We start from the raw sequence: 72,089 nt of genomic DNA on the forward strand, positions 1-72,089 counted from the left end.
GAGACTCTAGCTAATCTGGTAGTATGCAGTCTCCACCTTGGTAAACCTTCGTCACGTTACCTCAGGTATTCTTTTCTTCTTCTCTATTTTTTACCCATTTCCATGTAATTTTTTTGTGAACATTATGAGAAAAGCTTGTTTAAGCTAAATAACCATTCCCAAAATACTGGTTTAAAGCATGATATTACAGAAAATGTGATAGATACTTCCAGTCAGTCTTTCAACATGTTTATAATTTTGTGAAGAGCTAGACTATGGTGTTAAGCATTTTTAAAGTTCTTAATATTGCCTTTGCTACCACTAGTAATGGCTATATTTCTGGCATTGGAAAAAAGTAATTCTTATTGTTGTTGTTCTCTAATCTCAATGTTGATTTGCATTGGTGATCTTCCATTTAGTGGTCTTCGCTTTAAACATGCATGTTATATTTGCTGCAATTTGGCATATCAGTACTTGATTGGCTATTGGTATGTAGTAAAATCAGCTTGGATTACAACAGGCTTCTGGCATTTCCTTGCTTCATAATGTATTTGTGATTAGGAGGTTGAATGGTTGTGCTTCCTTTTTGTCCAAAAAAGTGAATGAAGAAACCTAGCCATCTTACCCCACTTTGTAATCTTTTTTGACCTTCTCTTTTTTATATTTATTTTGATTATTAGATAGAGTTGCTGTTTATTAGGTATTTCTTGGAATCTCTTGGTCTTAATTGGTCTCTCTTGTTCTCTAGTCGTCAATGTTCTGAATATTGATCTTGTTGATAGTAGCAATAATGTACCAGTGTGTTGTAAGATTCTGTCGCCATTTCTTCTCTCTTTTACATATGTTGGCTGGTACATATTCTTATTAGGCTTCAGGAAAGTTTGAATTATTCCTGTTTTAGGAAACTGTTTTTGATATCTTCAAAATTAAAAAATGTTACTTAAATGGCTGCAACTTTACAATCAACTTATCCTTTCTCCATAGTTAGAAATGTGGGGCACAGAGGTGGGTGGCAAGCCAACCCAAAAAAAAAAATGTATGAAGAAGAATTGTATTTTCCGCAGTTTGCATTTTGTATCAGGAAACAACAGTTATCATGCTGAATATTTTTCATTTGAGTTCTGGGTGGCTATCTATGCTTAAGGGCTACCAATTTCTCCCATTTTGAGCTATAATGAGCCAGACATAATTGTAATATACCAATGGGAATTTCTGTCTTTGGGAGCTGTTTGTTATAGGAACAGTATATTTATCTCCAATTGACATAAACATAATGAAATTTAAGGTGAAATTTTGGTTGCTTTGAAGCTTTTAAAATCAGGTTAACGCTATTATTGAAAGCATAAATAGATTTTTGGCTAATTTGATTGTTGGAAATTTAGAGCTTTAAACTTGAGGTTGCTTTGAAGTCTTTCCATACTATGTAGTCACTCCGCATTTTATTATTAAAAGGGAAGGTAACCATTTGATGCATTGACCTACATGGTTTGCTTTACAACTAACTGGGGAGATCAAAGCTTCTCATTCAATTGTTTTTCTTTAATGTGTGGAAAATCTTTGCATAATGGATTAATATTGGTGAATGACTTTATATAATGCTTGTTTTGCAGTCAATTGAAACTTTCACATCCAGACCACATACTTGTTAAACGTGCAACATACGCCGAGGAGAACTTTGAAAGAGCGGTCCAATCGGTTGCTTGATGTACCGTTGGTTTTTGGCAAGTGTGAAGGTTGTTAATTCACTCTTGTCGCAGCTGTTTTTGTCTGGTTATGTAACCTACAACAAATACACAATTGTTAGCGAAAGTATCTGTTGAAATAGAGCTCAAATCGAGTTAGTAATGACATTTTCGAGGCCTTTTGGACAAGGAAACAACTGATATATCAATTATTTTTAGTGATTTGATTTCATTTGTTCTGGACTTTGAGTGGTGTTGCATATATTTTAGAGAGTGAAACAATCCATTTTGGATATAATTGAAATTCTGCATTCTCAATTTACCTTTTTTTCTGGTTTCATAAAAATATGTGGCATCTCCTGTCGGGAGCGTTAGCTAAAACAGTTGACACTGTGATGTAAGTCTAATTTGAGAGCTAAAAGAGTCGATGTATCTAAGCGTTGTTCTGTTTGTGGTGCATTTGAAGAAAATGAATTACATGCAATTTTATTTTACATGCAATTCATCAATATAGAAGAATTGCGCCATTTTGTGGCTGGAAAAACAGTAGCAACTACTTGCTATATGGTTCCTTCTTTGATTGTGCGAATAGTGTGCTTGGATAACAATTTAGGGAGGAAAGAAAATATGAAAGAATTTTTCATCTTGGTGTTTGGATATTTGAGAGGAAAATGAGGGAAAATGATTTTATGAATAGTAAAATTATGAGTTTAACCTTTATTTTTTTTCAATAAAAGTACAATAAATTGAGGTAAAATTGTAATTTTAATCATTTTCTTCTATTTTTCTTCCAAACTGTAGAGAAAATGATATGTGGGTCCCATAACTTATTTTTCTTCTTTATTTTTTTTTCTGCCATATTCTCTTCATTTTCCAAACAAGTGAATGAAAGAAAATTGGAACTATTTTTCTCCTTAATTTTCTTTTCTCTCTTATTTTCCACGGATCCAAATATAATGGAAAGAACTTTCACAAAGTTGAGGTTAAGTTTAATTATTTTTATAAGATTAACGAAGTCCAAATATAATACCAATCCAATTAGCTACTAATTCATAAAAATGTTGACCAATTATAACTTCTATCAACTACATTAAATGCTTTTTAAAGCGGGCAGAGTTTTGTTTTTTTAATATAAAAAGTTAAAAACCATTGTGGATATCCACGTCATCGTGAATTATGAAGTCAATTAAGTCCTAATTAATTAACAATGAACTCAAAATTGATTTGACAAAAATGGAACCAAATGACTATAATTGCGACAAAAAAAGTCTTCTAAAAAAGCTGAGTATATAAGAGAAACAAGCTAGCCATAGATTTGAATATCTAATTTTTTGTTCATAAATTAATTTCTAATAATCATTTTTGCGCTTAAATTTTTATTTTTTATTTTTCCAATTTGTTTCAATTTGCCTTTTTCTTGTTTGGGAGCAAATTTAGATTTGCCCATAGATTTTGAAACGGCAACAATATATATCTGGTACCCTTTGATGTGATGTGATGTGGTGAAAATGATGAGTTTTTGATTTTGCACTGAATTATTTGGTGGAGTAGGTGAATTGATTGTTACGTGGAGCATATAAAGAGGATGGGAAAAGCAGATAGAGCTATTATTATCTTTTGCTTTTTTTTTTTTTCTCTCTCTCTCTCTTTTTAGTATTTTGGTGTTTTTATCAAAATCTAACGGCCAAAAGGGTTTTTTTTTTTTGGTTTTTTCTTACGGAAAAAATAAAAATATTTTTAATTTTGATCCTACCACAAGTATTCTTTTACATTCTCATTTCAGAATATATGACAATCTTTCTTTATTGGAGTTGTTTCTTGAGATCCTGACTTTATAGAGATTATCTATCATTTTTATAAAAAAAAAAATTTAAAGAAAAAAAAGCGGTTAATTATTTTGATTATATTTGATAATAGTATTTAAAAAAACTTTTAGAAAGATAATATATAAAATAATTTATAACGGATAAAATAGTATTGATTAAAATGTTATTTCACTTAGCGTTTCACATTTTTTTATTGGAAATTTTTTAACAATCTTGCCCCTAATTTTAAAATGCTTTTGTTATGTCAACTGTCTCGTTTTCCAACTGTGTGTGTAAATTCTTGCCTGAATTCATTCTTTGGTTAGCTAGTTATTAAGAAGTAATTAGCCTCGCGTGAATCCATTCCTCGGCTAGCTAGATATGAAAGAGTAATTAACCTCTATTAATATCAGCTTAAAGATTTTCTTTTCAATAGTTGCTAATTTGCTATGATACTGCAAGTCTGCAATTATATTAAAAAATACATTATTTTACACAAAAATTTAAGCAACATAATTTAATAATGAATTAATAGATGGACATGTGAGGAAATTGTATTATCATTTTAGATATTGAACAAACTATAGGTTACTTGGAAAGAGAGAATTCAATTTCATTGTCACAGAAAGATCAAAATATATACAACATATACAGCTATCAAAATATTCTCCCAATAAAAGCTAAACTACCAAAATAGAACCAAATCAAACAAACAAGGAAAGGAAAATATATTTACATAGAAATTCTTAAATTAGCAATCCAAATCAACGGCAATCAGCCAATTGCCACCTAAATTAATGGCAATGACCATGCAAGTCAATGAACAAACTATAGGTTACTTGGAAAGAGAGAATTCAATTTCATTGTCACAGAAAGATCAAAATATATACAACATATACAGCTATCAAAATATTCTCCCAATAAAAGCTAAACTACCAAAATAGAACCAAATCAAACAAATAAGGAAAGGAAAATATATTTACATAGAAATTCCTAAATTAGCAACCCAAATCAACGGCAATCAACCAATTGCCACCTAAATTAATGGCAATGACCATGCAAGTCAAATGACAGCAGAAAGCTAGCTGTAACAGTAGAGCTGTAATACCCCCCCTCAAGATGGAGCATGAGGATCTTGAATGCCCATCTTGCAAAGAAGAAACTGAAATTGATCCTTTCCTAATGCTTTGTGAAGATATCAGCTGGCTGCATTGAACTACGAACATAACTGGTGCAAATATTACCAGAAATTATCTCATTACGAATAAAATGACAATCCACTTCAATATGCTTAGTGCGCTCATGATAAACAGGATTAGCAGCGATATGTAAAGCAGCTTGATTATCGCAATACAATTGCATAGGTTCAGTATGCGTCACACCAAAAGAATTCAATAAACCTTTCAACCATTTAAGTTCACAAGCAGTAGCAGTCATAGACCGGTATTCAGCTTCAGCAGATGAGCGTGAAACCGTCTGTTGTTTCTTAGTCTTCCATGAGATAGGCGAGTTACCCAACAGAATAAAATAACTCGTTAAAGAGCGTCTTGTCAAGGGACAACTCGCCCAATCCGAATCACAATAAGCAATCAATTTTAAATCACAATCAGCACGTAGCAAAATACCTTGGCCTGGATTTCCTTTTAAATATCGCACTACTCTTAAAGCAGCATCCCAATGAGCTTTCTTTGGCTGTTGCATAAACTGTGCAAGAATATGCACAGAGTAAGATAATTCAGGCCGGGTTATAGTCAAATAAATAAGTCGACCCACCAAACGTCTATATTGAGCAGGATTGTCGACATTATCGCTTTCAGTAACAGCCAGCTTGTGATTTTGTTCAAGTGGAGTATGAATTGGCTTGGAACCCAACAAGCCAACTTCAGAAATCACGTCCAAAGCATATTTTCGTTGACACAAAAAAATTCCATCCAAGTTTCTTGCCACTTCAATCCCTAAGAAAAATTTCAGCTTGCCCAAGTCCTTCATATGAAAACATTGACCTAAATAATTTTTGAACTCTTGCACAGCGGAATCTTTATTGGAAGAAATAATGAGATCATCAACATAAATGAGAACATTCAATTGAGTACCCTTATCTTGAAAAATGAATAAAGAGTAATCTGATAATGATTGTTTAAAACCATACTCCTTGAGAGATGTAGCCAATTTCTCAAACCAGCATCTAGGAGCTTGTCGCAAACCGTATAGAGACTTTCGAAGTCTACAAACCTTCCCTGGTGTTGAAGAAGCAAATCCAGGCGGCATCTTCATATAAACTACTTCTTCCAAATCACCATGTAAGAATGCATTTTGGACATCCATTTGATGAAGTTCCCAATTCTTAGCAGCTGCTATGGCAAGAAATGTGCGTACCGTCCCCATTTTTGCTGTAGGGGCGAAGGTTTCTTGATAATCAATACCTTCCAATTGATTGTTACCAAGTATTACCAACCGTACCTTGTACCGTTCAACACTTCCATCAGAGTTGTACTTGATTTTATACACCCATTTGCTGCCAATTGCTTTCTTCCCAGGAGGTAAAGTTTCAACTGTCCATGTACCATTTTCTTCTAAAGCTTGCATTTCTTTTCTCATGGCCTCTCTCCATCGTATATCTTTGATTGCATCAACATAATTGTTTGGTTCATGACCTGAAGTAATTGCTGCCAAGAAACACCGGTGTTGCACAGAAAATTTATCATATCTCATATAATGTGCTAAAGGATAAGGTGTACCTGAGGAATCAGATTGGTTGGATGAGCACGTTGAGGGGCTTATTTTGGTGGCATTAATCACATAATCTTTTAAATGAATGGAAGGACGTTTGACCCTATGTCCTCTTCCTAACTGCTCTTCTATGACATCACTGCTTTCCCCTTCATTTCTATTATTTTGAATGGATATCTCCTCTTCGTGATTGCTTGTAATATTTCTATCTATACTCTCAATATTTTCCTCAGCCATGCCACCATTTAAATCCTCAACTTCATCACTGGACTCCTCAACTCTATTATTTATACTTAAAATTTTCTCATGTGCATATGGAAATTCATTTTCAACAAAGACAACATCCCTAGATACAAAATATTCCTTTGTCTCCAAATCATATAATCTCCAGCCCTTCTTACCCACTGGATATCCAACAAAAACACATCGTCGACTTCGACTAGCAAATTTATCTCGAACCAGATTTTGATTATGTGCATAGCACAAACAACCAAAAATCCGAATGTGTTTGTAAGAAGGAATTTTGCCAAAAATAATCTCATATGGAGTTTTCCCTTGCAACAATAAAGATGGAGTCCTATTAATTAAATAACCAACTGTAAGAACACATTCTCCCCAAAATTCTATCGGCAAATTTGCTTCAAAACGCAAAGCTCTTGCAATATTGAGAATATAGCGATGCTTCCTTTCCACCCGTCCATTTTGTTGTGGTGTTCCTACACAAGAAGTTTGGTGCAAAATTCCATTTTCAAGAAAATAATCTTTCAAGCACATAAATTCACTTCCGTTATCACTCCGAACAATTTTCACATTTTTTTCAAATTGTCGTTCAACCATCACAAAAAAATTCTTTAGAGTACCAGCTACTGCATTTTTTCCGTTCAACAAAAATATCCACACAGCACGAGAGTAATCATCAATAATTGTTAAGAAATAAATTGCTCCACAAGAAGCTGGGACTTTATAAGGTCCCCACAAATCACAATGTATCAATTCAAAACAATCTTTAGCTTTACTGTCACTAGAAATGAATACCTCTCTTGTTTGTTTTGCTCTAAAACAAGCGTCACAAGTTTTATTATTTTTCCTAGCTATTCTACCAACTTCTGGAATTAATTCAACAACTTTAGAAGAGGGATGACCCATTCTTTTATGCCAAAGCTCAAAAGATCCCACAACAGCCACCTTATGAGCACGTAATGAAGCCACACCTTTGAGAAAATAAAGCCCCTCTCTTTGCTCACCCGCTCCAATCAGGTTCCTCGAGTTTAGGTCCTGTATAGCACAAATCTTATTAGTGAGTTGAATAACAAATTGTGAGTCATTAAGAAGTTGTGAAACAGAAATCAAATTGCATTTTAAGTTGGGCACATATAATACTCGTCGCAATATCAAATCTCCTCCAAGGAATACAGTTCCTTCTTTCGTTGCCATGGTCTCTTCTCCATCAGGTAATTCAACTGAACATGGCTCAATATCACGCCAATCATGCAAAAAATCCAGCGTTCCTGTCATATGATGAGAAGCGCCTGTGTCTATAATCCAAGGAAAAAGTTTTTGTTTACCTGTCATCCTTTCATCAGTACCATTTTGATGTGAACTCAACATGCCCAGCAATGTCGTCCATTGCTCATCATTCAATCCAATAAGACCTTTTCGATCTGAATCAGTAATGTTTGCACGCCCACTGTCATTTCCAATTCGTTGTGTGGCATTGGCACGAGCTCCTCCTCTTTTACCACGCCTTTGGTTTCCATTTCCACGTCCAGTCAAGTTTCCACGCGGCCTGTTACCCCACCATTCAGGATATCCTATCAGTTGAAAACAATTTGTAGCCTCATGTCTGTCTTAATTGCAATTAGAACAAATCACACTTTTATCCTTATCCCCCCCTGAATTTCGACCACTTGATCGAATTGCGAAACTCATGGGATTACCTCTTTCTTCCTTAGTTCGCGTAACAGTTCTTACCCGCTCTTGTTGAACAACTATAGCATAAGCACGATTTACATTGGGTAGAGGCTCGGTACTCAAAATATTAGAGCGTACCGTTCCGTACCCTTCTTCATCCAAGCCCATTAGAAATTGATGGACTCTTTCTTCTTCACGCTTTCGTTCCAATTCAATGGTCAGATTACATTTGCAACCTGTGCAAACACATGTTGGGATTTGATCATAATTGTTTATTTCATCCCACAACAATTTGAGTCTCCCAAAGTAAGAGACAATGGACTGACCATCTTGCTTACAATTTGCCAAATCTGATCTTAGTTGCTGCATTCGCGGACCATTTCCAATTGAGAATCTCTGTTTAATATCTTCCCACAAAACCTTCACACTTTCTATGTGAGAGATAGTCGAGCGAAGAGTTGGTTCAATGGTGTTAAGTACCCACGAAACCAACATAGAATTAACTGTCCACCAGTCTTCTAGATCCGTCGAATCATCCGCTGGTTGTTTGATAGTTCCATCAACAAAACCATATTTCTTTTTGGCTCACAATGCAGTCCGCATAGCCCGTGCCCATTCTTCATAATTCTCACCCTTCAACTGAACTTGGGTAATCAAGTTACCTGGGTTATCATTCGAATTCAGTGTGTAAGGATTGTAACTTTTCTTTTCTATTCCAGAACTCTCATCATTTTTCTTTTCGTCAACCATGGCTCTGATACCATGAACAAACTATAGGTTACTTGGAAAGAGAGAATTCAATTTCATTGTCACAGAAAGATCAAAATATATACAACATATACAGCTATCAAAATATTCTCCCAATAAAAGCTAAACTACCAAAATAGAACCAAATCAAACAAACAAGGAAAGGAAAATATTTTTACATAGAAATTCCTAAATTAGCAACCCAAATCAACGGCAATCAGCCAATTGCCACCTAAATTAATGGCAATGACCATGCAAGTCAAATGACAGCAGAAAGCTAGCTGTAACAGCAGAGCTGTAATAGATATGACAGTGATTTCAATTTATATAGATAGGCTACACACTATAAATTGACATTAACAAAAAAAAAAAACATATTATATAAATCACTCTTAATTTAATACATCCAAACACCAAATAATTTAATATATCCAAATACCAAATAATTATTGGCCATATACAAAGGTAAACATGAAAAAATAATTATTATTCTTTAAGACCACAAATGTAACAAGTATTTTAAAATAAATTATTTTTTCAAATGTAACAAATATTATTTAACCGATATAGTATTTATATATAAAAAAAATGTTGCCACGTCGATGAGAAGTACCTTCAACTTCTTATGGTTTTCCTGATTATCCTCCATGAGGGAATTAGAGTTAAACTTATACCGGATAAAATCCAAAACCAAATTCATATCCCTATCCCTATTCCTATTCCTATTCCTATCCCTATCCCTATCCCTATCCGCATCCCTTCTCCAATCCTCCTTAATATGTATTACATGAAGAAGTCAGCCACTTTGATGAAGAGGTAGTATACGAGGATCCAATTGTTAATGGGCATTCGAGTTATTATGAAAATTGTGGGTATTTCGGATATCTGATGATAGATTCACAATAGACGGAGTTGAGTCCTCAAAGGCAACCACCGGGTTGCTACCTCCACCAAAAGTATTTGCTTGGGACTTTCTGAATGTGTTCAACATGAATGATAACAATGTTGGTGCTGGATATTCGGTTTTTACTCAAAAGGAAGATATGGGTACTTGTCGATTTCAAGTAATTCCAATTTAAAAGAGGATTTGAAAGATGAAACAAAGCAAAAAGTAATTAAAAAAAAAGTTAACAAATAGGGCAACTAATTAAATACACAATTATGGATAGTTAAGTCAGACACATGTTGTGTCGTTTAACACTGCTCTCGAATTATGTTACCGATTTTAAGATATTATACAATAAAGTATTAATAAAATAAAATGTAGAATTTTTTTAATCAAATGTCTATTTATAGACCTTAAAATAAAAAATATATTGAAAGTATATGGTATTTCTTTTTTCTACTTTTCCCTAATTAAAAATTAGCTGAAATAAGTTTCCGTTAGGTATTTAGGTTTTCAGTGTGACTTCAGGTTTGTTGGGTTGGATTGTTCATGATGCTAACAGTGTAGCGCACTCTAAGCTCTATATCTTATGCATTTTCCTGCCTTTTTATACCAAAAAACAAAAATTAGTTGAAGTAGAAATACGTACAAACAAGAAAAAAAATTTTGTAATTTGTATTTTGGTTACTAATTTTTACAATTTTTTTCATTATATTTTTTCTAAAAATAGGAAAATACCCTCTATCTATTCATTTAATTTTTGTTAAAAACAGAGACAAAAAATTAAAAAAGAAAAACTTTAAATGACATTTGCCTTTTATTTATTTTTATAATATATATAACAGGAAAATTAATTATTTAATCCTTTGAGGTTTGATAAAATTATTTAAGTAGTTTTTATCGAATATCTATTCGTTCGCATCAGTTAATATAAGTGATCCTTCCGTCTAATTCAGAGGGTTTTCTCCGTTAAGTGATATGTGAAATGACGAGAGTACCCCTGGGCAATATGAATGTCAGGCCTTCTCTGCCTCTCCACCACCTTCGCCTGCATCGCCTCCTCCACCATCGCCGCCTCTGCCATCAACATCCCTATCCCCGCCATCTTCTCCACTCCACCTGTACCTCCATCTCCGCCTCCACCACCGCCGTACCTTCATTATCGTTTTCGTTTTCAGATTCAATGTCGTCGTTTTCCTCTGCAAAACTAACGCCATCCTTTTCTTTCTTATCGTCGTCCTCCTAGTCAGGCACAGCAAACTCTAAGTCAAAAAAAGGGACCGTCATTGTCATCTTCATCATCATTGATTTCGATTGTATTCTGAGCCACAGAAGTGACGATACCGGTGGCGCGTGAGTTAAGAGTGGAATCTCCACCTCCAACGATGATGCCTTCAGTAACATCAAGTTTATATCGAAAGGAGGTTTTTTTTTTTTTTTTTTTTTTTTTCAAATTGAACTTCTTTGTTCAGATTCTTTGTCAAGTTCTCTGAAATCCTTGACAAAGGCCTGTTGCCTGATGTATTTACTTACAATGCTCTAATTTCTGGCGGAGATAGGAAAAAATATTCTGAAATTCTCTTGGATCAGCTTTTCGAAGCTTGATGCGGGATGAAAAAAGAAGAGAAGGGTAAGTTTGTCAATTTGCTATATTTTCTCATATTCACGGGTACAAAAGGACTATTTATATTCAGGGATACACACGTCAGGATGACTCTGTAAATTCATTTTGAAAGTAGCTGTTACTTAAATAATTTCGTGAAACCTCGGGATTAAATAATTAATTTTCCTATATAATATCCCGTTCCGTTATTTACATCGAGCAACAACGGCTTATGCTTAGCCAGCTAAAACAAGTTCACAGTTTTCAGTCCCTCAACTCTTTACAGATTACGACGAAGAAGACGACAATGGTCATGAGTTCATGATCAATTAACAGTAACAGTAACAAAAAAATGGATTTAATTCAATTCAGTAGTACTTCACGCTTGTTCACTTTTCCAGTGCTGAATCTTCCTTTCAAGAAGAATGATTCCGATAATTTTCTCAAATTCCGGCGGACATTTTCTTGTAATAGTAAGAGTTCTCATCCATTGATTCAGGCTTCCAGAAGAGATTCTGGAGGTGGTGCAGAGGTAGAGACTATGGTGGTTGTCGACCAGCCTAAATTACGGCGACGTTATCAGGTATCTGAAGGCCATCCGGCGCCGTTTGGTGCAACTGCTAGCGATGACGGAGTTAATTTTTCTGTGTATTCAACCAATGCTGTTTCTGCTTCTCTCTGTTTGATTTCTCTTGATGATTTGCCTAAGGTTAGTTAGTTAATTAATTCTTCTTTTTGTTCTTTTGTTTCTAAATTAATTAATTATTGTTTTCATATGCTGGTGCAGAATAAGGTGACTGAGGAAATCCCACTTGATCCTCTCACCAATAAGACTGGGGATATTTGGCATGTATTTCTCAAAGGAGATTTTAAAGATATGTTATATGGGTACAGATTTGATGGAAAATTATCTCCAGAGGAAGGGCATTACTTTGAGTCTTCTGAGATTGTATTGGATCCTTATGCAAAAGTTAGTGCTTGTTAGTTGTTATGGTTTCTTTATTAATTCTTGATAGAGTTATATTTAGTTTCTTGACTATGTAATTTTTCTATGAATTTATTTCGGCAGAGTGTTTGGATGCTGATTTCTGATTATTTGTCTAGGCAGTTATAAGCAGAGGGGAGTTTGGTGTTTTAGGACCTGATGATAATTGCTGGCCTCAAATGGCTGGAATGATACCGGCTGCTCGAGATAAGGTACTCCGCTGGAATGAAAATTTCTCTGTTACTATTGACACTTTCATTACCTGAAAAGAACATTTAATCTATGGTCCTCTTTGATTGTTGGGCAAACTAATTTTGCAAGTGATTTCGTTATCAATAGTGAAAATTTATTTGGAGTTCTTGGAAAAGATGTTAAATTGTAGATGAGTATTTCTATAATTAAGAAAGTGTGGCCATTACAATTGAAAGAAGCAATGGTGAAGTTTTTTTATGTTGACTTTTGACTTTCAATATGGCTTGTCTGTTGTCCTATGTTACCTAAAGCATGGATCCTCTGGCATGTAGAATGAAAATGGGAAGGTAAAATGTCCTATTGTAAAATGTGGTGCAGTGGTCATGCTTTTATTAGGTTTTTGAATCATTAAATTGGAAGAAAATATAACTATCCTGATTGCATATGTATAGAAAGCTATGGGAAACATCATATAGTGGATTAAAATAAGAAAAACTACAAGGATATTCTAATGTCCTACAGTTATAATAACTTAGTTCCAGTTTTTAAAAAATGGTTTTTCACTAAATCAATAAAATAAAATAAATCTAAATCCAATAATGCACTGCATAATAATGAATGAATAATATATCTGAGATTTGTGTGACTAAGATTGTTTGATTCTCTTCCCATTCTTGTTTGCACTTTGGAATGCTAATTTGAGCATTCCAATTACCAATGATCAATAATTTGGATTGTATGATGTAGAATACAAATCACTAGGAGTGCAGTGTTTATGATATGTGCTGTACAAATCATCCACTTTTGAGTTCCTAAATTGTGCCTAATTTGGCTTCAAAGAAAATCATTATCTATTGATTTTTTTTTTAATTTTCTTTTGATTTTAATCTCTTTGATTATTTTAGTTGGGTGTTTTAAATTTATTTTAAATTTAATGACTGATGCTGCTTTTTCAGATCAACTTAGTTTATGTTGACGAAATCTATTTTAGATCTACTAAATTATAGTAGGCAACATATTAGGTTGAAATTGAAACCAAATCCTTGTTAGCTTCTTGAATTAATTGGGAGGACCCATTTTTTATGTTTTCATGAATCTGAATAGTTAGTTTGTTTTGATTGAACTGTTAAAATTTTTACTCTGCACAAGTTTTGGGGAAGATAGTCAATTTTTCATTTTAGCTTAAATTTTCTTATCAGACTAACTGTTGTTTTCCAATTTGTTCTCCAATATCTATCAAAATGGTTACTACTCAAACATGATTTTAGCCTTTTGATATTTGCAGTTTGACTGGGAAGGAGATTTACCATTGAAATATCCACAGAAAGATCTCATGATATATGAGATGCATGTTCGAGGTTTTACACAACATGAATCAAGCAGGACTGAATTCCCTGGGACATATCTCGGTGTTGTGGAAAAGCTTGATCATCTGAAGGTAGATTTTGGTGCATTTCCACAATTAGGCTTCATGGGAGAGTAATTTGTTGATATCTAGAATATATATAAAGTACGAATGGGGAGGGGGAACATTAGGATTAATAAAAAAGAATATGGTTAAATTTAATAATTACAAATTGCCGTCTATTTTGATTAGGTAAAAAATAAGATAAGATATTATTATTTTTTAAAAATCTGTAGTTTGATTGGTTATTTTGATTTCCTACCTTCTTATTGTATTAGAAATTTGAATTAGTATAAGCTTCTTAATTAAGAATCAGGAAATCATTTGTAAAGATTTAAATTAGTAAGTTAGTATATTCTTATTATATTAGAAATTTAATTAGTATAAAACTTCTCAATTAAGAAATAGAAATTTAATTAATAAATTTTTTAAAGAATATTAATCCATAGTGTCAAGCACTTTATTATATATTAGATCTTTGGTGCAAAAACTGAAGAAGGAAAAAAGACGATTAAAACTCTCTGGCTCCAAGTTATACGAATTTTTAATTATTATTTTTTCAATTTTGTTTTCATGTGCATATAAGGCTTAGATTAGGCTTTAATCTTTTCATTCTTTTTTCTTTTTTTAATAAAAAAAGTTGCATCAGAAAATTTCTTTCCTCAACAAATATGGTTGAAGTCTTATAAAAAATGTCGGTAGATCTCTCGTCTCTTAAGATACATAAAATTAGGGTAGTCTCTAATTGCAAACTCTAATTTTATTTCTCTTTAACAAGCAATCCATTGAATCCCAGAAATCCTATTAGATTCTTGAGATAATTTTTTGATTTCGAATTCCAGAAATATTGCTTATGTAATGATGATTCCTTGTGTAGTGGCTGAATCTTTTTTTTTTTTATTTTTTATTTTTTATGAAACCAATTATTGTGTAGGTGTATGACGATTGTATATATACTCAATGTAAATATGTATTTTTCAGCTGTTTTTTTCTTTCTTTCTCTCTTTTCTTTTTCTTTTGCATATTCCAATGATTTCTAATTAATATATAATGGAATATCTTTAGGATTGTTCATGAAATAATATTTCTCCATTGTAAAAAATTTATATGGAAAAAATTCAATTTTATTGAAAGTATTTAAAAAGTTCAAACATTTAACTAATTCGAAATACTAATATTTTTGTAATTTGTTATTATATAAACCTAATATTTGAACCAAAAAAGGGAAGCCGAATTTTTAAAGGTTTTTTTGAAACAGGGATACTTATTAATATAGACGGTTTATAATATTATACAATAAATCAAAAAAAATAAAAAAAAGTACTGCATATAAAAATTATCACAAAGTACGTACAACGACTGTAAACAATGTGTAATGCACATCGAAAAAAACCAGTTTAACTAAATATGAGTAGTATTATTTCTTTAAGTCCTAGAGAATTATTGCTATCAGTCTCCGTATGCACTACATGCATAAATATATTGGTGGAGTCTGGTTTGTGGTAGCTGAAACATTTACGTAGTTGAGTGCTAAATGGAGATTCATGCAGTGAGTCTGGCTTTCCAGGAGTGAGTCCTTAGAGAATTCCACTACTTTGTAGTGGCTGAGTGAGAGGATGGTCCTTTATTATTTTATTCCCCCATATTTCCAAATATTAGATTTCCATTTTAGGTATCTCTTTAGATATAAGGAAAATTATCTTGGGTACAAATAGGCAATATTTTCTATTCCCAAGTCGTGCTATTGTCTTCTTTGGATGTGTTAATTTCATTAGAATCTGCAACTAGTTATTTTTGAAATTTGCAATGCATTCTCTATCTGGACCTCATCATGTTCTATTATTTTCAGCTGGTGTGATTGATGTGCCTATTACCTTAGCTGATACAATCTGGAGCATTTTTCTTGTGGCATCTTCCATTTCATGTGTGATACATTTCAGGGTGCTAGAGATTGTTTTCTAAAATACTATCTATTTTACATACTGTTATTTTTGGTGGTGTTTGCAAGTAGCTTTCTAAAATCAACAGAGCCCAACTCTTGAAGTATTGCACCCTAATTATCACCTGGAAATTTCCCTCCAAATATTTTTTCGATATTCTCTTTGATGCTATGCTGGTTTTATTGGGGCATATGGTATATGTTTTTCATCCTGATTCTAACTGTTCCTTACTTGGAATTGCTGGTTTTCAGGAACTTGGCGTCAATTGTATAGAGTTAATGCCATGCCATGAGTTCAATGAGCTGGAGTACTACAGTTACAATTCTGTCTTGGGTGACTACAAGTATGGTCATGTTTATTTTTGCTAGTAACTTGTTTATAGTATATAAGATGTATTAGCTTGTGAACATTCAGGTAATTCCATGTTAAAGCTGTAGCCCCTAGATAAATCTGAATTTGAATTCATAGGCAGTCAAGAAGGTATTATGAGAATGGAGCACCATTAATACTATTTTATTGCTGATCACTTCCTGTTCTTCTTGTTGATATTTGACTATGAGCAATCGGATGCCAGCACATAATGCAAATGATTTCTTTATTCCCTAAACTCTAGATTATTATGCTTCGTCATATCATATGTTGCTTAAATCTCCAATCTGTTTCTACAATGCTCCTGAAAATCTTACCATATGGTCACTGTCTTTATACCTTAATCTAATTTACCTGAAAAATTATTATGTAGAGCTATTAACGATTCAGATAAGCTTCTTCTGTACACACATGTATTACCTGAGAACTCATTTGCTGGCTGAAGAATCTTTATGTTTTGATTGATGCCTCAAACCCATCCCGATGATACTGCTGTTCGGATTGTGGCTTATATTCAAAGAAGCTAATACACAGTGAAAATCTTGAGGCAGCAGGAGAGTCTTGTAATGGAGAATATTTTTGTACTTTCGAGTTTCTCGATATTCCTATTTTTAGAAGGAAAATCCAGTAATCTACAAATAGGAGCTTGTAGCTTTCTCGTTCATAGTGAAAAGTTCTTGGAGTCTCTACGTGAATGTGGCCACATGTAAAAATTTCTTGTGGTTTGTCTTTCTCTCCTTTTGTTTTCATTCTAATCTGTGTCTGTGCATCTTTGTTGTTTACTTTTAACAACTCTTTCATCTCAACATTATTTTGGATCTTTGCTTGGAGTTTCCTTTCTTCTCCTTTAGCTATTTATGGCTAAGTAGATGAGTAAGCGCATCTTCATTTGTAAGACTGGTGCATTTCAAAAGGATTAGTTTGCATGTATCTATTTCCTTATGTAGATGTGCACATAAGATATAATTAACATTTTCATAAATTTCAAAACTTAAGAAACGACATGAATTTTACAAACAAATTCATTTTCTGAGCTCAACTTCTTACTAAATCTCTTCTTCAGGATGAACTTTTGGGGATATTCAACTGTCAATTACTTTTCACCTATGACAAGATATTCTTCTGCTGGGACACGTAATTGTGGCCATGATGCAATTAATGAATTCAAGCTTCTTGTTAGAGAAGCTCATAAACGAGGAATTGAGGTGACAGCTGGTTGCACTATGTTGTGGATTTTCTCTTGCGAGGTTTTCTAAACATTCTTACCTTATTTTATTTGAACAGGTGATTATGGATGTTGTTTTCAATCACACAGCTGAAGGCAACGAAAAAGGCCCCATCTTATCTTTTAGAGGAGTTGATAACAGTGTCTATTACATGCTTGCTCCAAAGGTATAGTGCTTGAGATGATGCAAGTTGTTTCAGATGTTAAATAAAATGAATTAATTTAGAAAAATAATGTGATCCATTAGTCATAAATATGACTTGAAGATAGATGATTCCAAATGATGGAAGGGAAATGAAAATGTCTGCATATTTTTCATGAGGATCAAATGTCTTGCCTAAGATGTTATCCAGATTCAGTTAATCTCTTCAATATGGTTTCTCTATCCACTTTAGTCTTTTTCTCCATTCATGTTTTGATTGATGATTGACCATTGTTTCCCTTTCTGTCCTTAAAAATACTATTAACGTTCAATTTTTGTGTTCTCTTTGGAATTTCAATCTCAATGAGACTAGTATGATCATATAGATTTTATTTCTGCTTTCCAGTGTTCAATTTAAAACAAAATGGATTAATCCATATTTGATACATGTTTCAATAAATCAACAATACTTGTGGCAATATGGATATAACAACTTTGTCCTTCTAGTTGAACTTTGCATGATCTTTTATCTTGGGCAATAAATGCTGATGATCCTTGACTTATCTTTGAGTTTTTAAGCTATCCATATTATGAAGGGTTTAAAAGTTGGACTACAATTTAATGATTTATAATTTGCATTAATGTTATTATTGTAAGCTAACTCTTACTATATGTCATTACAGGGAGAGTTCTACAATTATTCAGGTTGTGGAAACACATTCAATTGTAATCATCCTATCGTGCGCCAATTTATATTAGACTGTTTAAGGTATGCATGAGCTGGCTATGCCAATTTATGGCTAACATTGAAAGGGAAAAAAAAAAAGGATGACACCATGTATCTGCCAAATACCATTTCTGTAATTTTACGTTTAATTCCTTTTCTAGATATCATTATTTTGGACAGTGAAAATTGATCTAATAATGCATCAGACTCGCAGTTAAAGTATCATACATGGCTTAGGAATGGTTTAGAATTCCAAAATGAATTGTTTATCTGTTGCGTATATGGTTCCTTACTTTCTTTTTTTCCTAAAATTTTATAGAAGGTAATAAGTTTTGTCTTTTTTTTTTAATTAACGCTTTCCTGTTGTAGATTTTGTTCATTTCTCTCATGTAGAATATTTATTTTCTTTTGCTAGGGTTATACCACGTCCTTGCCTTTTAGTGACCTCTTACTTGTGTAAAGGGGATAAGTGCTTTTGGTGTAATCCTTTCATCTGTATACCAGTAATGTTCTACAAACTATGTATATTGAGTTTATCTGTTTTTTAATATGTAGTCAGAGAATAGGACATCAAATGTGCAGAACATGCATGCTCTATCATTATTTTTTCTTTTGTTTATTTTCTTGCTTGCAGATTATGGATTAATTCATGATTTGTGCTATTCTTTGGTTGCAACTTTCCTTCTTTGCTATTGTGTGTGTTAGAAGGTTTTGGCATTGCTCTCTTGTGATGCAGATATTGGGTAATAGAAATGCATGTGGATGGCTTCCGCTTTGATCTTGCTTCTATCATGACCAGGGGTAGTAGGTTAGTTAAACAATCTGAATAACTCTATATACTTGTGTGATTTTATATTAAATATTTGTTTAGTTCAATTTTCTTACTGTTGCTTCTTTGTGTTCTTTCTCAACAAGTCTTTGGGATGCAGTTAATGTATTTGGGAATCCCGTAGAGGGCGACTTGCTGACGACTGGCACCCCTCTTAGCAGTCCTCCATTGATTGACATGATAAGTAATGATCCAATACTTCGTGAAGTAAAGGTATCTTCTGTAGATTCTGTTTGTCATTTTCTTCTGTGAGACTTTGGCCTAATAGTTATGAATTGTTAGATAATGAATTCTTTTAGCGTGCTACTATTAAAGCAGGTCATTGGAGATCTAGAATTTCAAAGTCAACATGGGTAAGGATATGGTAGACAATTTTGGTTGTCTCACCTTGTAGATTTTTTAGAAGGAAGTTGTCTTCTCCAGTTGATATTTCTTTGTTCCTTGAAATATGGTGAAGATGTCACCTGTTTTAGCCTGTTTTGTAACTGAGAAAATATCAAAGCTTAATTCACCCTTTACAAGGGTGGCGGACCTTGAATGCTCAAAATAATGGAGTATGAAATATGGATTCTGATAATAGATAATAGTTTTAATCTTTCCAATGGTTGAGAATCACAACTAGAAGTAAAGTCATCGTAACATCAGCTAACAACTGTCAGTCCCCTGAATCCTCCTTTTCGGTTTAGGTTATTGTCCTGCATTGGTGAGTTGATGTGCGTCAAGTCCCACATTTTCATGTCTTGTACCATTTGCAATCCCTATGGCAATTTAGAATCTTACTTTTAAATATAGGAAAATAGGGGCGGTCCTTCGGTCGTCAAGCATTTCATCGATAGCAGTAGCTCCCTCAACAATCTAGTCAATTTCGCTCCCTCCCAAGACACTTCAAATTCTTCAATAGGGACTCCATAATGGCCCAATGCTTTTAATATCTTTATTAGTTCATAACTTCTAAATCTTCCTTGGTGTCTAATGTTCTAATCCTTAAAAAGTATAATTAGCAGTATTTTCTTCCATTTGAATATTAAGATTTCTAAGATCTTCTGAGTTACCACTAAATAGCCTATGGAAATAACATCTCCTTTTTTTACTATCTTTAACTTTTACCAATTTCTTTGCATTCATTTTTTCTGCACCTGATTTGACCATTGCCTTTCCTTGTTCGTGACAGAGTGTGGATATGCCACTCACTCATGTTTCAAAGCTTTTCGTATATCTTATATATAGACTTTACTTTAGCCTCATCTACTGCCTTCCTTGAAAAATTTATTTGCAAATAATATTAGTTCAATTAATATCCATTTTTTTAAATTTTTTTCTGGATTAGATTTAATTGTCACTTTGAATTCTCATCTGGGACATTTCTTTAACAGGGCATTGTATATTATTATTTGACTTGTATTAGTTTGATAATTAATTGGTAGCTGGTCTCATTCATTTATATAAGGGTTTCAATTATTGCTAGTGCAATGAGGAAATGCTTGATTCAGAACTGAAATTGGAGTGTCCGATATATGATTTATAGATACAGCAACAATTATTCGACAATCACTTGGGAAATGACAGTAAATACATTTGAAAAACAGGCGATATGGACATTTCAGAGGGTTTTCTGATTCATCATAGTGTGAAATGATAGTGTTCTTTTATTTATTATTCATGAACAACAAGTTTTTAAGTGTTTTCCATTTGTTGCTAGGTTTTCTAATGTCCTTTTTATTGATTAACATTACACGCAAAAGGAAATATCAACTGCAGGGGACAACTTTCTTCAATTTTTAGTTTTCTTCCCATCTTGTATATAAGTAGCCAAATTATTTCATGAATGTGAATCAATAGTAAAATTCAATGACAATTGAAAAAAAAAAAAAAAAGACAAAAAGTCCAAAACACAATATTGCATTATCTTGTGGTTTTTTTTAAACAATTAATGATTAAAAAAAAAAAGTTAAGTAATGATTAAGAACATGAAAAAAATTGTGAATAAAAAATGTTCTCTAGGTTATTATGCAGTTAATATCTTGTAAAGTTTATCATTATCTCTTTTTTTTTTTTTTTTTTTTTTTTTTTTTTTTGATGTAATGATCTTGTTATGGTTTTAGTAAGTTCACGGTAGTAGCAGCTGATTTAGACTGATTCACTCTGATTCTGTTATATTTTATGCCGATACTCAGTTGCATTAACTTCATTTTGTATCCTTTTTAAATAGCTCATAGCTGAAGCATGGGATGCAGGAGGCTTGTATCAAGTTGGTTGTTTTCCTCATTGGCAAATATGGTCAGAATGGAATGGAAAGGTCAGTGTGGAAACTAAATCATTATTTATATATTCATTTCAATCAACCTCTGACGAATATAAATTCTGATTGCAACGCCAGATAAAATATCTGCAATGAATTCGCTTTCCATGCTACCCCTCATATTCCCGCCTTTTCTTGAAGTTTGCAATCTTGAATTTGGCAGCAACTAGCTGCATGGGTTTTACAACAAAACCAGGGTCATAACTATTGACCATTAATTGTCACCATTGTTATCAACATGCAGCCAGTGTTTTCATTATTATAGCTGATCTTAATTGTCTTCATAATTCTATTCTCATTGGTTATTATTTCATAAATCTTTTCACCCTTCATTATATTGTGAGTGTTTCTCAACAAAAAATGCCTCTGGTTTCATATCTTTCCCAATCTCAAGAACATCGTTTCTGATCAAGGATTTTACACAGAACTTGGGAATTTAATCTTGATAAATATCATGATTACTTGAATAGCATGACCAATTGAAGCATCTCATACTGTAGTCTTCTACCACAGGCATATATAGAAAAGTCAAAGGTTTGAAGCAAACTTAAGAATAAGTGGCTATATGTAATGCCTGGACCAAATGAAATTAAGACTTAATATTGTTTCTCATATTGGTCTCAAAATGTTCACTTCCATAGAATGTACAATATCAGTACCTGTTGAATTCTTAATCTCTGAGGCATTAGACCTTCCATTTTTATCTTTTCCAAGATAGCCTATGTTCTTAAAATGAAAAATTCATGCCCCAACATATTGATGAGTCAACTGGGAGCAACTTTAGTTCTGTTTGACCCTCTATCTGTTTGCTAATGTTAACAATCTCACCATTTGCATATTGCTCTCAAAACCTCAGAGCTTGTACTTTCCACTAAGCTGAAATTATGTATGGTGTGGTGCAATTCATTGTTGTATTATTCACATGGAATCCCCCTGTTGAAACTGTAAGTTGTACAAGTATATGAGTTGCCTGGTGCATTTTAATTCAAATTTTAAGTGCTGAGAAACAAATAAAGAGCTCAAAAATGAAAGTCAAGAAAAAAGAAAGTCAAAAAGTATATGGCTGAAAGAGATCAAAGAAAAGAATTATTGTCGCCACATCTTACAGTGTAATATATTTATGTTCTATTTGGGGGAAATTACAATCATAACATGAGAAGATTTTGCTAAAATATACATTGGCAATATTTCGTTAGGTATACAGGCTTGGGCTGATTTTTCCTCCTCTTTTTTTTTTGGTCAATCAGTATCGTGACATTGTGAGGCAGTTTATCAAGGGTACAGATGGTTTCTCTGGTGCTTTTGCTGAATGCCTATGTGGAAGCCCGAACTTATACCAGGTGTGCCTTTTTAGTGTTTGTCTTTCTAGTTCTTACATCTGTAATTCCTTCTATTTGATAGTATTGATGTTATTATCTGCAATTTTAAAGTGAATCATTTTACTAACATGTTATTTATATGTTTTATATTCTTCAAATAACAAATTAATGTTGGATCATTCACAATCCATGCTACCTAGAACATTTGCTTACAGTATCTGTATATCCTCATTCCTTGAAATAATAATATGGTGCTGGACATCCAAATGAAGAGAAATCTGCTAAATATGCTCTAATGCTTGTGGTGTATACAAGATACTATATACTGAATACCATGCTATCATCCATTTGTCATGATAGATTTGAAATTTTATGCTGCAACTGTGCAATACTGCAAGTGTGGTTTCTGAATGAATCAATGAATCAGGAAGGAGGAAGGAAACCATGGAACAGCATCAACTTCGTATGTGCACATGATGGTTTTACTTTGGCTGATTTAGTGACCTATAATAACAAAAATAACTTGGCCAATGGGGAAGACAACAATGATGGAGAGAATCATAACAATAGCTGGAACTGTGGACTGGTAAAGTTAGTTATGCTTATCTTTGGGATTGTCTTATTCATGTTGTCAACTTGAGTAGGAAGGTTTTTATGTAGTTTACCAAGAAATTATATGAGTTGTATGAGGTTTAGGGCCAGTTCACTTGAATTAAGTAGCAAAGATGCCAAGATTCTTTGAAATCTTATATTTTTGCTGGGTTATGAAGTCTTTTGATGGAAAATAATACATGCTTAAAAATCAGTATTTTTCTTATGCTTTGCTGTGTGTGACAAGGTGGGTTTTTGTTTTTTTGCTTCTAGGAGCTTATTTTTCTGGAGCTTTTAGCAGAGTTTCTTTGAGGGTTAGTTAACTTAATTAGAGGATGTTATTTTTAGGCCTTCCCCCTCTTAGATGTCCTTTGTAGCTGTAAGTTGGGTTTTTTATGGGAAGGAGGCTGTCTTATCCTCTGTGTTATACTCTCTTTGGTCTCTCAATACTTATTTTCAAGTAAAAAGAAAAAAGTTCTGAACTGTTTCCCTTTTTGGCTGAAATCTAAGATGTATATGTATCCTTTACTCTTGATTGGAATACCCAATTTTATGCTTAATGAAGTGAATAAAGAAGCAAATTTATTAGATTTTGCGGCATGTCAACTCATTCTTGAATCTACACCCCCTTCTTAGGGCAAATTTTTAATTTACGTAACTTAGACAATTCCATGAGATGGTTTATTTGGCATTCCTAGTTATGTTAATTTATTCTGTTTCATCCATCACCACATAGGAAGGAGAGTTTGCAAGCATTTCGGTGAAGAAATTGAGGAAACGGCAAATGCGAAATTTCTTTGTTTGTCTCATGGTTTCACAAGTAAGGTTCAATTTATACTTTCACATCTACATTAGGGAGATTTTATGTTCTTGTTAACCAATTGATTAATTTTTAAGCAGCAAATGCTAAGTTTTGCACTTTTCTACTTGTTGCTTGGATTCTATTCTAAGACTCCTCAAACAGCTGTTTTTGTAAAGGATTAATGGGAAAAGAAAGAGGAAGAAAATTTCGCACCATGCCATTCTGCACATGGAATGAAAGATTATGAAAGACAAGAAAAGAAAGAGTTTTGTTTAGGGGGTTTGTTACTCGCCTTCATAGCCACATCCTATATTTTCCTTGGAAAAAAAGGAAAAAAAAAACAAAGAAAGTAATTTCATCAATGTTCAAGCATAATTCAATTCCAACTTCCCCAGACCACCATAACTATCTGAGGATTGTCTATTTCTAAAAGTTGCTTTTGTATTTTGGAGGAACACATGGATAGGACCTCATAGTTCCATCCGCCAATCCTCTTATCCCTTTTTTATAACCTTCTCTTGCTTGACGAAATATGCTGGTGTGCCTCCGTTTTTACTCATCTCTTTTGCTATTAAGTTAGTTTACCTCCATTCCTACTCGTTTCTTTTTCCATTATAATCTTGATTGAACCTTCAATCTTCCATTTTCATAGCCTTCATTTGCCTTTTCTTTTCCATCTGTGTCCTACTGTGAACAATGAGAGATGGGCTGTGGCAAACTCAATTGGTGTGGGTCACTGATGAAAAGTGAACTGACATGCTCCAAGTAATTTTTTCGACAAAAACCAAGAAAAAGAATATCACGTCATTATTACTATTTAAGCATTAAAACTGAAAACTCGTATTTGACAACAAAGAGATGCCAGTACCTTGAAGTTGAAAAAAATACAAGATGTTTGATGCTTCTGATAAGGTTAGTTTTAAAAACGGATTGGAGAAGCCTTAAAACAACTAGTTTACTGTAATAGCAACAGTGGAGATTGGAGACCAACTAGTTTACTATAATGAGGTCTCAACATGGTCTCACAACTTAGAAGTCTTTCCAGAAGATATAGAATGACTGAAAAAATCCTGAAGCAGTTATATAATTATATAATGGTGGGAGTAAAAAGCTAATGGACAATACTGTGACAAGAAAAACATTTGTAGCGTGTCAAATTTTTTTATAAAGTTCTGACATTAGAAAACTTTATGATGTTAAAAAACTCTAAATTGAATGGAATTCTTGTTACTCTGGGATCTCTCACCAGTCAGTGCCATCTGTAGTAATGGTTACTGGTACAGAAAATAACACAATTCAGTTACATCAGAATTTATCTTAACCCAGAAAATACATTATTAGTCAAGCTGACCTTGTTCTTTTGTCTTGACCAGGGTGTTCCAATGATATACATGGGGGATGAGTATGGTCACACAAAAGGCGGAAACAATAATACGTATTGCCATGATAATTATGTGATCTCCTGCACCCTATTGCTGTTCAGAATCCCTACAAGTAGCAACTGCTGATTGTATTCACTGGTTTGTTGCTCCGATGCAGATCAACTATTTCCGATGGGATAAGAAGGAAGAATCATCATCAGATTTTTATAGATTTTGCTGCCTGATGACCAAGTTCCGCAGGTGAGTGTTTCTTTGACACAGTGACACAGAACTTTACTCTATGCAGTTTGCTTTTGTTTGACCTACTTTTCTCTTGTATGATGTGAGTTGTGATCTTGCAGTGAATGTGAGTCCCTTGGCTTGAATGACTTCCCAACAGCAGAGAGGTTACAGTGGCATGGTCATGTTCCTCGAATGCCAGATTGGTCTGAAACAAGCCGCTTTGTGGCCTTTACAGTGGTATGTTTTTCGTACTGCCATAGATTTTTACCAAAACCTATACTCAAGCCCCACCCCTGGAAACCGCTTAAGCTTTGCCTAAGTGGCCACATTCAATATTCTATCAAACTACTTTTTTTCATCCAGTGTTATTCGTAGTTGGCTGTAAAATATTCAATTGAACACAAAATGGACTTATGTTAAGTTCTTCCAAAATGGCATCACATGAGAAAAGTACTCTGCTTTGCCTTGGTTATATGAAAACTTCAAATTGCATATGCGATTATGATATACATTTTACATCCCCATGTCCGGCACTTATTGAAAACAACTTGAATAAGCCTGTCCAGGAAACAAAAGGAGGAAATTTAATCAAAATCTCGTTGGGTATTTTTATTTTTCATCAGTTCAGCAAAAACAGTATTTACGTTAATAAAACGAGGACTAAAAATTTCAAAACTGCAGTTCATCTTAAGCTCATGTCATAAGTGGATAAATTTTCTTTCAACTAAAAGCGATAGGACATTAGTCATGCATAAGTGACCAGGCGCTGCTTATGGAAAGTTTAGATGAAACTTTTTACTCAGAGTGGGGTAAACAGCATTTTTTGTGTCATAATCTTTTTAGATTCAGCTTTTAATTTGCAATTATGGTACTCGTAAGTGGGAAATCTTTTTTAAAAAACTGATGAAATGAATGTTAAAAGATTATGATTATCACAAAATAACAAAGAAAAATGTAATTTTTTTGGGTAAATGGATCACTTTTCCCTGGTCTGAAGTGTTGTCAATAACTCATTATGTGTTCACAACTATTCTCAAGTACTAGACTTCAAATTAGTTCACTAAATACTATTTTTATTTCACAAAATATTTCAGTCTCAACACTTTAATTGAGCCTTTGCATATGCTTAATTTCCTTCTGAAACTACCTGTCATTTGATCGCAATATCATATACGGGTAGGACCCTCTTTTCGAAAAATGCCGGAAGATAATAATCATGGACAAACAAAAAATTTCTAAGTTTCCAGACATGCTAAATTTTTTGAACAGTTTTGACAAAGTATTGTCATGGATTCAAGAAAAAACACTTGGAATCCATCTCAAACTACTACGATAGGAATCAAGGTCAGGAGAGACAACACCAAGCATCACTAATCATGTTTAATTGATTATCCTCCTGCTTCTTGATCCCTTGACATGAATTTATGATTTAATTATCTTTTTTATTTTGATTTTTGTGGTGGGTGCTCGATTTCAGTTGTCTGATTTATAATTATTCATTGTGAGCTTGGATCCAGACCGACACGGTGAAGGGGGAGATATATGTTGCTTTTAATGCTAAGCACTTGCCTGTTACCGTTGCACTGCCAGAACGGCTAGGATACAGATGGGAGCCTCTGGTAGACACTGGCAAGGCTTCGCCATTTGACTTTCTTTCTGGTGACGTACCTGAAAGAGAGATTGCTATTAAACAGTATTCTCACTTCCTTGATGCAAATTTATACCCTATGCATAGTTATTCTTCCATCATTCTCACCCTCTCTCCCGATGATAATGTATAATTCATTAAAATTAGTGTTCGATTTCAGCTGTAAATATCTCCAACTTAATGCTCAAATGTTATTTTTGAGCCTGAAGTTGTGTATGGAATGGAGATGGTGTGATGGGAACTTGCTCGATCTTTCTTTGCATTATGCATAATTTCTTTCTTTCTTTCTTTCTTTCTGAATGCAAATTGTTGTTTGTATTTATGGGGTGTAATCAATTTTACTCAAAAGGAAAAAATAATTGATGAATGAAAATGTATTGTTATGTTAGGTTGAATTTATAAATTCACCTTTGAACTTTACAATTTTCACTTTGAATTTTGTGAATAATTTATTTTGCACGTGAATTTGTAAATTTTGGTAACATTGCATACATTTTCATATTAACAACAATAGATTTTGGAGGTTCTGGTTTTTATATTTAAAATATTGATTTGATATGCAGTTAGTATAACTTTTAGAATAATAATTTTCACATTTTTCAATTATTTCAGAGGTGTTTAATTTTTTTTTAATTTCGCAAGTTGAAGTATTGAGTAAAATGAATTTGCAAGTTAAAATGTTTATTAGTTGAAGTGTTTGATGTATTAAAATAAAAAATTAAAAGTGCCATAAAATTACAGTAACAAAGTTTACAGGGTGAATTCTTTGCAGGATAATTTATCAATTTTAATCGTCGAAAATGAAGAGAGATTCATGCGAATTAATAAATATGCACAGAATTAATGTTGGGCGATCAAATCAGGAATCACCCATAGGAATGGTTCGACCACTAATCCAATTTTAGAAACATTTACAATAATTACTAACATTATTTTGAAAGCTGGATCAGATTAGAGGCTCAAACTGATCAAAGCGAGGATCAATCAGTAGCTAAAATTTAGAAATCAATAAACAGAAAAAAATGGTTAAAAGCTGGTGAACTGAAGTAATGACACTATCATTTATCAATCAAAGTTATTAATCCCAAGAAATGAGATTGTATCATTTCACAATATTTAGAAATTTAACTCTGGCGCATTGAGGATTATGTATCTACAAGTGTGAACAAACGGTCAGTTCAGGTCAAATCAAATCAAAACTAAAAACTGCAAACTAAAGTTTGTAGAGGACAGACCAAACTGAACCAATATTGGCATCTGAACCAAACAAACTCAGAAGTTTGGGTCAGCTTTTGCCCATATCAGTTCAATTTTATGCTCAACCGATGAATTCTATGAAACCGACTCAAACCAAATGATATGTTTAATTCAAACCAACTGACCCAGAAAACCAAACCACCCTTGAATAGCTGATCGAACCAAAATGGGTCTGTTCAGTTTTCGATTTGGTGGTTTTGCACACCACTATGTATCCAGAGGCTTTCCCAGCTAATGAGATCAGAATTGCCAGAACTATGTTATACATTATATATTACAAGCTACAAGAGAGGGTCAGAAGAAAGGCAATATAAATCAGTAAAAACTATACCTGCGCCTCAGCCAACGGGGCATCATATTATTAAGCTATCATGTGTTCGATACATATAATGAATTGGCTACTCCTAACAATATATATTAATTAGATAGTGAACAAAAAATTTCTGTCAGACCCCTCTTCTAAAACATTAGAAGCACAGCTGAATCTGGGTGCTGCTGCATGGGGCCCACCTTAAATTTCTGCTTTGGACTACCATCAGATTGTCAAAATATTTTATTCAAGAAGCCATCACCAGAGGTGATCCATACCCGTTTCTATGCGACTTTTGCCATCTCCATGCAATCTGTAAGCTCTCCTGGAGATCAGTGTGTTGTGCGGTCCAGTTCAACTCCAGCCTAATTTTTGTTGGGTCACTAAAAACTTCGGCATAATCACCAGGTCTGCGAGGTAAATAGTCGACTTTGATGTTTACACCGGTTGCCTTCTTGCATGCCTCCACAAATTCATTGACAGATCTACCTGGCAAGAGGAACTAGAATGTTAACTAACACGAGGGAAAATAACAAATAAACACAATAATCTAATGTTCATGCTGTTTAGCGTACCTTTTCCAGTGCCGACATTGTAGATGCCAACTTTACGAGGCAATGCCCTTTCTAGAGCTTTCACATGAGCATCAACAAGATCAGTAACATCAATATAATCTCGAATACAAGTACCATCATGTGTCTTGTAATCTGTTCCTTTAACCTGCAAAACAAGAAAATAATCAAGGTTCTGCAAAACCGAGCGTTGCCATAATATCTATATTAGCTTAAGGTTTAAGGTTTAGCTTTCCAGAATATCTATATTAGCTTGCGCATGAACCAGACCACTAAAACAACACTGGTTCGTATTATGCAAACCGAAGTGAAAAAGCACCGGTGCAGTGCTTAATATTGATTTTGTTTTCAATATATTAATGAAGAAATTTATAGTTTTTAACCAAGAATTTCAGAAACATATTATTGATACATGATGGACAAACTACATGCACACTGATGTAACAAATTCACCCAAATGAAAGCACTTAACAGCATAGCTATGAAATGATTCCACAAGAAAGTTGCAACTAAATCTCAAGGGAAAAGGTTAACAGAACATAAAAAAGCATACCTTCAGACCAGAAATAATACCACGAGCAGCATCAAAACAGGCACCAGAAATTCGTCCATGCTCACGCAATTCAGGTCTAGGAGCCTCACCTAATCTGCCATCTGGATCTGAACCAATCACATTGAAGTATCTGGAAATCATTCACAAAGAAGATCCATCGATCAGAATTCCAAAATGAAACAGTGTGCTTACATGCATGAGAGAGATTTTAACTTCAAATATCCAATACGTGCTCAAAATAAACTTCCACAAGTTTCAGAATGGGATGGACAACGATGGGTGGTCCCTCATCAGCTATTGCTAGCACTAATAACCATATGGCATTGCATTTACACATGTCAAAATTCATCTTTGCATGTCCAGTGCTCCTAGTTTGCAAGGCATCTGAGCAATGCTTTACTAAAAGCTGCATCATCTGGAAAAATACAGGGCCTAGTGCACAGAAAACAACAAACTTGTACACAGTAATATTCAAGCTAAATAATCTGAAGTGGATACCTACCCAGAATGCTGTTAAAGGAATGATGAACAGTAACATTCCTAGATTATCAGCCGTCCTGATTTCTAAATATTTTTCTGAGTTGAGAGAATCTCTGCCAACTCTAGGTTTTGCAAAATCTGAAACAACTCTAGACACTGTATGCTGGAGATAACATTTTATGTGCATTTTCACAGTTCCCTCCTTCCATGTTTCTAGTTTAACGAAACCTAACCCCACAGACAATGGCCAAAGATCATCCTCTCAGTAGGACAGAAAGAAGAATCTTCCTAGGAAGAACCTAGATGTTTTCAACCTAGAAGATGGACCAAAAAGTGAAGATCGCAAGGACAGAAACCACCAGTGCTGGGAAAAATAACAATCCAAGCCTCACTATAGAAGTGTTATTTCATGTCAAGCGATGATCAATGGATTGAAAACAAGTTGGATCTCTAGCTGTCTGCAGAGTTTAGATGGTATTTTTGAGATTTACAGGCAAAAATCTCCTATAACCCATTGCAAGTCCCGCACTCATTAGATATGCAAAGAAGATAAGCCAAAAGCATCGAAACACGATATTGAATGAAAGATTCCTGGGAAAGAATAAATGAAAAGAAACAATAAAAAAATTAACTTGAATACAACTAACACCAACCTTAATATCATAACTGCCATGTCAGAATTTTTGGAAAAATCCATGATCATATCTTCTGCCATCTTCTTAGCTTTTCCATATGGATTAATTGGGACCTAAAATACATAAAGAGGTATATAAATCAGTCACCTAGCTACAAAATCCCATGCAAAGACTTAGAATGCCATTTTAAGACTTTCAATCCATAAAAAAAATTTTAATTAAACAAACACATAAATCAAACTGGTTAACATATACTCTAAGTATCTCGGCTATAACCTGTGGAGTGTCTTCAGTAATAGGCATCTTCTCAGGCTCCCCATACGTTGCACATGTACTAGAATATATCAAAGTCTTTACATCATGTGCAGCCATTGACTCCAGTACTACCAAAGTATTTGATGTAATGTTGTGATAGTACCTTCATACGTAGAATGTAGCAAGATTAGGAACAGATAATGCAGGGTATTAATTTGGATACCAAAATTTAGGTTGTTTAATTTAAAGATTATTCAAACTGCATGACAGCAACATAAACTATACATATTTCAATTTGATGTCCATAACATCGTATTCAGAAGAAACTTTCTAAGTTCCATAGCTTCAAATGGATTTTCAGTGATTCTTGAAGTACAGGACACGACATATAGGATTCAGTCAAGAAGAGTTTCCACCACTCGCATACAGCAATCTATGGTACACTGGTGCTATGTTCTTGAAGATTGCAATAGAACAGGAGAGGGACCAGATGATAGTGGTGATAATGAAAATGGTATGGTGATGCTTGACCTTTTCAATTTTTTATTTTAACCATGTGTTAGAAGAGTCTCAATGTAAGATATACTACCCAGAGGCTTAAGCTTGCACTTTGCTTTTCTATTAGTTTAACCTCATTCTACATCAAGCAAAAACAGACTTGGACTTGAATTTTCCTTAAATAACCGCAATGAGATGCTAACCCAGGGAAGTGTCAAAATTTACAAGCGGCAGAAACTCTATATTTGAGCTTAAGTGTTCAGTGATCCAACAAAGTTCTAATCTCAAACTAAATTTTAGTAACACCTCTTTCATTTTTACTACCACCACCACAAGCAAAACACACAAACTGCCACAAACAAAATGACAATGCCATTTAGCTTGAAGTTGAAAAATTTTTTGGCAGGCCTATTTCAAATCACAAATAGAACTTACTTAAGAGGATCCATGGTGCTTTCCCCAACATATGCAACAGCAGCAAAGTGCATCACAGCGTCAAATGCATTTTCTGAAAATATTTTGTTAACCTGAAATTTCAGTGAAGGAAACAAGTTGCAGCATCCAAGTTTGAGTATCCACAACCTAAAACAATGGCATATATTATAAATGGTGTAACAAGGATACAGCTTTTGCGTCTCCTAAGTCAGCATAAATGAACTGAAGCCTCCCAGGTTCCGGGAATAGTTCTTGTAAAACCTTGACAGCACCTAGGTTTCCCCGTGAGAGGTTATCCTGTCAAAAATAAAAAGCTTTTACTTTGTAGATCTATAAATAATATAAAAAAGAAATTATCACATTGCATGAAATGCACATACCACTATGGTTACCCTGTAACCATCCTTCAGAAGTCGCAATGCAGCATGTGAACCAATGTAGCCAGCACCACCAGTCACCAGGACATGAGTCACCCCTTCCTCATGCACCGAGAACTATAAGCCAATCAAAAAAAGAAAATGTATTATGAAATTTTCATGGAATTCAGATAAACTGTTATGACAACTAATTGCAAAAGTATAGCCATGTACAATAGTTTCATTAATTGGATTTAATAAACATGGACTACCATTTCATATTTGACACAAAACCAGATTTGAAGAGATAATTGCCCCAAATCTAATTGTATACTGTGACCATCTATGTATATGCATGTACATGTATGAAGAATAACCAACACGTCACCCACAACCAGGGAGCGGGAGGTAATAATGCAGCACTCATGGATAGGAGTGTCCTGCACATATTACAAGTTTGAATTCCAATACTGCATGTTCAAACAAAAGGATGAACCAGGTTCAAATCTTCAAAAAAGCAGAGCCTAAACAATCATAAATCAGTTCGTAATATTGAAGCTGACTCTGCTAAAGAAATACGCAGTCAATACAAGAAAATTAAACATAGGGTCAACAAATTACCAGACTTCGGGTGTTAAATGTTGGGGATTGCTTGAGCATAATAATGCATAAGGCTGTGAGGGCAGCAGCCAAAAAAATCTTCCCTACAATATTACCCTTCCTTTTAGGGTCAGCATAATCCAAGCCTGCAACAGAAGAGAGATACAAGACAAGAAATTAACACATAACTCAAGAAATTGGTTCAAAATCAAGAAGTCCACCATATAGAGAAAGAAAAACAGACCCCCAAGTGGCATAGATCTGTTATTCCTTGGCTGATTTCTGTTCCTGCCAATATTTAGCATCTGGAGAATCTCTTCAACCCTCAGACTTCGACAGAATACAGAAAATTCGCTTCTGTATCAATGATCAGCTAAGAATTCCCTTAAAAATTCTCCTTTTTTTCTGCTCCAGTTTTCTGCAATGAATATTAAGAAATTACTAACCATCATCTGAAATATAGTAATAATAATAAGAGCAAAGAGAGATGGAAAACAGAAAAAAGAAAAATAAAGAAAGAAAAAAAAGAGGTAAATGCAAATATGAAAAAGGTAAAATCAAAACCAGAAGAAAGCGTGGCTGGCTGGGCCCTATATAAGCAAGTGTCTAAAAGGCCAGAAAGGCAAAAAAGTTCAATACTAGTAAGTATCAAAAATTTACCACAGAAATGGCAAAAAAACCCAGAAAAAAATCGCCATTCAAAATTCAAATTTTAATGATGAGAGAGAGAAAAACAGAGAAGTAAAGGAAAGCATCAGCCTTCAAGATCCAAAGAGATCGAAGAATGCATCAGAAAATAAGACTAAAGCTCAAACCTTGGCAATTATAATTATTTGTCAGGGCATGTCTGCCCAGTAAAATTTTTTTAGAAAAATAAAAAATTCAATCGATCAGGTCCATATCAAATAAACAAAACCCAGATACAGAAGAAGAGAAACAAACCAAATCAATATATATATATATATATATATATATATATATATATATATATAAGTCAAAATTCCAGGGATCCAAACCACCTAAACATCACCAGAAAAAAGAAAGTAACAATGGAAGAGCCAAGGCACACCTCTTTATATATAATAAACGTTAACACCTCAAAACCATTGAACTTCCATATTTAAAACTTAACAAAAAAAAAATAAAAAAGAAAAGGAAAAGGAAGTGCATTAATTACAAATACACACTACCTGAAAAAAATATAAAAAGACAATTATCACACTTCAATCTAGATATGAAATAAAGCTGAAAATTATTTTACAAACAATAATCACAAGATCCACACATATCATATAAACAATCCCGCGCACATAAAGAACAAAACCCAGAATCAAAACTTAGATTTTTTATTCACAAAAGAAATATTACCCGCTACGATCGGAAACGGAAACGGGAAGAGAGAGAGAGAGGGGGGGAATGAAAGAAATTAGAAAATTTAAAGAATTTTAGGGAGAAAAAGAAAACAAACAAACAAACGACAACGTAAAAAAGACAGGACGAGGAGGTACTGATGTCGTGAGAGCGTGCGTTTGAATAAGAAGAAAAGGCTAAGAGAGAAATGCAGGGAATTAGAGAGAGAAAGAGAGGAAGAGAGGGAGAGTTCTAATAGGCGGAGAATTCTCTGATACCCCATTTTGTCAAGCGTAGAGAGCATAGGAAGGAAAAGAAAATTCTTCACAGGCTTTGAATTTTTATTTTTATTTTTAATAATTTAATTTTTTATATGTAAGAAATTGTTTGCTTTTGCCATTTTTGGGTCACCGGCTTACAGCAACAGCAGAGGCCAATCATCGACTGACCGGTCTTCGAGCGAGAAAAGCGGGACTTGGTCCTTTGAGCTGGCACGAATTATGTGTCGCCACGTCATCCTGCGAGTGTCTTTTTACTTTATTTACTTTCTTGTTTTTATTTTAGTGGGGCCCCATGTTAGAAAAAGGACTGTGTTGATGTATCAGGTTGGAGTATTTAAAAAATAATAACTATTAGTAATTACTGGCCCATACGAAAAATAAATTTATTTATTTTGTTGGTCCCAAATTGTTCATCACATTTCTTTTAAAAACTGTAATTAATTTACTCGATATCAATAATTATTTTTATTTGACTTTTTATTTTCATTAAATGTAATATTTGTTTTTTGATATTAATATAATATTTATTAATAAAAATATAGAAAATTTATTATTAAAAAATATTTATTACTTTTTAATCTTTATAAAAACAAAAATAAATTTAGGATATTCTTTTAAAAGAAATATAATTTAAACATATTTACTATATATATATTAATTGCTTGAAATGTAAATCACTTTAAATTACAAAATATTATAATATCCATAATATAGATATAATTAATTTAACTAGTACGATAAATTAGTGAATTTATTGCATTTAATAAGGGAAGTGCAATTTCTTTAGTCATCCATAAAAAAAGTTACTTATATATAAATAAAAAATTGAATGATATACTTTTCGAAAATTAAAATTGACAGTGCAAACCAAACGCAATATTTTCAGGAACTTAAACCTGTAGTTTATTGACCGGTAACCAAACATCATCCTCATTTTGTGGACAAAATAAACTATTATTTTTTTGTGTAAATATTTTTTTCAATTGGAAATTTTAGCTCTTGATAAGTTTTTAAAAACATGCCAAAATTTTATTTGATGTGTTAATTTTGTAAAGTTGTTGCACATGAGATTTGTTGCCAAAAATGTATATTGAGCTATATATGAATATATAAAGAATAGCAAACTAGGCTTAGTAGGATTGATCTTTTCGCTCTAACGTGGAGTGAGAGGTCTCGAGTTCGAATCTTCTCGATCATAAAAATATTTACCAATTTAGTAAATAAAGGGGAAGACTACTCATATTGTGTGTAACCCATGAAATCATAATGAATCACGATTAATCGATAATAACCATTATCCCATATTAGAAATTAAATTGAAAATTTAGAATTTTTGTGTAACCTTAAACGGAATTATTGAAAAAGACATCACACATATTTCGTAATGAAAAATTAAAAATTATGTGATTTTATTATATACAATGTCAAGGGAGTTTAACCCAAGTAATTAACATTAGATTTTTAGTTTATATCCAATTTAGGATTTAAATATATATTTATAATTTTTATCCATTTAGGATTAGTTACTAAGATTGCAATAGATTTATACTCTCAAATTGTTTAATTCATAATGAAATATATGTATTATATACAAAACAAGGCCTATTGATTTTGTATTAAGATTGGATTTATGATAACATGACATGAGTTATTGAGCATAACCATCATCCATATATATTATTATATAGGGGAATACATAAATTCACCCTCGTACTTTTCACAAAAAAAAATTTATGACATCCTCAACTCTTCTTTTGACTCATTGAATACTCAAATTTATAAAATTGTATATGTTAAATACTTTATTTGACTCATTGAACACTTCAACTTATAAGATTGGATTGATTAAACACTTATTAAAAAATTAAAAAATGTAAAATTATTATTTCAAAAGTTGTATTAACCAAGTATCAAATCAATATTTTACATACAAAAGCCAAAAAATCTTTAAATTTATTATTTTTAATGTAAGGAGGTATGAAATTATTACAAAAAATGAGATTCACAGCATCAGAAGATCGATTTTATAGTTCTGAGTGCCACAAAGCTTTTTTGTCAAAGTTCAGAGATTAAATGATGTATTTGGCTTGTATACATTATTATCCAAAAATAGAAGAAAAAAAAATAATTAATTGCTTTTAATTCTTCACAACTTTGATTTATATTAGTCCAAAAAGAAGAAGTTGGTAAATTTGTCATTCACCAAGATGATACCAAAATGTCATTCCATCATCAATAAAAAATTTGATACTTTATTAAATAATTTTATATTATTTAACTATCAAGCTTTCATGGTCAAGAGAATTTAAAATCCGATATCTTGTACTCACTATATTTGTAAAAAGACTAATCATATTACATTTGATTGGCAATAAATATAATTTCTTAATAATAAAAATTACATCTTAGTGTTTCGATCCCCAAGAGGAAATAAGCATTTGATTTTTTTTTCTTTCTGTACGGTAAAAGATTAAAGAGAGATTGAAAAAATAAACAAGATTAGAAATACTTTTATATTTTTATATAAAAAATAAATGAGATAGGTAAAAGGGAAAATTCGTCCATTAAGCTCAAAAGTCTACCTCTTCCTTCGTTTTGGGTCGTGGTCAAAGGTCTTTAACAAACCAAATCTTACATACTTAGCAATTAGCATACGAAGTCTTACTTAGCATGCTTGGCAGTTCTTTTCTGTCACCATTTTCCAATCCTAGCATAGTAGACTAAGCTCAACTAAAATTGACAAATCTTTGAATCCAAACATGCCTCATCATTCCTTTCTTACGGAAATTCTTAAAAAATGAGCTTAGAAGATTTAATTAAATTACTGCCTTGGAAGTTGTAACATACCTTATCACCTGATAAAACATTGACTGCCCAACTAAAATTCCCTTAATATTTTTCTTCTAAAATTTTTATTTATGTATATTATTTTTAATTATATTTTTATACTTTATTCGAGAGTAACATTTAATAAAATCATTTTAATAATAATAAATCTAAAATTTAAACTCTTAACTTTATAAATATAGTCTATTTTGATAAATCTAACCGTTCATTGATTATTACTTACGTGTATTTACTATACTATTTTGTTTACTTTGAAATTCAATTAAAAAAAATGAAAATGAGTGTCTAGGTAATATTTGATAATAGGATTATTAAGTAATTGAAATTAAAATTTTCAAGTTGAGAAAATTTTATAAGAAAGTGATTTGAAAATAATAATAACAGTTTAAACATGATAATAAGTTTATAATGAAAATAAATAATAAAAAAAAGGGTATAATTGCAACTGCTGGATCATAATAATAAAATAAAAAAGCATAATTATAAAATAATGGCATAAGTACTGTGTCTGGTGAGTGGTGTCATTCACATATTTATATTCCTTTTCTTTTACTACAATTAAATGTTAAAGAAATTTGATACTGCATTCCAAGTTTCAATGACTAAAATATCCTCATAGTATTAAAGTAAAATGATAAAAAATTGAAAGTGGGAAAATGAGATGTCAGTCATATAATTTAATATATGAGAATGAACCAAAAGTTTTTTATAATCATTCTTGTGTATTCAATTTTTAATCATTTTCATTCTTTTTTTTTTTCTCCATAATTGGTCGTTGGACTATTTGATGAGAAATATTATATATAAAATTGCAATTCCACTCACTATTTATCAATTTAAAAAATATATATGTATAGGAATACTCATGACAATACATAAATTAAAAAAAAAAACATCTTTATAGTTTACTTCCATTATATTATAAGGTTCTTCCATCAAACTATAAAATCTTTCTGTCAAATTATAAGGTTCTTTCATCTAATTTTTACATTTTTTTGTTAAATATCTTATGAAATAACGAAAAAAACTCTTTTTATTTTTAAAAACACAAGGACGAACTAGATATATTTTTTAAAACCATAGAAACTATACTGTAATTTTTTTGATATAATATTTTAGTATCTCTCTTTTGATCTCTGTGTTTTTTTGTTGACCTAATGGAAAAGATGTAAAAATTGGATAGAATAACCTAATAATACAACGGAAGCAAAATATAAAGAAAATTAATATATTAAAAAAAAAGGAACAAACTAATTGTATTTTGCAAACCACGTTCATCTTATTGTATTTTTTCCATAAAAGTAAGGAGACAAGATGATTTAAAGCTTATTGTATAAAAAATGTTAGTAATTTAGTAATATTAAAATTAATATTTTTCAAAATTTAGCACCTCTATCCTTTGAAAAATAAAAAAATATATATGTTACATGTTGCACAAACAAATCATTTTAATTAGTTGTCCTACATATGAATATCTCAATAAAAAAAGCCAAAAATAGAAAAAAATATTAATATTTCAATAATTGTAGCACTTTGTAGATGCCTAGTCAACTTGATCTCTACATGTTATAGTATGCCTTTTAGAGTATATAACTTTTGCATATATGAAGAAATATTCTCCTTCCTTCCACATGTATAGATAATAATTTAAAGGTCTAGTTGGCATAAGGTGAGGCTGTATTGAATATTTAGTAATTTATTTAATAGTTAGGTCCTCTTTTTTAATTTTCAAAGAATATATATATTTTATTACCTAACTTGGTGTTGACTTTTAATCTGCTTTCAATTGACAGGTTAGATTAGGAACCACCCAAATGAAAACTCACATGCTTTCACTTTTCAATTATGCACTCAAAGGCTCATATGGAGGAACCAATTTTAAGTTGCTTCCAATGAAAAAACATTGGAAAAGGAAAAAAAAGGACAAAGAAAGCCCTTTGAAAATAGATACCAACAATTGTTGAGAATTGAGAAAAGACCAAAGAAAAGTCTAATCCTTAAGGCACTTCCATTTCTAGGAAGTGGGAGAAACTCTTTTGAGGGATATAACCTAAAAATGTTCAAGTGCATAGATTTACCCTTGAAGTTTATGAGATTTGTTTCGTGACATCTTTAAGTTTGCGGGAGATTTATCATATGTCCTTATATTTTTATTTTTCAATAATAACTATACTTCTCGCTAAAACAAAATGTAAAAAATATATTTATAACTTAACATTTTCTTGGTTAATCTATATATGTTATTAAAAAATAATCCTGTCAAATTCAAAACATATATCGTGAAATACGTGAAATGAGACATTGCTTAACAAACTCATAAAGAATTAATAACAAATGATATTAGAAGTCATTATATTTAAAATTCTCTCATAAATTAAAGAGAGAATTTTTAATGAAAAATATAATTTTTCTTCAAAAATTTATAACTTTTTCCTCCAATTAGTTGAATACAAATACTAAAATATTAGAGACTCTCTCTTTTCAAAGGAAATACTACGTCAACGTCCAATAAAAATCCATGATTCTTCTTTATTATATATAACGATATTATTAGATGTTAGGAGATTTTCTCTCCATATTCCGCTCGGTTAGTAAAGCCAATGGCTCCAAAATTACTCTATGTAGACCCTCTTCATTGATTGAAGAGGATAATGTCACTTTTTCTATATACTGCAATGAAAGCAATTACATCTTTTTCTTTTCATTTTTAATAATCTTCGATCAAAAGCCTTCTGTATTTATTTTACACTTATGAGAATATTCTTAAATAAAGATCATAAAAATTGGCAATATCATAGGTCTTTTGTGTAATTAGAGATTAATTTTATTAGGAAGTTATAAGAATACTAAAAATAATATTTCTAAATGTACTAAAATAATGCGCGAATGAGTCAATCGGGTAGTAGTCCGGTTGGTCTTCTCACTTATGTCAGGATTGGGAGGTTTCAAGTTTAACTTCTTGTGTTGTTTCGGCCCATAAAAGCCTCTTATGCAAAAAAAAAAGAAAAAAAAAACGAGAAGCCAATATTAAATAGAGAAAAAATAAATAAAAAATACACTCTTTTAGTGAACTTGACACTACTATATTATATTATATTTGTATGATATTGAAGTATTAAGTATTATATTTATTTTAATTATCCAGTATCCGAGACTCACTGGTCTTGAGTAATTCGGATTTGCGCTTGGCAAGTGCACAAAGAAAGCAAGTGCTCCCTCTCAAAAATATCCAAGAGTCGAACTAGAAACCTTTAATTAAGAAAGAATGAATCTTCGCCATCTCATCTCATCCTTCGGATATAAAAACTTATATTTTAATATCATATACATAAAAAAAATCAAATGAGAAACGAGTACAAAGAATAAATAGAGTAAATGTACAACTCACATCATAAAAAAAAATTTGTTTATTTAAAAAATGGACATCAATTCATATATGGAGCGGCCGGCTTATACTTTAGGCATATTCTTTAAGTGTGTGTGTATATATATATATATATATATTTTTTTTTTTTCTTAATTTGTCACAGGAGATATCCTAATTATCATATTGATGTTTGGTATACACATTGACCAGTTTTGTTCCAACGAGCCGCCTCTTGTCAGTTTACATAGTGGCCGGCTTATACTACTGATTTTCCACAACGAACTCTGATTTTTCTTTATCCTTTTATGACGTGCAAGGGTACAACAGTCAGTGTCTTATTTCAGTGGGTGGCCGTTTTAGACGATTTTTACTCCAGTTTTGAACTCTCCGGTTTCAGTTAATTTCATTTTGAACCGAAATTAAATAATATATATTAAATTTTTTAAAAATACTTTTTGGATTTGTAACTTAAATAAATAATAATAAATACTACTATTGAAAAAAACTAAACAAATTTAATAAAAATTCTTAAAAATCACTTTAAAAAATTATAATAAAATAAAAAAATAAGTTGCAAGTTTCTTTAAAAACATGTTTTTTACAGTTTTAAACCAGAATCGCCGGTTTCGATTTTAAAAAATGAAGAATCAGAACCGAACCTTAAGTGCATGATTTCGATTACGATTTGGAACCAGAACCATTGACTTTGGTTTTAGTGCCGGTTTTGTACGTTTCGGTTTCGATTTGAAACCGAAACATGATCATCCCTAGCTTATTCAGCAATGTGTGTGTATATATATATATATATATATATATATATATATATATTAGGAACTCCACAAGTCGAAATAATATCGCGGATTAAATAATATAAATAACACTCCCCTTAATTTATTAAATTAAAAAAACTCTTATAATTGATATGACTCAAATTCGATTCTTCCTACTTTCTAAATTAGTTAAATAACTAATCAAATCACATTTGATCGTACGTTGTCTTATTTTGAAGGGTTTATTTCTTAATGAAAACAGAAATTGATGAAGTATAACATGTTTTGTGTATTTATAAATCTTCCATGAAAAGAATATTTTCATAATATTTATATTTAACACTATTTTCCTCTACCATCAAACCAAACAAAACAATATTATTAAACCTTCATTTATTGTACCTTCTCCAAAAACAAAAAAAAAAAATTTATTATACTTTACTATACCTTACTTTAATAATCTTTCTCTCATCATCCAAACAAAACGTTAGAATTTTTATTTTTATTTTTTTAAATAAAAAATATGTATTTTAAAACTATAGATGTTGGGAATGAGAAAGAAGGGACTGCCATGGTAGTTGGTGGCAAGCTTTTTATTTTTTTATATTTTTATATATTTTTTAAGCAAGTTAGATAAGCTTAATCCTTTGCATGGGAAATGGAGGAAGGAAAATATGGGATGAAGGAAAATGACATTTTTCTTTTTTTTTTTAAAAAAAAGAAAATGATATTATTTAAATTTACATTTTTATTATATATACATATTAAACATTGTAGCATATTGTGCAATTAAATTATAATTTTTTAATTATTTAATTAATTATAATGAATTAAAGAATAATAAATAAAATTATTAGCATTTTAAAGTGTTCATGCATTTTATTTAATTAATTATAATTGATTAATTATTTAATTAATTATATAGATTTGCGGAAAAAATTGGTAAAAGAAATGGGCGTTGTGGTCATTTGCTTATGAACAGTGTAAAAATACACTGTGAATGCCAGATATTCTCTCCATAACGGAGAGAAAGCAATTTTGTGGGACCAAGGCAAAACTAATCATATTTTCTTTCCTCCACACTTTTCCACCGTCTTTCCAAACCAAAAATTCTTATTTTCCTTTCAAATTTTACCTCCTAATTTTCTTTCCTCCCTAAAAATCATTCCATCCAAATAGGCCGTAAGTTACTGGGTACATTTTAGAGTGAACAAAACCGGTTAAATTCAAAAAATTAAAATAAATTGATTGGTTTGATTTTCTTTTTTAAAATAATAAATATTTTTTACTCTCAAACAAATGCACTAAACAAATATTAAATTTTAATTTTCAATTTTATAAAAATTAAACTTGATTTTCACACGTTCCTGAAAATTATATCCGTCTAAACCGACCATTCTTTATTGATATTTTTTCTAAAAATTATACATATTTATATTTGGTTCGTAATTCTAATTATAAATGTCACGACCCATTTCCATGGACCGGACCGGCACTAGGGCCCAGGTAAGCTTAAGGCCCCCGAGGCCCGTAGTAAGCCTGAAACACTACAAATTTGCTATCTCAATAAAATTTTAAACATTTACAAATTCCCCTGCTTACAATACACTATAGTTATAATACAGGCTCACAGAATTATTCCATCTATAATAATACACAACTTAAAAGTATACAAGTTCTATAACTGCGGAGTTTACTGACGGATGTATACATATAAGTCTTCGGACATTTATCTATTTAATTGATCAATACTAAAATTAGCGAATTTCTTTTTTAACGGCGAAGAGCAGAGTTATAGCTGGGATTTAGAAAATGCTACTTCCTGAAAGATTTGAACAAAAGAGATGTGAGTTTATTAATGAATAATAATTATTGCACAACACACGCATTCACACAATTGTATAATTATATCAACCTAGTCATCCGACTAGGTATATGCTCACACAGCCAGTCACACAAATGGCATATCACCAGCACTCACAATTATTAACATCTTCATATAATCACATCACGTGGAAATTAGTCAGTGGAGTCACCGAACCCCCGATGAGCCGTCCTCCCACATGGCTCATCCTCTCACATGTGCACCAGGGAGCCGATCCCCTATACTGGCCGACCGGTCTAATCCTCACTTGACCAGCCCTCTCATTATTTTTCCATTCTCTCTTTTCTTTTCCATACCAACAGGAGGCAACCCGGTCGTCTCCATCAAATCTAGATCATCAGGCGCTCACAACAGGAGGCCACCCTGCGGGCTGCGATCAAATCTAGATTATCCGGTGCGCCCAATAAAGAAGCCAGCCTGTGGTTAACAATAACGGTAACGGTAGGTGCACACGGGGGCGCCGATCTCCCATTTACCCGGCTAACAGAAACAGAATCAGGATCCATATAACAGAATCAGGATATAACAGAATCAGAATCAGGATCCGTATAACAGAAACAGTCTCACAAACCCATGGTGACCCACTTCATCCCAATTCCACACAAACAAAGCAAGGCATTGTCACATCACAACTAATCAAGCATTGCAATTAATTGCAGAAATATTGCAAAGTTAAACATCGGAATGCAATACACAATTAGACATTCATACTCAAATGCAAATAAATAAATAATATTAACAATAAACAACAATGATAGAATAAATAATAATAATGAAAATAAACAATAACAATGAAAATAAATAAGTAATTGAATAATTAAGTAAATAGATGATAGTAAAATAATTAGAATACTTTATTTACTATGTATTAAGTTATAGAATTATTCTAAATAAACCTATTACTTTATATTGTTAACTAAGACTAGTCTAAGTTCTATCGAAATTTCGGCAGCACCTCCCCTAAAAATTGGGCTATTTACCTACTCAAATATCACAATAATATATATATTAATCATTCAATGCACACAGCCCATCCGTCGGGCGATCAAACAGTTAAATTTCCCTTCCTCCATCCAAATAATAATGTCAACATTCAACTATTAATTCACAACTTATAATAATCTTCAAACGTGTTCCAATAATATTACTGAACATTCTTTGCTTCACATAAATATAATCAGCTTCTTTAGCTAATTGACAAATAAATGAAATCTTTTATATATCTATATACATATAAGAACACAATTACAAATATTACAATTTTATGTTCTAGTTACAATGCTACTTGCTGAAATAATATCGAAATCTTTTAAAGACCAGCTTATAAACTATCCTATAGTTCAAACAAATGGTATACTATCTTAAATGCAATTGTCGTATTTTCCCAGTTGAAGTTATGTGTTTAAGATTTCTCGATCAATGTTTGAATTCTAACTTATAATCTATTTGATTTATTAGTAGAATATTTATTCATCTTATCTTAGTATAATTATTAGCATTTACTAAGTTTTTGTACTACACTTATTTGCACCCATAAATTTAATCAATAGTAACTCGTATCCTATTATAACCCTATTAGTCAACTAATGATTTCTAATAATACACTTGGCCTATTAGCTTTTAAATATTCCGCCGAACACCCGACAACATCTCTCCTTAATCATACTCAACATCTAGTTTAAATTACCGTAGAACGATCGGCAGCCCATCCACCAGGCAAAGAACTTTAAATAAAATCCCCATCCTCCTATCATTATCAACCCACCATTCTTCGTTATACAGTAATTATAAAATCAATATCTTGAATCCATAATTTACTATGAATTACTTAATAAGTAAAAAACAAAATGATTTCTTAAATTGAATCAATAAGTCTTATTTATATGCCTACCCATCATTGATTTTCACCCTTCAAATTTAATCACAATCAAATAAATGGTTTGTTTGACTGCACCTATTTATATTTCAGGACCTATAACCAATTATTTACAACACTAAATCCTAGATTTTCTTTTAATAAGCCAAGTATAACTTCGATTTAATCTCAAGTCATGCTAACAAAATAAGCTAACAACCAATTTATTCATGTGATTAGAATACCCAATAACTTAGTTACTGCATTTCTACCAACCCCTCCTTAATTTAACTTTCCGTGATATTTACGGCTTAGAAGACTAATTTTCGATTTCTGTCGTCTAATGATTCGAACACTATACAATATCAAAGTGCAAAACTAATTGCAAAACTAGATTCTATGTAAAAATTGGTATATACTGCCTATGAGGAATTCTAGTCACCGAATCCACCGCTGTCGCCGCCGTCTATGGTGGCCGGAGGTACCTTGGTTCCTAAATCTTGCAATTCTTAAGCCAAGACGCAGCAAATTTCATATAGAACTCAGTTCTATAGCCAACTACTGCAATTTATGTCAATATCTAACAAAATCCCAATTTTTATTTCTTAAATCCCTAAGTCCCATTTTGATCAATTCCTGCGTTAAATCGCCTAATCTATGCAAAATGATTTCTAAAGGAGTGAAATGGGAGGACAATCAACTTACCTCGCCGGAGAGTATAGTCGGAGTTGCTCGGAGGGAAGGACGGAGACGCGACTGTCTCGATCGCGCTAAGGTCCCCAGCTTCGCTGTGACTCTTGCGCTCACCAGAAACGGAAACGGAGAGAAGGGAAGGAAGGCGGGCTGCTGCGGCGAGGAGTCGACGGCGAGGAGGCGCTGGTTCTGGTGGTCGGAAAACCAGAGAGGAGAGGCAGCGAGGTCGCGCGCTGGCACTTGCGCAAGGAAGGAGAAGGGGAAAGAAAAAAAGAAAGAAAAAAAAAAAGAAAAAAAAGAAAAAGAAAAGAAAGAAAAATCTTGGGCTTCTAGACCATTCCGGTTCGATTCGAACCGGTTTGGTCTAATTCTATGATTTGGCTCAATTAGCTTGGTTTTCGAAAAAATCAAATTGGTTTACGGGTCTAGTTTAGCAATAATAAAATACTAGCTGGTGTAATCTTATTGGTTGAAATAAAAATTTTATTTTTAAATGAAAATTCTATGAAATTAAATTTTCGGATTGTTTCAATAAACCAACTCAATAAAATTAAAAATTTTATAAAAAATATTTTTTATTTTATTATTTTTTTACTGCTAATGTAAAAAAATTATCACTTCAATAAGAAATTTTATGTTCATTAATTTAATCTATGAATCAGAATGGACTGATCTAACTCTAAGTCAGGTGACGTCAGATCATACAATTAATGTCATGGAGGACAGGTGGCGGTTGCACGAAATGCCGTCCATTGCTATTCATTAATACTCACGTACACCCGTCTCTAGAGATCTATATTTACATTTCCCCACTCACCGACAAAATATTTGGCCATTTGTTAACAAACTCGCTTTGTCTTATTAATTTCTATTTTTTCTTCTGTTTTTTGGCTTCGTAAATCTTTTCATACTTAAAGGCTGCAATTAGGGATATTCAATGAGTTTAGTTCAAAGAAAATCAATTTTAATTTTTAAGGTAAAAATTGATATTACTACTGTATAATTAAATTGAATCATATTCAACTCATTCAATCATTAAATATTTTTTTAAATATCTTTTCAATAGATTTATTAATTGTAGATTTACGGACGATCATGAGTTAAAAAACTTTCAACTTTTTCAAATTGAATATTTGAAAATTTGAATTTGATCAATTAAATTAATTCAATTAGTTTTATAAAACTGTGTCAGGCTTCTACCTATAATTATTTTTTGAAAGTAGAGAGACATAAGTATTAATTAGAAGATGATTTAGATACCTTAATATATTTTAATTAGCAAATAATTTAACTTTACCTTACTCAACACTCAAAAATGTCCAAGAAAAAAAAAAGCCCATCAAAAGTAAGGTTAAGGAGAAGTAGTTTTGAATAAATTAATTTCGTTGAGATAATATGAGAAATGGGTAATGTGTCGTTGTTAGTATAATAATATGTTTTATTTACACGATTTAAACTATACACGTAAGCAAAAAAAAGAGATAAGAGTGATTTGATGAGTTAGGTAAAAAATGTATTACTATTGGAAAGAAATATATTGTTTTTTAAGAGATTGTATTATTAAAGGAAAAATGTTTGATGTGATTGTAGGAAGAATCTTTACTATACATATCCGTGAATGTTTGAAAGTGAAAACGTTTGTATATTTCCTATCTAGGGTCTTTGCTTCTCCTTCAATTCTCCTTCTTCCTTTGCATTTTTAATTATCCTCAGAAAATTGTAGCACTGGAGCAGAATTATAAGACATTGGAGAGACTTTATATAAAAATTGCATTGAAATTATGAAATACCTATTGGTCTACTAATAATTAAACTATTTTAAAGATAAAGTAATCGTAATACTCCCTTCATGATTCCCTATACGATTCTATAATTTTTATTTCTGCACGATTCCTTGCACAATTCTAAAATTTTTTATTTTTGCATGATTCTATATATGATTTTAAAATTTTTGTTTCATAGATTGTTACATTCGCCGTGAAACAATATTATAAATACATTCCTTCATATATCTATCTTCTTAACGTTAACTTTTTAAATTGTTATGTGTAACAATGTACTTTGACTTTTAACTTTTTAAATAATTACACCAACAGTTGCACCTAGCACATATAAACTTGCGTGCGTGTGGAAATCTCATTCTTTGCATAGGAATCTCGACTGAGGAGAAAATATATTTTGATAAAATTTAATAAAGAGAGAAAGAGAGAATATTTGTCTGATAAAACTATAAGACAACATTAAAAAAATAAAATTTATTGCTTACAAACATTCAAAGTGTAACAATACATTTGTTTCACTATGACAAATGCCTTTTAAATGTCAACAAAACACCATATCCATAAATACTTTTGGGACACAATTTCCATAATTATTTTTTTTAACACATTTTTGTAGAAGGCCTCGCAATGAGCTTCTATTTTAATATAAACAAAAGATTTCTTTTTTATATAGAAAACACACGTATCAAGAATTATGATTTTACGTATATGGGATAAAAAGCTAAAATAAATGATTTTATTAGCTTTTATAAAAGGAAAACTAATTCTTCAGAAGTAGTTTGACAATAAATTATTCTTATTCCAAATAATACGAGAAATAGGTAATAACTATTTTTCCAAAATTTTAAGGAAAAAAAAAACAAAAAGAAAAAAATTTGTCCTAGAACCATTAATAGGAGGAAAAAAAAAAACATGTAATATGATTTGTTTTATTTTAGAAAGAAAGTAAGAAACATGTAATATGATTTGTTTTACTTTCATATTAGCACATTTTAATTATTAAAGAATAACATGAATACAAGAAGGCAACACTTTTGTAATATTTAAAATTTCATTTGTATTAAATAAAAAGTAAAATATTATTAAATTTATTATGAAATAAACTTCTAAACATAATTAAAAAATATGAATAATATTATTTTTCATAATTTTTTTTTATTTTTTCTAGAAAATGGTAATCTTTTCTTTTTATGGAGGGCAACTTCAATTATCTTATTTTCAATTAATATGAGATTCACTTGCATTCATGTATGCACATTATTGGTGAACTAATGAAACTCATGATACAATACAATCCAATATAATTATTTTCATATGTATTGATAGAATATATATTTAAATAGTGAACAAACAGTAATTATCCATAAAGTGAATAAGGACTAAATGGTAATTTGTCAATTTTGAAAAATCCCTACTTTTTGAAAGAAAATACCTTATAGCTTTATCTAGAATTATAGAAGGGTAACAAGAAGTGACGGATAGAATCCCACTCATGAAAACGAGCATACATGTAGGAAGCTCTAGTAATAGAGTAAGCTTATATTATTGAAGGGTTAATCAACTTTTTTTTCCTTCTTACATTATTTAGCAATTCTCTCCTAAAAAGGAGCCTCTGGAAATTCCATTTAGTGTGCTTATTGATTCTCAGAATTCATCTATCAAAAGACCAAATTATTCTTTTGAAACCATCAGTATCCAATAAGCATATATATCAAAATGATAATTCAACTCCAACTAATTTTGTGTTGTTGAATACATAATTTGACACCTGGATTTTATAAAAAAGAAAAGTTAGCGACACTTTCAATTTTTACGTATCAATTCATAAATAAAATTTGCTTATAAAGTTTATGTATCAATTCATACAATGGTCCAATTTTTTTTTTTTTTCTTATCTTATTAGTATGCCATGCCCAGGGATGTAATTCGGTCGGTATTGAATGAAAATGACACTGATCATGATTTTATTCCAAAATATTTTAAAATTTAAAATTTCATTCCGTACCTTTTAATGAAAATTCAGTAATTCCAAGTTTCCAAATTGTAAATATAAATCTAGTCAATCATGAAATGGGTACAATAAAACCCCAAAAAAAAAAAAAAAAAAAAGAGGGAAATAAGAAAATAAAAACAAATCAAGAGAGCATAATAAAAGAAAAAGACAATACTTTTTTCCTGATCATTTGACAATAATAAATAAAAATTGATGAAAAACATGCAAATTGTGACTCTAGAAGTTGACTTTATTTTGACTCTTGAATTTTCAAACCTATAATTTTTTTTTTTAAATTTTTTACTTTGTTCAATATATATGGATTGAAATATATAACTTTCTGTTATATTCTCATTCCATATTTCATATATAATATTTTAAAAAATACATTTCATTTCAAAATTTATATTCTAAAATTAAATTTTAAATTGAAATTCGATATTGAATTGATATATTCCAAATCAATTTATAGTCCTAGTCATGCCTAATATTAGCATTCCTATCCTAACTATCTTTTTCCTATCTAGCGAAATTGATGGTCTAAATTTTATTAATCTTTATAGCAATTGACTATGAAAGGCACAAAACACCTTTCACTTTTGTTTTTACTCTCCCTCCCACCTATATAATTACAAAACCAGCAATCTATCTCAATCAAGCAAAACCAAAATCTCAAAATATGTTGGTTCTTGTTGCCATAAATACTCTGCAGAGAAGATTTGAAAACAACCATGCACCAATATTTCAAGCCTCAACAACTAAATGATAAATAGATAGTCTTGTTTCTAGGTGTTGGCTGTTCGATTTAGTTTGATTTCAAAGATTTATACAAATCGAACCAATATAAGGTTAGTTTTTCAAATCGAACCAACTAAATTTTCAAAATTTTTATGTATTAAATTGTAATTTTTTACTTCCTTCATCGCAATATAAGGTGATATTTTGTCGGAGACAAATGGATTAAGAAAGTGTAATTTTTGAAAAATACATAAAGTGCTTGTGTGGACTTATATACTGGACCGTCCAATTTCTCTTACACAAGGAAAGTAACTTCTTTATTTAAGTTGTACTTCCTAGTTAAGATCAATGAGTTTATTAATTTATCATATTATCTAAATGCATTTAAATTTATATTATTATTGTTTTTTGTAATTTGTGTGTAATTTACTTTTCAGGAAGTTGATTTGTATATAAAAATAAATTATTAATTATATGTGATATTAATTTATTATTTTTAAAATTTAACTATATCTTTTTGGTGATTATTCCTTATTAAATTTAAAAATTTACATCTTAAAGAATATCATAATATGTTAGATTTGTATTTGGTTAAGAAATTTGAAACTACCGAATTTCAATGGAATGGTATGAAATAAAATTTTAAATTCCAAAAAATATTTAGAATGTAATGGAATGCACTTTCAAATTTTAAATATTTTGGAATGGAATTGGAATGAGGGTCATTCTGTTTCATACCATCCGAATTATACCCCTACCGAGAAGTATACTTTATGGAAAACACACTATTTTGAACCAAATGAGGCCTAAGACGTTTTAGGATAGATTTTTTTATCCACAAATATAAGTCATTTTGAGAATATCAATAAGTAATTAATAATATTTTTTCAACATTTATTTATATTAAATACAATAATTATATCTTCATTTTTCAAAAGAGTAATTTAATAAAACTAATGGATATTTTGTTAGGAGAATTAATTATTTTTTTAATAGTCGTACAATAACCTTAAATGACTTATATTTATGGATGGAAGGAGTTAATAATTTAGAAACCATTATTAATATAGCTTTTTACTACAATTTTAACTTTTCTTGAAAGAAGAATTCAGGGCTTAATATATAAGGATGCATCAAACTTTTGTTGGTTTTTGTAATTTCACTTTATTTTGACTATTATATTAATTTTATTTCTTTCATCTTTTTAGAAATCGTAACTCAATTACAATTAAAGATGAAATTACCAATAAAAAATATTATTATTTTTTAAATAATAATAATAATAATAATGAATTATAAATGTCTTTTGAATATCGAATTATATTCATAGCTAGTGAGTGACATATTTATAGATTTAGAAATCTGATAATTGAAATATGTGCAGTTAAAATAATTAAAAAGTTATTTATTTATTTTTATTAAATGAATAATAATTTGGCTATATTATCACTCAAAAAAATTATTATAATTAGGAATTTTTAATCCTTAAACTGTAGGTGATATAAACTAAAATACATAATTAAAAATTATATTTTATTAATTCAAATTTTATGCCATGCTTGGTATATTTTTTGGTGAGTACTAGAAATTTATGTTATTAAATTATTAATTAACACATTTATTTCAAAAATTAAAATTTAATCCATGCTTCGAAGAAGGTGAAGCACAGAGAAAAGGGTGGCTTGTTGCCTTCTGATGTGATACAGTCAGAGGGTTATTTAGGTGAGCAGTCGTTTCAGGACAAAGTAGTTCAGTGCATGGATTTGGACAGGGAAGAGATTTATTGGAGGATCTTGGTTTTATTTTCTCTTCTGATGACATTAGTATTGACAGGACAGGTCACATTCCTGAAGTCAGGATTTTGGATGAATTATAGGGTAATCTTGCCAAAAAGTGGTCTAGATCAGTGATTGTTCACTTATGGGGTAGACGTATTAGCTACAAAGCGCTTTGTACTAGATTGCAGGCTTTATGGAAACCTCGAGGACATTATGTTTTGGACTTGGGGAACAATTTTTTCTGGTGAAGTTTGAAGAGGAGACCGATTTCCATAAGGCAGTCCTGGATGGTCCGTGGACGATGGGTGGAAGTTATCTTGTCGTGCAGCCCTGGAGTCCTACTTTTGATGTTCAAAAGTTTACTATAGAGTCAGTGGTGGTGTGGATACATCTGCTAGGACTACCTTTGCACTTGTATCACAAGAAGGTCTTACGGGCTATAGGAGATGTGATTGGAAGGGTAATTAGAGTTGATTATAATACTAAGGATATTTATGCAGGAAGTTTGCTCGGATTGCTGTTTCTATGGATTTGAATTCCCCTTTGGTACCCCAATTTCATATTAATGGTCGAGTGCTACATGTTGAGTATGAGAGTATCTCGGAGGTTTGCTTCAGTTGTGGGCGTGTTGGGCATATGGAAGCTAATTGTCCTCGTAGTGTGAATGTGGAAACTGTGATGGAGGAAAATGTTCCACGGCCTGCTGAGGTGCCTGAGAACATCCCATCGTGGGAGTATGGTCCATGGATGGTAGTTAGGCATAAATCTCATCATAGTCATTGGGATCCAGAAGGAACTCGGAATTCTCATGGTGGTTATATCAGAAATGGATCTCGTTTTGATGTCTTGGGAGAGGACTCTGGTGGGGATCATGGGCATAATCCCACTGATGTTGGACATGTTAATTGCATGGACTTCTCCCATGATCATGCAAATATTTCATGTGATTTAAATAAAGAAAAGGCGGCGGCACAGGGAAAGGGGAAGAATAAAATGAAGGCCCCCTACCAATTTGGGCCTTACTTCAATGCTAGCCTGAGAAAGACAACTCTAGGCGATTTTTTTGACTTTCAACATAGACACCCTTCTAGTGGGTCCGTGATTGAGTTTGGGACCGCTCTTGATTTAACAAGGCACTTTGTGGTAAGGGTTGTTGAGCTAAGTAGTAATGGGCCACTAGGTGGGCGGCTTGCACCTGCTTTAGGAAACAATCCTATTGGGTCCTCATCTTTAATTATTGTTGACTAGCCTCCAGATCCAAGGAATCAAGCTCTGCCTATTCCGTCTTCTTCTCTGAGATTAAAGTATGTCAGGGCCCAAGAGGTTATAGATGAGGGGTCTAACGATGATTTGGTGGAGGATGGGAAGAACAGACCAACATTGTCGATGGTTCAGATGATTCAGAGGATGAGGTTTGAGAAGGAGATCCGTGATCTTTACCTTCGGGACTGAGGGTGTTGTTATCTTAGTGTGCTTTTGTAGCTTCCCTTTATTTTTATTTTTTCTTTTTATTATGTCGGTTCTAGCTTGGAATTGTCAAGGAGCCTCCTCCTTTTTGTCAACTTTGAAGTTCATTTTGATTGTGCATAAGCCCTATATGCTGATTTTACTAGAACCCAAGATTAGTGCGCAACAGGCCAACCAAGTTGTTAAAAGTATTGGTTTTGATTTCTCTCAGAGAGTGGAAGCTACTAGGTTCTCTGGTGGTATATGGGTTTGTTGGAAGCAGGACTGGGATGTTCATATTCTCTCTAATAACTCCTAGTAGATTCACATAGGAATCTTGGTAGCTGGTAAGGTGCTTATGGAGGTCTCGGCTATTTATGCGAGTCCGCAAGCAGGAAAGAGAAAGAAGTTTTGGGCTGAGCTTGAGCGAGTTGCTCCCTATATTTCCAATCCCTGGATTTTAATAGTAGATTTTAACACCATTTTATGCTCGACCGAGAGGTTAGGGGGGTCATCCAACAGATCCGGTATCGATACTTTCTTCTCCAGTTGGTTTTGAGATTCTAAATTGCTTGATTTGGGGTTTCGTGGCTCTTTTTATACTTGGAAGAGGGGTAATTTGCTTTAACATCTTGACAGGGCACTTTGTAATGATGCTTGGTAGTTGTCTTTTCCTAATAATCTGGGTTTGCACCTTGCTCGTGTTTCTTCTGATCACAGACCCCTCTTCGTGAATCTTATAGGAAGTCGCTTGTCTCATGGGCGACAGTTCCATTTCGGTTCTAAGCGGCATGGCTCACACATGAAGCTTTTTCTTCCTTTGTTGATGCTGAATGGAATAATAATAGTCTGTTTGCTCAGAATGTCTCGAATTTTACTAGTTGTTTGAACTGGTGGAATTAAGAAGTGTTTGGCAATGTCTTTTAACAGAAAAAGGTTTTGTTGGCCAGAATTGATGGGATTCAGTAATATTCGTTTCAACCCATATCTGCATCGGTTGGAGGGGGAATTGAGGAAGGAGCTGGATTTGATTCTTTCTAGGGCAGAGAGAGTATCTGGTATCAAAAAAATCGGGTTCAATGGCTCAATTATAGGGACCGTAATACCTCATATTTTCACCTGAAGGTAGTGCAGTGTCAAAAGAGGAATAAAATTATTGCTCTTAAAAATTTAGCAAGTGTCTTGGTTGAGGATCAGGCTGTGTTACAGAGGATGGTAGTGGAGTTTTTTTCTAATTTGTATAGGGAGGAGAACACTTGTTTTCCAGGGTTCCCTTTACATGGCTATTTCCCTCCTCTCCAAGATGATCTTATGCTTTTTCTTGCTCGTACTACTAACTTTGCTGAGGTTAAGTAGGCTTTGTTTGAGATGAAGCCATGGAAAGCTTCAGGCCCCGATGGTTTGTAGGCTGGTTTTTTTCAACATCAATGGTGTTCCATTGGTCGCTCCGTTTTTGAGGAGGTTCATAAGTTCTTTTCGAGGGGGTGTTTGGATGCCCGTTTTAATGCCACCCTTCTTGTGCTTATCCCTAAACTAGCCAATCCCTCCTTTTTTTCATAGTTTCGACCTATCAGCCTTTGTAATATTTTATAGAAAATCATTACAAAGGTGTTGGCGAATCGGTTAAAATCTATATTGCCCCAGATTATTAGTTCGACTCGGACAAGTTTTATTCCAAGATGACAGATTATCGACAATATTATTATTATCCAGGAAGTGATCCACACTATGCGAAATCGGAGAACTAGAAACAAAGTCATGGCCATTATTAAAGTTGATTTGGAGAAAGCTTATGATCGCATTAGCCGGGATTTTTTATCTGACACCCTGGAGGATATAGGTTTTCCATTCCCATTTATTTATGCTATTATGAGATGAATTACTTCCGCTTCTATGCAAGTAGTTTGGAATGGTGGTCTTTCAGATTCTTTTCATCCTACTCGAGGCCTTTGTCAAGGCGATCCTCTTATTTCCTATTTTTTTATTATTTATTTAGAGCGTTTATCTCATGTTATTCGTCGGATTATTGATTAAGGAAAATGGAAGCCCGTGTTTCTTTTTAGACGTGGTCCAACCCTTTCTCAATTGTTCTTTGTAGATGATCTTATTTTGCTGGCAGAGGCTTCTAGTGAGTAGGTTGAGGTTATTAAGGGTGTTCTTGAAGATTTATATTTTTGTTCTGGGCGAAGGTGTTTTATTCTCATAATGTGCCTAGCTCCCTTCGAGGTTCTTTGAGTAGAAGTTTGGGTTTTAATACTACTGATAATTTTTGGAAGTATCTCAGTGTTCCTCTTGTCCATGGTCGGGCTTCCAAAGCCTCGTATGGGTATATTTTGGATAATGCTTACCTGCGACTTTTGGAATGGACTGCTACCCATCTTTCTATGGTGGGAAAGATTACTCTTGCTTCTTCGGTTATTGAGGCTACGCCGCAATATGCTATGCAAACTACTAGATTACTGTCAAGTATTTGTATGGATATTGGGAAGACTTATAGGAAATTCATATGGGGGTCCTCGGATAATGGTAGGAAGAATGGCGTTAGTTCCCTAGAAGGTTGTTACTGCTTCCAAATTAAATGGGGGATTAGGCATGTAGAATCTTCGTGTTTTGAATGAGGCCTATGAGGCCTATATGTTAAAGGTGGCGTGGAGAATTCTTACTAATAATAATTCTTTATGGTCTCAGGTTTTAGTTATCAAATACAGATTCTCCACTGCCTGCAGGTCTGTTGATAAGCTGAATGCGTCTTTGCTTTGGAGAGGTGTTGCTGGGGCTTGGAGTAAGATACAGGACGGTTTGATGTTTTCTATTAGAGATGGTAAGACGGTGAGGTTTTGGAAGGATCGTTGGATTTTGGGTGATTTGGTTCTTTTCAATGTTGCCAGTAGCCACGTGCCTCCTGCCATGCATAATGATCTGGTTGTAGCTTACGTTACTCCTACTGGATATTGGAGATGAGATCTTTTTAGTCAATTCTTATCGCACGATACTTTGGATTACATTGTTGTTGTTCTCCTTCTAGCCTTAGACAGGGGTCCTGATATGCCCTATTGGCGGTTCTCTAGTTCAGGGGATTTTTCAATCAAGTCAATATACAAGTGGCTAGTTGGTGATGCAGGGTCTCGTGAATAAAGGAAATGGAGATGCGTTGGTTCTGAAAGGGTCCGCAGAGGGTTAGGGCTTTTCTATGGCTTGTGTTATATCCAAAGCTTCTTAATAATGCAGAAAGATCGAGACTACATATAACGCTTTCCTCTTTTTATGATCTGTGCATGGGTGTCCTAGAGTCCCTTTTCCATGTCTTAAGGGACTGTTGCTATATAAAGCAAATATGGGTGGAGCTTAATCCTCCTAATGTTGGCTCTTTTTTAAGGTTTTGAAGGCTGGTTATTAGGAAATCTGGGTAGCACGGTGGTTCATGCTTCAGGGGTTGGATGGTCAAGTATTTTTGGGTTTTACTGTTAGAAAATTTGGGGTAGGAGGAACCAATGGATCTTTTATCAGAATCATATCACTGGTCAGTTCATATATCAGAGAGACTCTTCGATTAGCTCATGAGTTTATTGTTGCTGAGAAGGTCTTGTTGAGTAGGATGATGGGTGTAGGGAGTAAAAGTGAACTACAAGTTGCCTACCCCTCCCCCTTTCCAATTCTTTAAAATCAACACTGATGGGTCTATGGTTGGGCATGTAGCTTGTGGAGGCGGGCGTGTGCAAAATTGTGATGGCAAATGGATTGGTGGTTTTGTTTCCAGAATTGGCTCTTGTTCAGTTCCTAACGCTAAGCTCTTGGCAGTTATGGAGGGCCTTAAATTGGTTAAAAGGTTGGGTATCTCCCAGGTATGGCTGGTAGGCATGTCCACCGGTTCATTTTGAACCGGAACGGATCGTATTGTAAATGAACCGAAATTGGATCGGAACCGTCGGTTCAAAGGCCGGTTAAGGTTCATATGAATGTCAAAATTTGAACCTCAACCGGCCCTAAATCGTCGGCTAACCAACAATTTCGGTTCAGTTCGAACCAAAAATTTTCTATTTTTATTTTCAAAATAATAATCACTTAGTCTATTTTATGCATCTCTAAAAGTTCAATACACTTTACCTAAATTTTTTATCCTTTTAAATTGTTTACTAAGTTTAAAATTACATTCTTTTGAAGAATTTTTTCAAAATTTTCTTATAATTTATTAATAAGTAAAGTCTCAATACTTTACTTAAATTTTTTTTAAAAATACATTTTACTTTAAACGTTAAAAATCTAAAAGTAAAATGGTAAAAAAAGAGAGAAATATTTACTTTAAACTTATATTATTTTTAACTTTTTTTTTATCCTTTTAAATTGTTTACTAAGTTTAAAATTACATTCTTTTGAAGCATTTTTTCAAAATTTTCTTATAATTTATTTAATTAATAACATTTAAACAAATAAAGTGATAACTTATTTGATTATTTTGTAAAATTAATTAATTTTATTCTTATATGAGTATAAGCATTCTAAAATTTATTTAAAATAAAATTTACCAATATTTTTTAAACTCATATTAATATTTTCGAAAGAAAGATGTAATGTTAGAACAAATTTTTTTAAAAAAAAACATGTCACGCCCCGACTCTAATCATCAGAGGAATTGCCGCTTTGGCTCTGGCCAACTGGTGTCCATAGTTACACACAGCCCCAGCCAACCTCACGATTTTGTCCCACAGGTAAAATGGGAAACTTCCCAGGAGGTCACCCATCCTAGGATTTCTGTTAAGCGAGCACGCTTAACCCTGGAGTTCTTCCAACTCTCCAGCCATTCCACCAAATGACGCCTTTAGTTTCCCCCTTTTCGATATATGATTCGATTCATTCATGTGTCCCGCATTCCACTACCCTAGCTAGCCTGCCATCCTAGAAGCTAGCCAGGAGCTTCGCTCTACCCGCCCTCTTAGGATCGCTTTGCCGGCTCGGGATGTTACAGGCCCACCAGCTTCCGCGTGGTTCGTCCTCGAACCATACATCTACTTGAGGGGGTCCGGCTCTGATACCAACTGTCACGCCCCGACTCTAATCATTAGAGGAATTGTCCGCTTTGGCTCTAGCCAACTGGTGTCCATAGTTACACTCAGCCCCAGCCAACCTCACGGTTTTGTCCCACAGGTGAAATGGGAAACTTCCCAGGAGGTCACCCATCCTAAGATTTCTGTTAAGCGAGCACGCTTAACCCTGGAGTTCTTCCAACTCTCCAGCCATTCCACCAAAAGGCGCCTCTAATGATTAGTTTTCCCATTTTCGATATATGATTCGATTCATTCCTGTGTTCCGCATTCCACTACCCTAGCTAGCCTGCCATCCTAGAAGCTAGCCAGGAGCTTCGCTCTACCCGCCCTCTTAAGATCGCTTTGCCGGGTCGGGATGTCAGAAAACATATATTGCCGGAAACTGTGATCAAAACTGGCGGTTCAAAGCCGGTCCAGGTTCAATATTTTAAAATTTTGAACCGTCGGTTCGTGAACCAAAGCCAGTGGTTCAATGAACCTGCCATGCCTAATGGCTGGAATGGATAACGCCACTGTGGTGCAGTTTATCAAGGGGGATGTTAAGCCTACAGGGTCCTCTCTTCAGCCAGTGAGAACTATTACTGGTTTGCTGGACCAGTTTGATGTTTGTGAGATTCGTCACATTTATAGAGAAGCATATCACTGTGCACATTTTCTCTCTAAAATGGCGAGTCGTTGGGCGAGTCGTTTCCCTGTCGGTTCGCATATGCTTTCTGCTCCTCCTGTTATGGCTTCATGGCTCCTGCATGATGCTTTAGGCGTTGGTTATCCGTGTCTGTGTTTGTCTTCTTAGAGCTTGTTGCTCTCTTTTTCTTAGCAAAAAAAATTAATCCATGCTACATTATTTGTGAAGACTAATGAAATTTTTTAAATTTTTATTGGACTCAGAAAATGATTTATAATAAGGATAGAAAATTGATTTTTTTTAAAATTTATAATCTCATTCTTAATCGCAACTATGAGCGTTATTGTTATAAAATATCGTAACTAGGATAAAAAAAAATCAAAATAAAATAAAATTATAAAAATTTATAAAATTCATGGTATTCTAATATATTAGCTAAGCATTCAGCAGGAGAAAAAAATAAATAGTCAAATGCTCAAGGTGGCCAAATATGGATTAAACATTTATAAAAAAATAAACAAAATCAAATTTCATAATAGACAGCCATAGAGTTATAATTTAATAAGTATGTGACAGAGAGGAAGGACCGTGCCCTATATTTAAAGAGGTCACAGAGTGTTAGGTGCATATCTTTTCCAGGTGTAATCTGCCATGAAAACATTAAAGCACTTGAAAGAAAAAAAGGAAATACTGTTGCCCATTGGGCATATGCTATTGCATAGATTATTGCTTTACACTGGCATGTCCATTCGAACTGTCCTTTTCTAATCTAAAAAATGTTTTTTTCTTTTTTATAATCAAGAGATGTAATTTTCAGACTTTTTTACCTTTTAAGTGTATTTTTTAAAAATTAAATTTTTACTCTCATTTTTTTTTGTAGGAATTGAGATCACTTGCTACACTCAATCAAGATTTTGTCGGTAAGATGGTTAGTTCTCCAATTCTATTAGAAGGTGATAGGACAAGGAACTAAAAAAATGGTTAGAGATAGAAGATATAGGACGTGTACAATTCATTACCAACACAAAAAGACTTATAAAAGGGTTGGTTGCTCAATGGTCACCCTAATGGGTCCATAGCCAAGGCCAACTGAATGGATTTTCTTTCATGCTAAGTTTTCCCTCCATTATAAGTAATTTAAAGACACACGAAATATCAATTTTTGAATTTTAACCATTAGCTCATTGGTTAGGTCAAATGGCTAAGGCCATCAACACACTTTTATTTATTATTCTTTTGTGATGTGCACAACTTACTCTATTCGCTTTTTTACTCATTTAATTCTTTTGCTTAGATAAAAGTATAAATTTTTATTTAGATTAAAATAAATATAATGTTTATTTACATTACACTTTGCTCTAAAAATTAATTGTAAACTAATTTTATGTATAGAATTCTATTTTATATAATAAAATGGTTTTAAAATAAAGTTCGACCCAACCTCTAAATCTAATTTTATTACTAAATTACAAAAAATAAAATAAAATACAAAAATTTAAAAATAAATATTTGTTTTAAAAGTGTGTAAATGTATATTTAAAAACAAATTTATGAAAAAATCCTACCAAATTGTGAAAAATTAAAAAAAAGTTCAAAAGTCAGCTAATCAAAATATTTTAAATTACAATAAAATATTTTATATTTTTTAATATTTTTTTCCTTATCATTATCTCTTTCCTAATCAAAATATTTGAAGTTGCAATTAAATATTGTAAATATTTTTTTTAAGGTAAAATTTTTTAATTAGCTATAACTAAGGTTATTTTAAAATATTTTAAATTTCACCAAGGACATTATTTAGAATTTCATATAAGATTAATGTGATTATAACGATTAATTAATAAAACAGTAGTGTGTATACACACACATTTCAGCTTAATTTATATCGTCATTTACCTAAAATTCGTTAAAATTACAATATCACCTGATAAATATGTTTCAATATATAAATATAAGAATAAAATATTACATATATTTTTAAAATTAAAATTTCAATTATTCGTCATCCTACACGCATATGTTTATCTTATTTAAAAATAAATTTTAAAAGTAAAAATTTAAAAATTTTGAAAGATTTAATTATGTATATTCTATTTGAAAATTTGTAATAAAAAATATATTTTTTTTTCTTTTTTTATCTCTCTCCTAAATAAAATATTTTAAATTATAATAAAATAGAATCATATATTTAAAAAATAAAGTTATAAAATAAAATATAAAAATTTTTAAATTTCTCAGTATCATATATATTTATTAAAAAATAATATGTTTATACTACTTTTCTTTTAAAAGAAAATATCATGTGTTATATTAAATATCCAACCAAATTACATCTTTGAGAAAATAAATTTATTTTGATATTAAAAATCTTGAAATTATTTTTTCATGGTTTTCCTTATATATTTGAAATATTTGCATTGTTTTATTATATAATAATTTAGTTTACACAAACTTCAAAAGAAAAAGTTAAGGATATACTCCGGTAATGCAATAAAGTAAATAATTACATATATTATAGAAATTAAAATTTAAACAAATACTCTTGGATACCATCAAAGATAAATATGATTGTTAATTGATTTAATAATTAATTCATTGTGGAATTGAGAAATAATCGAATGTAACCGAGATTTAATCAAATGTAAACTTTTTAAATTAATTAATAACAAATTATTAAAAAAAAGTCAGTTGAGCAATAATTTAATATCATAATTTATCAATTTTTAAAAATTCATGTTATTTAATAAACTCATTTTATTATCAATTATCTAAAAGAATATTTGAGGGTTTCTAAAATTTCACTAAAGTTCTTATAAATAATCTCATTATTCTCCACCTTATTTCCACATATATATAAAAATTAAAGTTCGTATATATATATATATATATATATATATGTGTGTGTGTGTGTGTGTGTGTGTGTGTGTGTGTGTGTGTGTAAATTAAGTATAGTTATAATTTTTCTCTTATATTATCTAGATATTTAAAATGTTAAAGCATGATGTTACGTGTAATAATTTTAAATTAAAATTTATTTTGATTAAAATAATATTCATATTAAAGTGAATAATATTATAATTAAACTAATTTTAATATGAAAATCATATTAAAAGTCAAGTATATTTAATAAAATAATTATAGATTAAACTTCAAAAATTTTTTTTTGAAAATGATAAGATTAGACTTCAATTAGCATCTAAAATTTCTAAAAGGATCTTAGCGTTCCTTTCATTTTTACAAAATTAAAAGAGGAATAACATAATAAATAAACACACATACACTTATTGATTTGTAATTTTAAAATATGTAATTAAATAAAAATTTCTTGGATAATTTAAAATAAATAAATAAAATGAACTAATAAATATTTATTAAATTGATTAGATAAAACGTTAAAATATTTATTAGGTGAATTGAAAAATATTAAAATTTCACATGTGCATGCGTGCACCATTCAAAATTAAAAGTACAGAATTTTTAAAAAACTAACAAAAAACTCTTAAATTCAAAATCTTAAAAGTCATAATTATCTATTTATTCATAAATTATTCAAATATTATGTGTGTGTAATATTTATAAATTCAAAATATAAAACTTTTAAAAAACTAAGGAAAAAATTCAAAAATTCAAAAATTGAAAATTATAATTATTTTTTTATATATTAATTAGAAAATCTTATTATTTCTCTCGAAAATTTTATCATTTCCGCACTTTGCTTTGACTAAATGTTGAGATATATGCAATTCTTCTATTTATTTAAGAAAATCATCCAATCAATTCTGCAGGAATTGAATATGGTTTAATACAATATGATATAGTGACAATCAATATTTATGGAAAAATAAAAAAAAATTAAAGTGTTGCCTTTATAAATAAAAAAATTTTGAAAAGCTTAAATATAGATAAATAGATATAAAAAAATTCAAAATTTTAAAAGTGATATATATATATATATATATATATATATATATATATATATATATATATATATATATATATATATATATCACTTTTAAAGTATTGGATCGTTTGTGATAAAAGTATTGGATCGTTTTTATAATTGAATACAATAAGAATTACAAACTAAACAACTAAAAGACTTTAATAAAATTGACTTAAGACTTACAAGACTAAAGACTTTGAATTTAAAACAAAAACACGTTACAAAGCAAAACAAAACAAAAGACCCTAACAAAGACTAAGAATTTAAAACAAAAACACGTTACAAAGCAAAACAAAACAAAAGACCCTAACAAAGACTAAAGACTTATAAAAACAATGACTTATGACTTTGAAAATAATAATGACAAATGACTTTAAAGAGATATGCTTTTAATTTTTTTTTTTTTTTTATCAACAAAAGAGAAAACAAAACCAAATATAAAGACTTTAAGATTTGATTTTAAATAAAATCATATATATGTATAGCACTAAGATTATTACTAGGGTTTAAATAAATACAGATACAAATATTTAAAGATAAATCATAACTGTGAACTAAAATACTATGATTAATTGGGTTTATATGAATACTTATATAATTCATAAAATCAACATACAATTTAAACAATTTTTCTGATGTGGAAGATCAGACTAAGCTGCATCCACAGAGCATACTTATCACAAACAAAATCAATTTACCAAATAATTTTTTGTCAATCAACTCAACCAATTTTAATTAATTTATTTTAATTAAGGTTTAGGGTTCTTGCAACCTTAACCTGGGATCCCCAGAATTAAGTCAGAGTGTGGAGGGAGAAGAGAAAGGTGCCGTAAACACGGACTTATATTCGTAGCAGTTTAAAATAAAATACAAACTTTATTTACTTACAAAATATAAATACAAGATTTAAAACTTACAATAGTTTTAGATTTATACTTTCTCCACTTGAACTCTTACAACTCGAACTAGGAGCACCGAAGGAGAGAGGGATTCTAGGTAATAACTTAAAGACTAAAACTTATGCCTTCACAAGGGGAGAGGCTCCCTTTTTAATAGGAAAATTGGCGAATCTTTACTATTAATGAATAGTTCCTTGTCTGCCACTGGCTGAGGAAGATGCCTTGGCCTTTACTGTTGGAGATGCCTTGGCCTTTACTGTTGGAGATGCCTTGGCTTTTACTATTTGAAAATGACTTGGTGACTTAACTTTTACTGTTGCAAATGCCTCTTTTACAATGTGTCGGAACATGATGAGGAGGAAGAAGTTAACGTGTCCTTTTTCTTTGCTTTTCTTTTATTTTTTCTTTTCTTTTTCCTTTAGCTTTGCCTTTCTTGTCTTTATCTTTTTGCTTTTGACTTGCTTTGCTTCGGATTTTTATGATATCGCTATCATCACTTTCATCACTAGATGAACTAGATGATGAGGATGATGGTAAAACGATTTTACCCTTGCTTTTATGGTGTATAGTGTTTGAAGATTTACTGGAGGATGCACTGTGGGCTTTACTGGTGGATGGTTTTATGGGCTGATTTGAACTGGTTGAGAGTTGTTCAGACATCTCTTGACAGATCAATCTATATTCTTCTGCTGTTTTAGCTGCAGCTAACCGAGCCTGACATTGGGCTTTTTGGATACCAAACTGGGGGTTATCCTGAATAGCTAATGTATGGGCATAGGTTAAAGCTGGTTTAGATGGGCTGGATAATTTATTGCGGATCCATTGACTAATTTTATGTTCAGTGGTGGAATTCTTGAATGATCCCCACCATTTTATTTTATGTCTTTTTATTATCATGGGAATTTGGCTTCCTGGAACATACTGATAATCAAAATACCATTGATATACCCATGGAGTGAAAAAGGTCATACAATAATACATCAAGGAAGGAATATGAACTTCTTCAGGTTTGGGTTTATAATGGGTTTTAAAGAACTGATACAAATAAAGGATATCATGAGGAATGATTTCTTCTGAAATTCCCTTAAATTGCCACCATCGTTTAAACCAATTTGGGATTTTTAAATCAGTGCGTATATTTTGATCAAAATATATTAACCATGAATGAGTAGTGGTGGGATTTTGAATACAAAATATCGTATCCCACGCTTTTTTATAATCAAAATAATTATAACTCATATTATATTTATGTAATCCTTTAAATTTTACTGGTGTTACTAAAGAAGATACGGGCCAATCCTTAGGATGGATGACGCGTTTTATTTTTATAGAAGAATAAGAAATTATTCCATTTTTATCAAAAGTATGTTTGATGTTTACTGAATCAGTATCTAATAATATATTATTATAATAAGCCTGAGGTTTGGATAAGTCTGTAGGCATAAAAAACCAATTCTCAGGATAATAGTTTTTTATAATTTGCCAAGGATTGGTATGATTATATCCATCCTCAACTTCGATTTCAAAATCAAATAAATTTTTATCAAACCATTTATGTATAGTACCAGTAGATTTATATTGGATTTTTGGCAAATCCACAGCAATCAACGGATTTGATAACTCTTTACTGTCTACCGTTTGAGACAGAGTAGCCGTATCATGAGCGGATACGATCGCTTTAGATTTAGAAGACATACCTGGGTCCTCTGTGGAAGAGGATGCCATACCCTGCAGGGCTTTAATTACTTCGGGAGATTGAGAAAGTTCTTCAATCCATTTTTTAAGATCTTTAGGAGGAGTGGTTTTAGTGTTTAAGGTTTTAAGGTCTTCAGAGTGCTCAGAAAGAGCTTTAGTTGGGGAGCCGGAATCTTGTTTAATTTCTTTCCCTTTATCCTTCTTTCTTCCCATGGTTCTGTAAGAATTCTCTAGTTAGAAAGTCTGGAATATTATTATCATTGCCTTTAATATATTCTATGTCAAATTCAAAAATACTTAAAAGTGCTTGCCATCGAGCAAAAATTTGTTTAGAGGCAAGGTTTTGGACATCTTTCTGCAGAACATCTTTTGCAGATTTACAATCAATACGAAGTAAAAATTTTTGATTTAAAAGATCAGATTGAAATTTATTTATGCAAATAACAATACTTAAAATTTCTTTTTTAATAGTAGAATAATTTAATTGAGTTGGAGTCCAATGACTTGAAGTATATTGGATGATCCTTTCTTTACCATTTACTTTTTGTTTTAAAATGCCTCCATAACCAATATTAGAAGCATCAGTTTCAACAATTTTAAAAGCATTAGGATCAGGAATATATAAGTAAGGAATTTCTTTTACCAATGATTTTATCTTTTTTATTAATTGAGTATGCTGAGTTGTCCAAGGACCAGCATTTTTACAAAGTCTATTATGTAATGGTTTTATCATGCAATTTAAATTGGGATAAAAATCAATTACATAATTTAAACAACCAAGAAAACGTTGTAATTGGGGTTTATTAGTAATTTCATCAGGAAATTTTTCACCAAAAACAAGTGCTCTTTCTATAGGTTGAATCTTACCTTGTTCAATATAATGGCCTAAAAATCTAATTTTAGTTTTGAATAGATCCATCTTTGTTTTACTAAGTGCTAAACCATTTTGCCTAATTACTATACAAAAAGTTTTTAAGTGTTTAAAATGATCATCAATAGTTTGACTAAATATTAACACATCATCAATGTATACTATACAAAATTTACTATAGGGATTAAATATGTCATTCATGATCCTCTGAAATTCAGAAGGAGCATTTTTTAATCCAAAAGGCATTACATTCCATTCATATTGACCAAATGGAACTGTGAATGCTGTTTTATATCTGTCTTTAGGATCAATTTGAATCTGCCAATAACCAGATTTCATATCAAATTTACTAAAAATATTTGCATTGTATAATTTCTTTAATAGGTCTTTTTTATTAGGAATTGGATATCTGATCCATTTTAAAGCTGTATTTAATGGTTTATAATTTATTACTAGTCTTGGAACACCTCGTTCAATTTCAGCATTTTTATTGACATAAAAAGCTGCACATGACCAAGGACTTCTAGATTTACAAATTAATTTTTTATTTATTAAATCTTGAATTTCTATTTTACAATGCTCAATTAATTCAGGATTCATCTGAATTGGTCGAGCTTTAGTTTTAATAGTTTTTTCATCAAAATCTTTTTCATATGGTAAATCTACCATGTGTTGTTTACGATCCCAAAATGCACTTGGATGCTCAGCACATAGTTCTTTTTCCATTAATGTTTGGAGATTTTGAATTTTATGTTTAACAAGATCTCTGCCTAATTGAGTTTGAATTCTATTTAAATGGATATTGTTATTTAAATCTTTTATATTTTCTTCTTTTGATTTTATTAAAGAATTGATTTCTAATATTTTAACTGAATGAGCTTTTAACAAATTTAATTGTTTTGTTTTAGGTTTTTCTGTAAATTCTAATCTAGCTCGACTATTTCTTATTTTGAATTTAATACAATCTTCTTTTACTGAGTATGGTGTTATTAGGTTTATAAAAGGAGTACCTAAAATGACCATATAATTTATTTGAGGAGATAGTAAAAATACTGTGTTTATTTCTAATTCTTGATTTATGATTATTGCATGTGTCTTTCCTATAATTTCAAGTTTAGATTTATTGGCTGTACTTAATTTTTCACTAGTTTTTAACCAATATCTTTTAGGAACTAGATCAGATTTTATACAGTTTAAATCTGCACCTGCGTCAAAGAGTGCAATTGCATCTATCACAAAATTATTTATTTGAATGTTTATTTTTACTAAATATTTTCGTGAAGTGATTTCTTGTAATAAATTGAGAAAATTACAATCTACATCTTCATCTAATTCATTTATTTTTAAATTATTATCTGGTTTGTCTTCTTCTGAAGAAGAACTGGAAATAAGTTGAGATTCTAATATTTTTATTTTTTTAGAATTCTGTTGAAATTGAAGTTTTAATTCATGAACTTCATTTTTTAAAGTTTTAATTTCATTGCGTAATTCTTTAGTAGATATGTCAATATTCTCTTTTTTCCCTTTATTTTTATTTAAAATAGTGGTTAAATCATAAGTATTAGGTTGAATTTTAGGAGTGATATCTGGTACTTCTTTTTCTTTATCAAAGCTTTGAATTAATTTTTTAAGAAGTTTTGCTTTAGTTTCTTGGTCTTCTATTGTATTTACTACTTGTAATAATGTACTTTGATCTTTACTAAGCATATTTATGGATTTGTCGGATGAACTGGAAAAACTTGTGGTAGTCCCTAATTCATCAATTTGATTTTCACTTTCATCAATTTCAGATTCCGAAGAATCAGAATCAATATATAATTCATAAATTTTATTTAAAACATCATCTTCTAATTTTAATTCATGTAATCTTTTATTAAATTTACAAAATTTAGATGTATGCCCTTTTTTTCCACAATTGTAACAAGTCAAATTTTTATAAGAAGTTTTAGTTGTAGATTTAGAAGGTCGTTTATCTTTGTGTTTATAAGAAGGTTTTGTTCTCTTTTTACTATAGAATTTATCTTGACTAGGTGTAGACCTATATTGTTTTTTGGAGTATTTATTTCTATAATATTTTTTAGGTTTAGTTGTTTTAGAACATTGACCATCACATCGTTGGTTTGATATGAAATTATAATCAAATTGCTTACAAAACGATCCTAATTCTTTTTTAGTTTTTTGCATTTCATATTTTAATTTTCTTTGAAGTTTTAAGTCTTGACAAATTTGTAAACCTTCCTTTTGGATTATACTAATTAACTGTCCATATGTTAATTTATTATAAGGAATAGGTTGTCCAAATTGTTGCTTTATATGGTTTCTAACTTTTTCCCCTAAAAAATAAGGTAGTCCAGCCAAAAACTTTTCTTTCCAAAAGCTTTGATTGGAATCTTCTTTTAACATTAATCTAGTGAGAAAAGTAGTTTTATAATGTTGAAAATCACCTAAATTTCTACATTTAAGATTACTTAATAATTCGGCATTTTTATCTTTTATGTGAGATGGATCTCCTATAAAATGTAATGAAATAGTAAGAATTAAGGTTGCAACTGCATCCTGAATTACCTCACCATTTTCATCATAAATAGGTTCACCGTCATCATTTACTTGAACTGAATTTAAGATTTCTAAATGTTGTTGATCAGTGAGATGATAATCCCACCAACCTTTTAATTGGCCTGTAAAGCCAGCTATAATGATTTCTGCTATAGCTCTATCTGAAATAATAGATTGAGTTTTATAAGCATTTGCAGCCATTGTCATTTGTTGCAAAATACTTAATATATTATATTCACTTAAACCATCTATGTTCCATTCATAAATAGTTGAAGCATTATATTTAAATTGAGATATAGTATTAGGTTTATCAATTATACCTAGGTCTGGTGCCCGATTTACTAGTTCTCTATGATGATTTATAGGATTGATTTCAAATTGTTTAATATTTTCTGAGTCAGGTTCACTAACATCAGAGTTGGTGTTTTCTTCTATCATGTTTATATTTCTTGATCCTGATGAAGGAGGAGTTTCTGGGGTTACATGTTGGGTAGTGTTAGAACGAACTTGGATTTTACTTAATTGATCTTTTAGTGTATTTACAAATTCATTTTTACTAGATTGAGAAATTTGATAAGGTTTAAACATATGAGTTTGTACCTTTTCTTTACCTTTTACAGTCTCATTTACAATTGGTTTATCTTCTAATAAATTTTCTATACGTTTTAATTGTGTATTTAAACAAATTAAACTGGCATTACTAAAATTATTTTGTTCAATTAATTTATTATTTGTATCATTTTCCCTTATATTTTTAAATGGAGCACAGACAATTTCATGATCTTGATGTTTTAATTTACTAATTGTTTTAGGTGGAAAATCACTTTTAATTGTTTGATCATTTACTATCCATTCTGGTCTTTTATCTCTTACAGTAATTGGATTTAAACTTTTATTAGAAGAATGTTCTTTAATAAATTTATACCAATCAAAGAATTTAATGTCAGTTTGAGTATTTAATTTATAATCTAAATATTCATATTTTAATTCTTCAAAAGTATATTGTTTTAATATCTGTTTCATTTTAAGTAAATTTTTAATTTTAGATACTTCTTTTATTAAACTTTTTTCTATATCGTCTTTATTAAGTACATTTAATTCCCTGTTGAGTTCACTAACATTTTCAGTTATGGCTGAAGCTGTTGGTGATACTGGAGGTGTATTTACTAAATTTGATTGTTGATTAACATAATTATCTACAGGATTATAAACTGCCTGTGGTATAGAATTGCTGTAATCAACACCTTTCATTTTTAAATTTGGAATATCAGAAGTAGAAAATCTTGGTTTTACTAATGTTTGAATTATTGGTTTAGGCTCAGTCTCTTTATACTTAGCATAAATAACAGAAGGTATGGATGAAGTAGGTTTATCATTTTCATCTGTAGTTACAGAGGAAGATGACCCTGCATACCTCATACTTTGACTTCTATTAAATTTTAAAGTTACTTTACCATCTTCAAATTGTTCAATTTTTTGCAAATTGATGTTTGGTTTTACTTTATCAATAACTGGAGGAGGTACAACCCCTTCTAAAATCCATTCATCTGGAAGTGTTATATCCTTCCATTGGATGGTTTTAGGAATTACTGTGTTTGTTTTAGTCAAATCTGTTTGAAGAAATCTTGTTTCACCAATTTTAGGTTGTAGTTTATATTTAGTACCAAAGGCTGAATTCATTGCCTTATAATGAATTTTATAAATTAACGCTATAGGAATTGATCCTTGTTTCATTTTATAATTATGAGTTTTAATTTCCAAAACTATACTTTCTAAAATATTTAAATCATTTAATGAGACAGTCATATCTGGATAGACCTCAAAGGAGATCGGTCCTTCACTTAAGCTAGTCTCAACTGATCCTAATAAAGAATCTTGAAAATTTAAAAATCTAGCGTCTCTTACTACTGCAAGAATACTAGTATTTAATCCTTCTCTGGTTAAAGGTTTTATTCCTACTTGAATTAATCCTATATGAATATATTTATATTTTTTACTTTTATGATGTTGTAAAGTTTTAGAAGATAAAAGAGTTATTCTTTCAAAAGGTTTACTTAATTGAAAATCTCTTTCTTCTGTTTTAATTACATAATCTGTTTTAAATAAATTAAATTTAGAAACTTTATAAATTTGTTCTTTATCAACTTTAGGAATTTCCCATTCATCAATTGCTTTACTAAAATCTTGCAAAATTAATTCATTTCTATTTATTACTCTTTTAATTTCTGAGTTATCTGAGTCTTCAGATTTATTACTACTAGCCGATCTACACAACAAAGGATCCATTTTATTATATACCAAAA

The 72,089-nt window shown here is 31.5% G+C and overlaps 3 protein-coding genes, 1 long non-coding RNA gene and 1 pseudogene across 6 annotated transcripts in view; 2 read left to right on the forward strand and 3 right to left on the reverse strand.

Moving 5' to 3' along the window:
- Positions 1-1,893, forward strand: part of LOC105636797 (Coatomer epsilon subunit) — a 5,559-nt gene extending 3,666 nt beyond the window's left edge. The window contains exons 5-6 of the mRNA XM_012220145.4: positions 1-65; positions 1,590-1,893. The exon at positions 1-65 is cut by the window's left edge and continues 15 nt beyond it. Coding sequence (XP_012075535.1) covers positions 1-65; positions 1,590-1,683 — 159 coding nt within the window. The 3' untranslated portion in view covers positions 1,684-1,893. The remainder of the gene's footprint in view (positions 66-1,589) is intronic.
- Positions 1,894-7,436: 5,543 nt separating this feature from the next.
- Positions 7,437-8,373, reverse strand: LOC149493081 (uncharacterized; annotated as a pseudogene).
- A 2,863-nt stretch (positions 8,374-11,236) lies between these two features.
- ISA1 (isoamylase 1) lies at positions 11,237-27,815 on the forward strand. Of its 3 annotated transcripts, none has more exons than XM_089726829.1 (18): positions 11,237-12,052; positions 12,131-12,313; positions 12,448-12,540; positions 13,806-13,958; positions 16,117-16,208; positions 17,298-17,439; positions 17,519-17,626; positions 18,285-18,370; positions 19,065-19,136; positions 19,244-19,370; positions 21,367-21,453; positions 22,704-22,796; positions 23,203-23,361; positions 24,103-24,186; positions 25,542-25,622; positions 25,708-25,790; positions 25,892-26,009; positions 27,250-27,389. In XM_089726829.1, exons 1-18 carry the CDS (start codon positions 11,696-11,698, stop codon positions 27,262-27,264), a joined length of 2,133 nt encoding a protein of 710 aa, XP_089582955.1. In that variant the 5' UTR covers positions 11,237-11,695; the 3' UTR covers positions 27,265-27,389. The 3 variants fall into 3 exon arrangements, with proteins under 3 accessions (XP_089582955.1, XP_012075534.1, XP_089582956.1); XM_012220144.4 differs by having other exon boundaries at positions 11,245-12,052; positions 27,290-27,815; XM_089726830.1 differs by lacking the exon at positions 11,237-12,052 and having other exon boundaries at positions 12,173-12,313; positions 12,452-12,540; positions 27,290-27,815.
- A 1,173-nt stretch (positions 27,816-28,988) lies between these two features.
- Positions 28,989-35,034, reverse strand: MUR4 (NAD(P)-binding Rossmann-fold superfamily protein). The gene is made up of 11 exons (XM_012220142.4): positions 34,740-35,034; positions 33,616-33,789; positions 33,393-33,517; positions 32,796-32,909; positions 32,605-32,712; positions 32,416-32,507; positions 31,504-31,645; positions 31,246-31,340; positions 30,113-30,242; positions 29,563-29,707; positions 28,989-29,476 (listed from the first exon to the last, which is right to left on the reverse strand). The coding sequence occupies exons 2-11, from the start codon at positions 33,674-33,676 to the stop codon at positions 29,235-29,237; spliced, it is 1,254 nt and encodes a 417-aa protein (XP_012075532.1). The 5' UTR covers positions 33,677-33,789; positions 34,740-35,034; the 3' UTR covers positions 28,989-29,234.
- An 8,498-nt stretch (positions 35,035-43,532) lies between these two features.
- On the reverse strand, positions 43,533-46,677 carry LOC149493082 (uncharacterized). The gene is made up of 2 exons (XR_016318531.1): positions 46,432-46,677; positions 43,533-43,808 (listed from the first exon to the last, which is right to left on the reverse strand). It is a non-coding gene; the product is annotated as an uncharacterized LOC149493082 (long non-coding RNA).
- Between the last annotated feature and the right edge of the window lie 25,412 nt (positions 46,678-72,089).

The sequence above is a fragment of the Jatropha curcas genome, chromosome 10, assembly GCF_041381405.1.
Source record: "Jatropha curcas cultivar XTBG-Jc1 chromosome 10, XTBG_Jcur_1.0, whole genome shotgun sequence".
NCBI classification, from domain to species: domain Eukaryota; kingdom Viridiplantae; phylum Streptophyta; class Magnoliopsida; order Malpighiales; family Euphorbiaceae; genus Jatropha; species Jatropha curcas.

Bases quoted from the DNA above. Each gene is read 5' to 3' on its own strand.
- ISA1 (XM_012220144.4), top strand. From the start codon at position 11,696: ATGGATTTAATTCAATTCAGTAGTACTTCACGCTTGTTCACTTTTCCA. The intron at 19,137-19,243 runs GTTAGTTAAACA...TTTCTCAACAAG, and splicing joins ATCATGACCAGGGGTAGTAG to TCTTTGGGATGCAGTTAATG. The intron at 22,797-23,202 runs GTGTGCCTTTTT...TCAATGAATCAG, and splicing joins GAAGCCCGAACTTATACCAG to GAAGGAGGAAGGAAACCATG.
- MUR4 (XM_012220142.4), bottom strand. From the start codon at position 33,676: ATGCTAAATATTGGCAGGAACAGAAATCAGCCAAGGAATAACAGATCT. The intron at 32,713-32,795 runs GTATGTGCATTT...TATTTTTGACAG, and splicing joins GTTACAGGGTAACCATAGTG to GATAACCTCTCACGGGGAAA. The intron at 29,477-29,562 runs GTACGCTAAACA...TCCTCTTGCCAG, and splicing joins CAATGTCGGCACTGGAAAAG to GTAGATCTGTCAATGAATTT.